The sequence below is a fragment of the Zalophus californianus genome, chromosome 10 (assembly GCF_009762305.2).
Source record: "Zalophus californianus isolate mZalCal1 chromosome 10, mZalCal1.pri.v2, whole genome shotgun sequence".
Lineage (NCBI taxonomy): Eukaryota > Metazoa > Chordata > Mammalia > Carnivora > Otariidae > Zalophus > Zalophus californianus.
The window spans coordinates 53617404-53689492 of record NC_045604.1 but is presented as its reverse complement, the minus strand read 5'-3'; the positions used below and the strand labels follow the sequence as shown (position 1 = coordinate 53689492).

General features: G+C 37.9%; 1 protein-coding gene across 1 annotated transcript; it reads right to left on the bottom strand.

Annotated features, from left to right (window-relative positions):
* Positions 1-30395: 30395 nt before the first annotated feature.
* Positions 30396-31625, bottom strand: LOC113933238 (SWI/SNF-related matrix-associated actin-dependent regulator of chromatin subfamily E member 1-like). The gene has a single exon (XM_035722455.1). It carries the CDS (start codon positions 31623-31625, stop codon positions 30396-30398), a length of 1230 nt encoding a protein of 409 aa, XP_035578348.1.
* Positions 31626-72089: the final 40464 nt, after the last annotated feature.

The window sequence follows — 72089 nt, the reverse complement described above, 5'->3', positions numbered from 1 at the left end:
CGAATTACAAGCCAGAGACAATCTCTGGCCAACCATCTATTGCCCAGTTTCTATTTGAGTTGCCTTTGAGTTCCTACCCATTGTTCCAGTCTCAGCTTCAACAAGGCTGCATCACCTACCCAGAGAACAAGTCCATCCATGGGTTACTTTGTAAGAAATGCTTTCCTTACAGTGCCTTCAAATCCAGCTTCTGGTCATTGGTTTTTCATATTTCTGAGTTGAATGCCTAGAAATTCCCAGCCACATGTACTTTCTGAAGCTCTCTCTATGCAGCAGCAGATATTTCCAAAAAGAAGATATACTGCAGGCTGTGGTGGTGAAACAGGGGGCAGAAAAGCTGGAAAGAAAAACATTAAGAAATGTCTTCAAGCAAAGAGAGTATCACATGATTTTTATGACCATAGCTATATTATATATTATCTACTTTTGTAACTGTGGGAGCATAAGGTGGCAAATAGTGGGGCCCAGGACACCCAAGTTCCAAACTCAGTTTTGCTTTTAACTACCATATGGCCTAGGACAACACAAGTAATCTCTGAGGACCTCAATTTTCTCATCTGAAAATGCAGGGGAAGTGGTAGGGGAGGAGAATGGTGCTAAATGATCTTCAAGACCTCATAGGAGTATAGAACAGAATAATGGGCTTTGTCATCAGTCAGAGGCAAAATCCAATTCTGTCACTTTGTGTGTGATACTGTGTGCCCATTGCAAACATTTTAAGCCTCCCTGAGCCTGTCATTTTTCTCTCCAGTGAAAACAATGATGACTACCTCACTGGACTATTGTATAATTAAATGATATCTCCAATATCAATTCTTGGCACTCAGGAAATGCAATATCCCCTTCCTTCTTTCATCAGTGAGCCATTCCTGGAAACTAATATGTCCAAATTTGCTCAGAAGTCAAACCTGCCCTCATGCATAGCCAGACAGAGATCAGCTGACCCAAAGATCTAGCTCTTGACACCCAAAATTAACAGCATTAACTTCAAAGGAAAGGAGGGAGGGAAGGGAGGGGAGGAAATAAGCCAGGGTAGGAGGGCAGTTAAGAGAATATCTCTTAAAGTTTTTTGGCACTTGCACTGTCCATAGGTCTAGGGGAGATGAGCTTTCCTGAGGTCCTAAGGATTTCTGAGAATTATTCTCAGCATCTACTAGAAAAGGACTCATAGTTCTTGCACCAAAAGGCATCTTCTTTACCTGTGGATTTTGATTAATTTTTTTTAACTTCTGAGAGATTAGAAAATTAAAAGTTTGTCATATCACTGAAAGACAGTACATAACATCTTCTCTAATATTTTCCAACTGTAAGATATGAAAATCCAACCCAATACACTAACTAAGAAACACCTAGGGACAATCAGAACCAGGGACATTTCTAAGTATAATAATGTGACCAAGGTCAAACTAGGAGAATCAGTCAAAGAAAAACTGAAAGGAGAATGTTTAGAGGTTTGGGGGAGATCATAATAGTACCGAACTACAGTAGCCCCCCTTATTCCACAGGAAGTATGTTCCAAGACCCCCAGTGAATGCCTGAAATCACAGATAGTGCCAAACCCTATATTTACTATGATTTTTCCTATACAAACACACCTACAATAAAGTTTAATCTATAAATTAGGCACAGTAATAAATTAACAACAATAATAAAATAAAACAAATATAACAATATACGGTAATTTTTTTAAAAAGATTTATTTATTCATTTTAGAGAGAGAGAGCAAGCAGGGGGAGGGACAGAGGGAGAGAGAGAATCCTGAAGCAGACACCCCACTGAGCGCAGAACCCCACGCAGAGCTCAATCCCAGAACCCTAAGACTGTGACCTGAGCTGAAATTGAGTCGGCCTCTTAACCGACTGAGCCACCCAGGTGCCCCTTTAATTTTTTTTTAAAAGAAAGAATCTCCCTTAGATTTGGTTTTTGTCCTTTCCCTTTTCCAGGGGGTCAAAGACCCGGACAAGTTCAGGGCCTAGGAAACTTAGTTCTACTCTTATCTTGACTAGAATCATTTGTCTACCCCCAGTCTTGCAATACATACATCATCTGACATTTATGCAAAGCTGATATTTTCTGCCACATTTTCCCCAAATTTCATCCTCACAAGGATCCTGCAGGGTACACAGAGCAGGTCCATTTAACAGAGATATCTGTGACCTACCAAAGATTATTCAACCAGCTTGTGATAAAGATGAAAAAAAGGTGCACATCTCTTATCGTGCACTCCAAATTCCTGTCCATTAGACCAGGATGCCTTCTTACCTATTTGTCCTCACTAGGAGTCCAAAGTGCCTACAAGAGAATGGGCTCAGTGGTTAGAAATGCACTCCTCAAAAGTCAGGGTCCCATAATCTGTACCTACACACACATTCTACCCCTTCCTCCCTTCCTCCCTCCCTTCCTTCATCCGTCCTTCATTCCTCTCTCCTTCCTTCTTTCCTTCCTCCCTCCCTCCTTTCCTTCTTCCCTTACTCCCTTCATTCCTTCTTCCTCCCTTTCTTCCTCCTTTCTATTTCTTTGGAATCAGGTGCACAGAACCAAGTTAGTCATAGCTCCCATTTGTAGTATACTATCATTATCAGTTAGAGTTAGGTCCCTTCATTTGTGATATCTTACTCTATTATTTTTTCATCTTCATCCCCCATCCACAATCCCATTTCCCTCCCCTATTCCATAGCCAAACACTTCCCTTCTAATCCATTTTTCACACACTTACTTAAAGATATGTGTATTTTTAAAGCGTATGGCATGTTTTGTGTTTGGGTTTTAATTTAAATAAAAAGGATTTTATATAAGTGTCATCCTGTTTCTTGAGTTATTTTTTATTCAACATTATGTTTTTGAGATCTATCAATGTTGCTAAATGTAAATCTAAATTATTGGTTTTGAATGCTGCTGAGAATCTGATCATCTCATCACATTTTATCATTGCCTTGAAAATCAGTGGTCATTTAGTTTGCTTCCAATTATTTGCTACCATACATACCACTTGGGTGAACACCCTCATAATCTCCTTGAGGACTTCTCTGAGATATATTCATGGAAGCAAAGGTGCTAGTCATAGGCTATGGGCATGCTTAATTTCACTATTTATGTCAGACTGTGCTCTGGAGTAAGCGATACCAGTTTATACTGTCCCCAATAGTTCATGAGGTTTCCCCACATTTTTACCGTCCCTCGATATTATCTGACTTCCTAATTTTTGCCAAATGATGAGTGTAAAGTAGTATTGTTATTTTAACTTGCATTTCCTTGATTATTGGTGAGAATTAGCTTCTTTTTAAATATTTAAATATTCTTTTTAAATAAATAAATCTTTAAATATTTAATAACCACCAGGATTTTCCTTTCTGTCAATTACCTAGCCTCATCTTGATCTGTTTTTTCTATTAAATTTTCTGTCTTGTTAATTTGTAGGAGTGCCTTTTATATTCTAGATATCAATCTAAGTTTAGATCTTACTATTTTCTTAATATTTTCTATTTCTACAAAAGTCAAGATAAAAAGCTTTGATGAGAAAATAAGATGGAATGCAGCCTTGTCTTGCCAAGAAACTCTTCCTCCTCAATACATTCCTGTGTCTGTTAATTTGGTATTTGAAACGTTATGACACTAAGAAGGTTATGACCAAAGAAGCTAGTGAGCTGCATGTGAAACCAATTGTCTTGTGTTCTATCCTCTGCCACATTTCTGCAGTATTATTGGAACTCCCTAGAAAAATTCCAGGCATACATAATAGCCAATAGATATATTGACCTGTTTTCCCTTTCCCATGAGGAAGACTGGGCCTGTGGTTCTTTTTAAGGGACCCAGAGCACTCACTTATCTTTTTCAGTCTGTAGACCAAATACTTTGCAACAAGGAAAGCAAACATGTTCTGATCACTTCCTATTCCTACCATTGGTAAAAGAGAAGTTTCCCACCCTAAATAGATAAGATGGCAGAACATATGACACCTGACACTGGACAGATAATTTGGCAGCAGTATATTAGTCACATACACTCATAGCCCAGGAGAATGCATATGCCACATGCCATGCAGGGCCATATGGGGACGGCACTCAGGAGCAGAGTGAACCAGCAGGGGCTGTGGGAGGCAGGCTTTGGAATAATGAGAGAATGGAGTGACCCTTGGTTCCTATGGGAGAATGAGATTTGCGTGTTTGAATAATAGTATGGACTGGCAGGAAGGTAAAGCCCATCAGGTTGAGGACTAGGTAGGCTGCAGCAGGTCTGGCTGATATGGCAACTAGCTGGTTGGGACCTTTCCCACTAGGTTGAGGGCATAACTGGCAGGAGCAGGAAAACTGGTAAAGCCTCTGGGGTCCTGTGAGGCTCAAAGATGTCAAAGCAGCACTTAACATTTTAGGTCTTACAATAAGCAATGCTTATAGTTTTACCATTGTAAGTCCTTTTTCTCTACTAATTATGCTTGCTTAATTTTAAATTTAAGAAAAGTAAAAAATGTATCCCTCACAGTCAAAAATGAGGTAAGGCTTTGGCTAGCACTACTGGCCACTATATTTTCCCTGAGGAAAAAAAGGAAAGTGTTCAAATAGTCTTTTTCTTTTTAGAATAATGTGGTTATGCTGACAGAAGCCTGCTTACTAGTCACAATTACTTCTGTTTGTAATCCACCCTTCAGACACCAAGAAACTCAGCCAGGCCTGGGACCCTGCACTATTCAGATATTTTTGAGACTCTCATGTTTGGACAGGGCAGAAGAAACACGGATTATAGCTGGGCATTGCTTGACAATGAATTTTACAAGAAATAGAGAGAGAATAGAATTCCTTTGGCTTGTATTAGTGTCCTTGTTTTATTTTGGTTAAAATATCTAGAGTAGGCTGGAGAAGGAATTATCCTATAGTAGGCAGAATAATGACCTAAGGATGTTACTTTACATGGCAAAAGGGATTTTGCGGATGTGATTTAGTCAAGGACTTTGAGAGATTATAATGAAATATCCAGGCGAACCCAGTTTAATCATATCAGTTCTTAGAAGCAGAGAAACTTTCCACAGAGGGAGCTGTAACTATGGAAGAATGGTTAGAGAGGTACAATGTTGCTGCCCTTGAAGATGGAGGAGGGTCATGAGCCAATGAAGGTGGGCATCCTCTAGAAGCTGGAAAAGGCAAAGAAGTGGATTCTTTCCTAGAACTCAAGGAATACAGTCCTGCTGACACCTTGATTTTAGCCTAGTGAGATCCATGTCAGACTTCTGACATACCGCATTATAAAATAATGAAATTGTGTTGTTTTAAGTCACTAAGTTTGTGCTAATTCATTACAACGGCAATAGAAAACTAATAAACATTTCTAATTTTGGCAAGTCTGAAAATAAAAGACATATAGCCATCCCCAAAACAGAACATGAAAAGTCAAAGATAAAAATCTTTCCATTTCCTTATGACTTCCCCTTTTATATCAACACCCTCCTGTCTGCCCTCTCCCACCACATTCTCACACCTCACTTATCAGCCCACAGTGGTGGCATCTCCATCTCTTCTCTCCTTTGACCCCATGTTCCAGGACACACACAGACCTGCCCATTCTTTCCATGTCCCTGTCTTCACCTTTCTACTGGTTTGTGGTGAGGCTATCTTACAGCCCCCTCTTATGTCTCTGCTTTTAGGTTTGTCCCCTTCTATTACACAACAGTTTTAATCATCTCTCTCTCAGAGTAGAAAGGGCAAAATTTGTCTTGATAAATCACTGCAAGTTTTCTAGAACTGGAAGTGGTCACTTGTAATTTCAAAATTATGTCTGTGAACTAATCTTACAAACCCTGTCAAAGCCACTCTTTCTTCCACTGATCATACAAGTGTTTACATATTAAGGAAGAAATATTACACATTTAAATCATAAAGCTCAAACTATAAAAATGATGTATTTGGCAGAATAAAATTAAGCTTGTCATTTCAGGAGTTGTATTACTACAGTAAAATAAAGACATTTCAAATGAAGTAGATTATTTGTTATGTCTTAGGGTTGAGTCTCATATCTGGTGTGACATGGTAGGAAGGAGGGAAGATATCAGCTAGACAGTTGCAACAGTTCATAAGTCTAGCTAATCCCCTTGAAGCAAGAGCTTTGAAATAGAGACAACTATGAAAACATAAGCTTAGAAATCATTAAAAATATTGAGGAGCGCATGGAATTTTCCATAAGGGTCAAGGTGACCCCACCTGCCCAGGTGACATTTGGATATGTGTACACGTTTGTTACTTTGTCCTATAATAGCATGCTCTGAATATTTTTGCAGGTGTGTCTAGATCACATGTGTGTATGTGTGTGTAAGTACTACATGCTTATAGAATGGGTTACTTCTTAGTTCTGTTCCTGTCTAACTAGATCTTTTCTTGCCTATGCTATTTTAGAAGGGCATCTGATTTAGTAACATAAAACTACCATGATCTTAATTTTGATGACGGGTTATACTAGAATAGTATTTCAAACTAAATTCCAAAGAGTCCTCAATTCCTACAGAGAAGGGGAAGAGAAAACAAGTGGACAGAACTTTGAGGGTCTCACCCCACTTCAATCAAAACAGCTTTGCTTTTAACTTTCTATTTAGTTTTGGCATGATGTTTCACTTAAAAAGCAAAAACAGAAACAGAGATCAGCTTTCCTTTAAAAGGTTTTGAGGTCACTGGACTAGGTGATGATAAAGTTTCTCATCCATAGTGTTGATGATAGTAGTTGTATTATTTATTATTTTAGATAATGTTTCATTTCTCATAGAGACAATCTTTGCTTTTGTAAAGATTGTTTTGGATTTACTTGCTCTCCTCATCATTCATAATGTTCACTTTATTACAAACAAAATAACAAATTCATTTTTTTATTTTAATTCCAGTACAGTTAACATACAGTGTTATATTAGTTTCAGGTGTACAATATAGTGATTCAACAATTCCATACATCACCCAGTGCTCATCACAGGTGTGCTCCTTAATCTCTATCACCTATTTCACCCATCACCCCACCCACCTCCCCTCTGGTAACCATCAGTTTGTTCTCTATAATTAAGAGTCTGTTTCTTGGTTTGTCTCTCTTTCTCTCTTTTTCTCCTTTGCTCATTTGTTTTGTTTCTTAAATTCTACATATGAGTGAAACCAAATGGTATGTGTCTTTCTCTGACTGACTTATTTCACCTAATATTATACTCTCTAGCTCCATCCATGTTGTTGCAAATAGCAAGATTTCATTCTTTTTATGGTTGAATAATATTCCATTATATATATCATATCTTCTTTATCCATTCATCAATCAATGGACATCTGGGCTGCTTTCATAGTTTGGCTATTGTAAATAATGCTGCAATAAATACAGAGATGCACGTATCCCCTTGACTTAGTGTTTCTGTATTTTGGGGGTAAATACTCAGTAGTGCAATTACTGGATCAAAGGGTAGTTCTATTTTTAACTTTCTGGGGAACCTCCATACTGTTCTCCAGAGTCACTGCTCCAGTTTGCATTCCCGCCAACAGTGCAAGAGGGTTCCTATTTCTCCACATCTTTGCCAACACCTGTTGTTTCTTGTGTTGTTGATTTTAGTCATTCTGATAGGTGTGAGGTGATATCTCATTGTGCTTTTGATTTGTATTTCCCTGATGATAAGTGATGTTGAGCATCTTTTCATGTGTTTCTTGGCCATCTATCTTCTTGAGAAATGTCTGTTCATGTCTTCTGCCAATTTTTTAATTAGATTATTTGTTTTTTGGGTGTTGAGTTGTACAAGTTCTTTGTATATTTTGGATACTAATCCTTTATCAAATATGTCATTTGCAAATATCTTCTCCCATTCAGTCAGTTGCCTTTTAGTTTTGTTGATTGTTTCCTTCACTGTGCAGAAGCTTTTTATTTTGATGCAGTCCCAACAGTTTACTTTTGCTTTTATTTCCCTTGCCTAAGGAGGCATATCCAGAAAAATATTGCTATGGCCAATGTCATTACTGTCTGTGCTCTCTTCTCAGATGTTTATGATTTCCTGTCTCACATTTAGGTCTTTAATCCATTTTATTTTTGTGTATGGTATAAGACAGTAGTCCAGTTCCATTCTTCTGCATGTCGCCATCCAGTTTTCCCAATACCATTTGCTGAAGTGACTGTCTTTCTCCCATTAGATATTCTTTCCTGCTTTGTCAAAGATTAATTGACCATATAATTGTGGGTTTATTTCTGGGTTTTCTATACCATTCCATTGATCTATGTGCAAAATGACAAATTCTTAACAAGAATTTCTTAAGAAAAGTTGAACATAAATTTGCTGAATATATTTAACAATAGCATTGACATAAAATATTTTAATCCATTTGTGAACACATATATTGAAATATTAGTTGCAAAAAATCCTTTTTGTTCATCTCAGAATCTAATTGCCACCTATGATAAAGTATGTGAAAATAATAATAATTAATAATACAACTTTGCGGCCTCTATTCCTTTCTTCCCCACCCTCATCCCCCAACACGCACACCACCACCTGTCAGTGTTAGTTTTTGGGTCTTCTGTCCTCCAAGCATCCTCTCTCTCTCTTCAAGCATTCCCAAGTCTAAGAAAAGAATGTGGTAAAATTGGGAGTAGCTCCACTTTCTGAAAGTGCCAGCTCTCCTTTTCTATACCCTTTTTCCTATTTCTATGGGGCTTCCTTCTAACCTCCTTTCCCCCAAGGAATCTGATGTCTTAAATGTTATCTCCTCTTATTTTCTACCAAACCAGGTCTCAGAAAAAGATGGATAAGCTCCTTCAAAGTTTACATTGACAATGAAACCACATGTCTCCTCCCTTCCAGATATGCATACCCTTTCAACAGGAGCTTCTGACCAATTAGTACCATTTATATGGGTAGCCTTTGAAGTTAGGGAGTTCCTTGTCACTGAGTATTTTTGCCACTTGTTCTGGATAACTCTTAACATGAAAATGAAAAGCAGGAGTTAAAGTGTAAGATGGTGGGGTACACTGGATATTGTCTGAGGTTCCTTCCAAACCTATGATTCAATGGCTCCATGATAAAACAGAATATAGGGTTTGTTATGGAATAGAAGGGAGGGAAAAGATGCAGCTGAGATGAGTTTTAGTGAGATTTTAAAAATATTAATAGGAAAAATTGCAAATTCTAGGGGAAACTGGGCCTACCAAGATTTTCACTTGAGAGCATTGAACAGAAGGGAACAAAACTGGAACCTCAGCCACCTGAAAATAGGGACCACTAAATTCATTTTTTCTTCATTTCAGAGTTTTACCTAGAGATAAGCCAAGGTTTCAAACACCTCTGATACCATTTGGAATTATTTACTTTTTTTTTTTTTAAAACCAATAAGAAAAGCAAAGGTAAAAGTGCTATATATGTTTTTGATGACTTAGCAAAGTACAAGACTATATAATACTTGTCCCTACTTAAGTTTTTCATTAAGTTAATTAATTAAATAGCTATTTATTTTGCCCCTACTATGTGCCAAGCTGTGATACATTTATGAACAACTGGATGTGGTCCCTGCCATCTCTGAGCTCATAGGCTAGCAGAAAAGATAGACGATTAAACAAAAACTTATAATAAAGTCAACAAGTGTTTTGTTAGAGAAGTTCAAGATACATATAGTGTCCATACCTTCCTTAATGTAGAAGAATAAAAAGTTTCCTGAAGAAAGGAATATTTAAGTTGATGTCAGATGTGTGAGTAGGAACTGCTCCCAGATAGAAAGAACAGCATGTAAAAGGCTCAAATGGGAGATAGCATGTGGCCCTCTCAAAAGCAAAAACAAATCCATCATGGTTGGAGTCTAAGTGGTCAGATACAGACAGAAGAGGTAGGCAGAGGCCAGTCATGGAGCATCTTGTTAGCCACATTACAAAATTTCGAGCTTATACTAACAGCAGTGGAAAGGTATTGGAGGGTGTTTAAGTAAGAACATGACATAATAATTGGAGTTTTATAAAAAATACCTTGACAATAACATGAATAAAAGATGAGAGAGTAGCAAATAAGAAGGAAAGAAGGCAAGAAGGGTAGATGCAGTGAGTTGGAAAAAGAGTGGATGATCTTTTAGGAAGAAGAGTTGACAAGATTTGATTAATCAGATTGGGGTGAGGGATAAGGAGGAAACTAGAATAAAAGATAGGTTTCTGGGTTGGACAACTGTGTATGTGATAGGGCCATTCTTTAAGATGGGAAACAGTGGAGGGGCTTATCACATGTTTGCAGGGGCTGGAAGATGGTAAATTCAGTTTTGGACATATCAAAGTTGAGATGCCATTTTAAAGCAGCAAGAGGACTTGTGAGTACTGAAAGTTGATCTAGATATCATGAAAAGGGTTTTGTTAGTCTCTGAGGACATCCCTTACATTATTAAAATGTAAGGTTGAAAGAAATATCCAAAGATAAAATTGTCCATTCAATTTGGAGACAAAATAGCATACCAAGAGAAACTATACTCTTGATACCTTTGAATGGACTTCATGTCCTGTTCCTTGTGATATCACTCTTGTAACAATGCCACATCCTTCCTGCATACCAAAGGGTGGGAGGACACAAGAAAAGGGCAAAACTCAGCTGGGTTTTAAAGTCAGTGGGAGGACTTGGGCAGAGTACTTGTGACTGCTGGGAAGTAGCCTGTCTACCCACTCATTTCACAATACAACCCCTCCCCTGAAGTCAAAGCTTGTGCACCTGGATACCAAAGCTTCCTGCCCTTAGCAATAATACCAACAGTGCCAATACTTAGTGCTAAATATTTAAGCCTTAGCAGAATGCAGATAATAATAGTACCTGCTTCACAGACTTTGAGAAGGGTAAAAGATAATGCATAATTAGCACCAAGCACAGTGCTTGACACATACTAAATACTCAATAAATGTTGGGTGGTGGTGGCAGTGGTGGTGGTGGTCATACTAATGACTCATAGGCATTATGTGATCCTGAAACTCCTAAGTCATTAAATCATCTAATTCTTGTGTATTTTTCAAAGAAAAATTAGTTCAGAGTATCCTTAATTGTATTCTAAGCATTCAAAATTTGGTATCCATATATGGCAAGACCTTGTTCATCAATAGAGCTGATAAACCATTCAATGTCTAACTATTCTATGTATATGGCATTTAGCCTATAGGCTAAATTGAGATTATTATCTCAATTTGCTTGATATTTTGTATTTCTTTGTCTTATAAAAACCTTTAAAGGATTTAACTAATTTTGTCCAATTTAGCACATTAATAAAACTTAAATGATTTTGAAGTTTAATTTTTATTTAGCTGATGATCTTGAAGAAAAAACATTCAACATTAGAGAGAATATCCTCATTTTAAAGTTTTAATGGATTACACTGAAAGTTAATATGGAGATAGAGGTTAAGAGGTAGAAATTTTTGTCTTATATATACAAAACTTGTAGCCATAAGATCATTCACTTCGGTATCTCCAGTTTCTCAACAAAAACCTCAACAAATATTTTTGAAGAATGGAAGAGAGAAAAGTAGGTTGAGATCTGAGGTTTTTAAGATCAAATGTCTTTTGAGAGACTAAACTCATTAGTGATATAACCAGACAGAATTATTTCATAGCATACTAAGAAGACTAAAATTATGCATAGATGATCCAGCAAGGATTTTCAGAGTGTGATCCCTACACCAGCACCATCCATATCACCAGATAACTTTTCAGAAATGCAAATTCTGAGGTCCCCCCCCGTAAGACTCATTGAATCAGAAACTCTGGGGTGAAGGGATGAGGGCTGTTAAGCATTCTATTTTAACAAGATCAGTTTTGGAAACCATTGAGGGGGAAGGCACAAAGTGGGTCCATATTTATAGAGCCACTGGGTGTTTAAAATGGCAAATACTAAGTAGATGTATAAGTCAAAATACAAGCAGATTTGCTCCCAGAATTCTGCATTCACCTGGCACACTTCCCACCATGTAAGCTAACTGCAGATTCCATAGAGACATCTGAGTTTCCATTCATGGCTAATTGACCAAAAAGAGATCTGAACAGGAAGTTTGTTCTAGAACAAAGGGGGAATAAATTGAGTTCACCTATGAATTTCTTGAGAGTAGAGACAGATATTGTTCATTATTGAATCCCCATTTTCCACAAAACTGCTTGTCATGTAGAAGGGACTCAATACCTAATTGTAGAATGAATGGCTATTACACATGTGGGAAAACCTGACCCAGGTGGTTCCTCAACATGGTCCAAATGGAAAGCTGATGATAAAGACCTGGGCTTGAATCACAGTTCCAGCCCTTGCAGCTGTGTGACGTGGCACTAATTACTTAGTCTCTCTAAGCTTTATTGCCCTTATGTTACAACAAAGATAATAATAGTGTCTATCCCATAGAGTTATTCTGATGATTAAAAGAGAAAACACATATAAAATACATAGCAGAGTGCCTGTGACCTAAGAGATTGTCAATTAATGTTAGCTCTTTTGGTTATTTTTTATTATTTTTATTGTTATTTCAGTAATACTACTTTGGAGGAGTCGATGATTAGGGATAAGGCCCCTGTCTTATTCAATTTACATTAGAAGGACTTCAGCCTACCCCATCTGGCAAACTCCTTTCCCTGAAAAGGGCCAAGATGTCCATCGATAGATGAATGGATAAAGAAGATGTGGTATATATACACAATGGAATATTATGCAGCCATCAAAAGGAATGAAGTCTTGCTATTTGCAATGACATGGATGAAACTGGAGGGTATTATGCTGAGCAAAATAAGTCAATCAGAGAAAGACATGTATCATATGATCTCACTGATATGAGGAATTCTTAATCTCAGGAAACAAACTGAGGGTTGCTGGAGTGGTGGGGGGTGGGAGGCATGGGGTGGCTGGGTGATAGACACTGGGGAGGGTATGTGCTATGGTGAGCGCTGTGAATTGTGTAATACTGTTGAATCACAGACCTGTACCTCTGAAACAAATCATATATTACATGTTAAAAAGAAGAAGATAGTAGGAAGGGAAAAAAGAAGGGGGAAATCGGAGGCGGAGATGAACCATGAGAGACTATGGACTCTGAGAAACAAACTGAGGGTTCTAGAGGGGAGGGGGGTGAGGGGATGGGTTAGCCTGGTGATGGGTATTAAAGAGGGCACGTATTGAATGGAGCACTGGGTGTTATATGCAAACGATGAATCATAGAACACTACATCAAAAACTAAAGATGGAATGTATGGTGATTAACATAATAAAATTTTTAAAAAAGATAACAATAAAATCTAGGAATGCTACAGACCATGAAAAAAAAAAGCATAGGAACTTTTCGTTTATTGAAGTCCTTTCTAGAAGGTGGAGAATTACAACCAGAGAATAAGATAAATGCCCTATTATTGTGTGAATCTTAAATTTTAAGCAGGCTTCATTTGGTTAACAAGGTCAAAGTTTTGATGTTTATAGAGGCATCTCTGCCAAAGTACAGATTCGGCCACTTTTGTGATAAATCCAGTCCTTAGCTCTGATGATAGGAAAGAAAAACACAAAAGGATAGAGGCAGGGATGGATGAAGGAAGATAGAGAAGAAATAAAAAGCTCCTGAAATCCTATATTAAAGGTTGATAAATCCAGTTATTAATAAGCATGTTGGAGGAATGCTGGCCTAAGATTCTAACAGCTTAATTATGGATCTCTTGATATATTTTCATACAATCTTCATACAAATCTAATCAGATTTGCTCCCAGAATTCTACATTCACCTGGCACACTTCCCACCACGTAAGTTAACTGCAGATTCCATAGAGACATCTGAATTTCCATTTATGGCTAATTGCCCAACAAAGAGATCTGAACAGGAAGTTTGTTCTAGAACAAAGTGGGAATAAATTGAGTTCACCTATGAATTTCTTGAGGGTAGAGACAGATATTGTTCATTATTGAATCCCCATTTTCCACAAAACTGCTTGTCATGTAGAAGGGACTCAATACCTAACTGATTTGAAGCTCAGATTGTTGAAATCATCAAAATACAAAATCATTCATTGAAATTAAATATAGGTAATTACTTAAGGAGCCCTTCCAGCATGGGACTTTCCATTTTTCTCCTCCTTTGGGATATATATAGATAATTATCTATATGATACTTAGCACTAAATGGTTAAATACATACTGTACCTGTGCCCTGAGTCTAGGTCGAAAGAACGATTATTTGTCTTGCACAGGAAGTATCTCAACTTCTATATTTCTGTGTATTGCAAGATGACCTGGACTTCAATCAGGAAGCATCTCTTCCCACCAGGGTAGGTTGTGTGCTTCATCACTGTGAGCAGACCAGCAATGAACACTGAGAGAAAGCAACAACTCAGGCCCAGAAGGAGCCCTGATCAGAGCAAGAGCAAGAGAGATATCCCCAGTTTATCAAGGAACTGCAGCAAGCACTTCATAGAACACTTTGGTCGTAGCAAACCTTCACTGAAATTTTTGATAGAAGTTCTACTTAAAATGTATTTTAGAAGTTGCAGATGAAATGATTACCAGCTCACTTCCAGCAGGATAAGTTTCAGAAATTCCTAGGAATCATTCAAGCCTTTCTTCCATGCCTTAACCATGGGCAACTTTAAGACTCCCATCCCCTGCACTTCCTTGCATTTGGAAATATGTCCAAGTTTTTTCTCTTATACCCACTCATTCTGTTTTGCCAGGTTTTTTGTTTTTGTTTTTGTTTGTTTGTTTGTTGTTGTTGCTGTTGCTGTTGTTTTACCAGCCCTTCAATTTAATGTCTTTCTGTTTCCCTCCTCATTTGGACCTGATATTTCTTATCTCCTCTCACAGCCAGATCTTCCTCAGTACTCAGCTATCAGAACTTTTTTTTTAATTGAAGTCCTGCACCTATATACCAGTCACATCCATTCCAAACACAAAAGCTTAGCTCAAAAATCTCCACTTGTCCAAGAAAGAGGTCAAGAGCAAGGATCCTGAAACATAAGCAAATAAATTCACTCAGAAAGAATGGAATAAGAAGGGCATATGCCAAAGAGGGTCAGCAGAAGCCAGAAGAACAGGGATCCATAGCAGACCAGTGACTGCCCTTCACCATGCTGGCAAAGGGTTCTCATAGGATAGTTAGGAGTATGAGTATTCAGAAAATTAAAGTTGAGCCTTGGAGAGGAGGAGTAATGAGGAGAACATGGGCCCTGCAATTTGGCCTTACTAGCACAAACATAAATTGAAGCAAAAACATCAGGACCTTGCAGTTGCTTCCCATCTGATTCTTGTCTGGTGAGAGCTGACCTATAGGTAAATGTTATGAAGGTTATGAAGCCAAAATAAATCAGCTTCGGTTTTGCCCTAGACCTAGGGCAACTAGGAAGACAACTAGACAAGCTCTTTTGGCATTAGGGAGTTTTCCTGCTTCAGCTGAATCAAGCACATAAACTGAAGTAAGATGAGTTTCCTTGAAAGCTTCCAAATTACTTAGTCTTTTTAGTCATGGCTAAACATTAGTTGTAGGAGAAGGTGGATGCAATAGCCAACAAATCAGTATGTAGTCATCAGTCCTATCTTCCCAGCTGTTTTGAAAGGCATTCCAGAATGACAGTTACAAAACTGAGGACTTGGAGGTTTTAGGTCTAGTACTGAGTTTAGGGTTATGTTTGGATGACTTTCTTCATGAGACCTTAATCTCTTCGATGTTCTATTAATGAATCAAGTTCTAGGGCACCTGGGTGGCTCAGTCAGTTGGGCGTCTGTGTTTGGCTCAGGTCATGATCCCAGAGTCCCAGGATCAAGCCCCACATTGGGCTCCCTGCTCAGTGAGGAGTCTGCTTCTCCCTCTCCCTCTGCCCCTCCCCCTGCTTCTTCTCTCTCTGGCTCTCTCTCTCTCTCAGATAAATAAAATCTTTAAAAATATATTTAAAAAAAGAATTAAGTTCTAGGTGGAGGAATTTTAAAAAATGAATGTAATGCAAAGGCAACTCTAAAAGTATGATGAGTGCAGGAAAATCATTAATATTCAAATTCTTTACATGAGGCCATGTGCCTGGATATGGATTTCTACCTTATTTCTCATAAACAAGATCCAGGGTCCCAGAAGAATACTAATTACCAGATCAAGAATGATGGGGCAAACCTAGAATGTCTTGGGTTTATTAAATGCAATTTAGAAGCATCTTTTGAACAGAGGTTGAAAGGAAGTGTTCAAGAAGAAAATAAGATCGATAAAATTAAAATATAAAGGAGATCAAAAGAGGAATTGCTAGCAACAAAATGGAATCATGGAAAATGGAAACATAAAATATAAAAGAAGAAAAAACATGGGGCTCAGAAAGAAAAACCCAGGTTTGATGAGCACATCTTTGTCCTAGTACACTAGTTCTCAAACTTGACTGCACATTAGAATTACTTGAGAAATTTTTTTAACTACTAATGCTAGGTCCCAACTCCAGAAATTCTGACTAATTGGTTTGAGGAGAGGTTGGGAAGGAGTTAAGACTAGCGTTTCTCCTTTTCAAGCAACTCATGCGGTCGTGTCTGACTGATGTTGCTAATTATGATGGGTTGAACCTCAATACTCACGCCCACACCAGGATGTTTGTAACAAGGATTTTAAAAAGGGACATAAAATAAGAGTGTCTTCGTGCTTTTCTTAGCCCATGTGCTATATATATATGCTTTCTTTTCAGTTTGTTGATTACTTTAATGCTCAAATTCTTGAACAGACTTTGGCAGTATGATTGATGAGGGAAAATTTAGTTATATAGAAAACAAACGTCCCTTTATAAATCCTACTTTATGGGAATGTTACTGCTAACCTCTAGGGGGAGCTCAAGGCTCCTTCTCCCCACCTCCCTTCTTCCGCCACCCCAGGGAGAATTGCTTGGGTTTAAGTTTAGGATTTTACTGGTTACTTGATATAAGACGGCACCATATTGCCAAGTTAATACTGTTATAATGTGGCTGTGGATTCTCTTCTTTGGAAAGTGAGGGGGAAAGAGAGTTGGTCTGCACTTGGGTTTTTCTGGGGGAGACAGAAATAATTTCTACTGTTGGCTAAACAGGCAAAAAGGAGTCCTTCATGGGGTCCATTGAAACCTCTTGGAGTTCTGCACTAGGCTGAGCACCTAACTTAATATTTCTTTGCCTTTTCTTGTTTCCTCATCTGTCAGCTTTTATCTGCTCCCCCATCCTCATCCTCACAATGAAGGGGGAGGGTTGGTGTAGGTAGGGTTCAGATAGTGTCTTAACAAAATATCATTTTAATAACATCACTATTCTTATTTGGGTATTATTTTTTTTCAAAAAAGAAGAAATTGGAAAGATCAGATAGTTGTTACAACTCAGGCTTGAAAAAGATAAGGGAAGTTAAGTCAAAAATATCAAGCTGAACTTCTCAGTTTAAATAATAGAAAAACAACAGTGCCTGACTTTGCCATGATTGTCTATCAGCATATCTATGAAGACTGAAAGAAGTACACAGACAGAAAAATACTATCATAATATTTGATAAAAGATTTACCAGATGCTGAGCAAAATTGCTATAAACCATTGTCTTAGTTTGCTTGGATTGCTATGACAAAATACCATAGACTGAGTGGCTTAAACAACAGAAATTTATTCTCACAGTTCCAGAGGCTGGGGAATTCATGATCGAGATGTTGGCCAATATTGTTCATAGTAAGAGCCTTCTTCCTGGCTTGCAAACAGCAGCCTTCTCCCTGTGTCCTCACATGGCAGAGAGAGAGAACACTACATGTCTCTTCCTCTTCCTATAAGGGCACTAATCCCATCATAAGGGCCCCACACTCATGATTTCATCTAAATTTAATTGTCTCCTGAAGGCGCCATCTTGAAATACCACCACATTGGGAGTTAGAGCTTCAACATATGAATTTCAGGGGAACACAGTTCTGTCCATAGCAACCGTAGAAGAGAAACGGTCAAATTGAGAAACTTTCATAAACTGTTTTAAATCCTGACCTTGGAAACAAGAGTAAACTTGGATAGAATGAAGATAGGATGAAGCTTCTATCTCTTACTGCATTACCCTGTCATTCTACCTTGGAAGCATGACTTACAACAACAACAAAAAGCAAGTACTTTTCTCTTCTATCAGGGAAGACCCTTTGAAATGGGTAGCCAAGCCATTCCTCCCACTCCATTTTCACCCACATACTTAACCTGTAAAGAGCACTCAAGTGTTTAAACACATCCCTTACTCTTGAGTTCATAGCCCTTCAAAGAAGAATTCTGATACATTTCAAATACAGATTTCAAATATAATATCAGGTAACATTGAAGCTTTTTGGTGGATGACGCAAAAAGATTAAAATCATCTGCTTGGAGGCTGTTCGTTAGATCACTTCTCCACTTTTGAACTCATTGCGCATGTGACTGATGTGATTAGATGAGCCCAGATCTTCCTTTCCCCTGGAGAAGGCACTGTCTAACCCTTCAGACACCTCAGAAAGAACCTCTTCTCTATCTCCCAAAGGTATTAATCCAGTCTAATTGTAGCTCTGCACTAATGACCCCATTTTAACTTCAGCATAAGTAAATTCACAAAACTCCAAATACTGCATGGTAGAGATTCTGATGTTAATCTAGTCCCTCATAATTGACTTCCATTTTCAGCAAAATTGTGGTTTTAGGCATACAGCATCTACACTGAGAAGAATATCTTTAGATAATACTTTATTAATATTCTCAACCAGAATTAATTTGGGGACAGGGGAAGGGGCATTGCAATGACGTCTAACATCAACTACCTAGAGTTGGACCAAACTTCACAGGTGAAGGGCATGGTCACTCACAAGACTGCCCTCATTTCAGACAGCAGCTGTAAGTGCAGAGGTCCCCCGGTCACCCTCACTTCTTCTAACCAACTATCTATAAATTTGAGGGTTCCCATTATCCACTCAGGTCCTATAAATCACTAGAACAATTCAAAGAACTCAGTAAACCACTATATTTTTTATTAAAGTATTATTTTAGCAAAAGGATACAAATAATAAGGTGGGGTCTGGGAGGGTTCCAAACTCAAATCTTCCATTGTGCTCTTCTTGCGGAGTCAAGAAGCATTACCCTCCTCACACATCAATAGAATACTCAATAACAGAACAGTGCCAACTAGGGAAGCACACTCAAGCTCTGGTGTCCAAAATTTTATGGGGATTTCATTACACAGGCATCATTGTCAAAATCTAGCCCCACCCTCCCTCTCTAGAGATCTATCACTGTGGCTCAAAGCCCCAACCCTCTAATCACGTGGTTGGTCTTTCAGGCATAGCCGCCTCCCATCCTGAGTCATCTCATTAACAAAAACTATCAGGGGCCCACCCTGAGTCAGCCTGTTAAACTATCAGGGCTAACCATAAATAGCAAAAACACTTTCCTATCACTCAGGAAATTCCAAGCATTTTGAGGCTATGTCCCAGGAACCAGAGACAAAGGTCAGCCCAATTCTTTATTATACAGGCCACCACCTGGCCTTTGGCTATGGTTCTTTTACATGCTTAACATTTGGAGTAGCCAGTGTGTGGTAGGTATAGGAGGCTTTTGACTCAACGTCACAGTACTTTTGACCAGTATCAGTATTATCTTACCAATAATGCAGTGTTATACCATAAGTGTGATACATATAACCTGAAAAATAAGGATAAAAAGATATTGGCATATTATTGGAGTCCCACTAAGTAGTTATATAACAGAACCAAAGTGAATTCTCTCCTTGGTGAGTCACAGATGGAGTTGTCACACAAAGTAAACTTTATTTGCAGTCAATAAGGAGATCACAGGGAATAATTTCCAAAGCCAGGACTTCCCGAGCAAGGATGGGTGGGTTCCTTTCATTTATGGTTAGGATGAATATTTAGGGAAGCTTTGTCATTGTATATAGAGGCTGGTATAAGGCAGTGCTTGTGCCTTAAGAAAACATGCCTATACACATTGTATGTTATGTAAATGAGGCTTGTGCTCATTTTAGTATTATAATGAGGTAAAGGTAGTTGTTCCATCTGCACAGGCATGAGTCAGGGGTTTAGCTCAAATTGGTCTGGATGGTCTGGGCCACTGAGAGGTCTGGTCAAGACGGTTGTTATCACGGGGGGGGGGGGTCAGTTTCCATTTGCCTGAGTTAAGAGATAAACTGAAAAGAAGAGCTTAAGGAAAACTGTGGGACAGAGCTCAATGAGTACAAGCAGGTGGGCACTCAAGGTCAGGTCTTGAAGTCTAGCTGGTGACAATTAGCAATTATTCTATTTATCATCCTAAAATATAACCAAAATGTCTCTCTGGGCAAGACTTAGATTTGCTGGCTTCCATGTGATCATCTCATTTTCAAAAAATAGAAGTAGTTTCAGAAATATAGGGCATCACCCTTTTAGGCATCTGGTATAATTGAGCTAAAGGACAATATAATCCCTTGCTCTGAGCCTCTTTCCAAGTGTTAATGTAATACATTAGAATTCCCTTATTGTGTAATCCATTCTTTCATTTTCCCTTAGCTGTTATCTCTCCTCTCCATTTATACCCCAAATGTTTGACATTTGTAAAGGATGTTAGTTTCAGCTACTGAGCTGGTCTAGCTTGCCAGATACACTCATTTAGCAAGTGCCTCCCTCTCAGTCTACTCCCATCCATATAAGGTAGGATTATATAAGTAGGGAATGAATGGGCTGTTTCTACCACTAGGAAGTACAGCTGCATTGACTGTCAATGTCAGTTTTGCCAGATGTGGTTAAGGCAGAGTCCACCCCATGAAGCCCTTGGGAATTCTGACCCAAAGGTTTAAAGATACAGTTATAGTTTCCTGCTTACAGACTATCCCTGTTTCCAATACTTGCAGTGGTATCCCTCATCTGAGGACCACTGCATTAGTAAGGAAAAGAAAAGTTGGGATGATATGGGGAAGAAAGAAAAAATATAATCATTGTCATACCGTAATCCTCCCCCACCTCCTTTTCCCCAGATACACTGGGAAAGCAGAGGAATTTATGTAGTAGGAACCCTCCCTTGGCCTCCTTCATATGGAATGTGAGCACACACTCATGAAGGTATGTAAGCCAGCCTTTCATGTTTGTATCTCCTCCCATTGGTTTTAAACAACCAATGTTCCAGATACCCATCCCAATTCTCTTTTAAACTGCTAATCTGAAGAAGACATCTCTCTGCCCATGGTTGGACAATATGGACTGTGAAATGTGTTCCTTAGTCTGAAGAACTGTGACTCAGTGATCCAAATTGTTGCAACATTTTCTGTTCTGGTCCTATTATAATATTTTTAGCATTTACTTGTACTATCAAGTAGGCAAAGCCTAGTCCAGAATGTTTATTTCTGTCTGGACCCATTTGTAGCCTTCTGGGCTACTAGCATCAGTCCAACTTGCCAACTATGTACAGGGCCTTCCCCCAGGGAATCTGCCTCATAGCCACCTGCAATTTCTGCCTCTCTCTTTGGGAGACAGAACAGTTCCAATGGAGAAAGCAGTGCCCAGAAGAATTCCATAATAAAACAGAAATCGTTTATATAGCAACATGCTGCTGGGGGATTGCAAGGAGGTACCTATGAGCAGGGAGCGTCTTTCCCCTAAGGTTATCTTTGAAAACAGTTTAAAAGCTGCCAGACCCTATCACCACTTGGATAGTACCCTATAAACAGCTATCAATTGACCAAGAAATAACTGTTTGGTTTATGTGTGGCAGTTCCAGAGCAAATGACAAACATTTTGTTTGAAAGGCCACCACTCTGATCAAAGAAGGTAAAAACAAATCAGTGTACTGGGCTGAATGGCACACTGTTTGTCCCTTTGTTTGGGATTTTACTGCCTCTTGAGCAGTGACCGATGGCATGGCTATATGGTCAGGCAGAAGGGCAATGGTAAAGTTAGCTATTAAGGGGTACTCATATGGGGAAAGTTCCTGTGAAAAATACTGTGGTAATTTGGAGGGTACATTAAAGTAGGATATGTCAGGGCACTTGGGTGGCTCAGTCAGTTAAGCAGCCAACTCCTGATTTCAGCTCAGGTCATGATCTCAGGGTCCTGGGATTGAGCCCTGTGTTATCAGGCTCCAAGATCAGCTTGGAGTCTGCTGAAGGATTCTCTCCTTCTCCCTCTGCCCCTCCCCTTGCTCACTCACTCTCTCTCTCTAATAAATAAATAAATCTTTTTAAAAATAAATGGCTTTTTTCAAAATGCTGGAACAAATAATCCTAAAATTTGTATGGAATCAGAAAGACCCCGAATCACCAAGGAAATGTTGAAAAAGTAAAACAAAGCTGGGGGCATCACGTTGCCTGATTTCAAGCTATATTACAAAGCCGTGATCACCAAGACAGCATGGTACTGGCACAAAAACAGACACATAGACCAATGGAACAGAATAGAGAGCCCAGATATGGACCCTCAACTCTATGGTCAAATAATCTTCAACAAAGTAGGAAAAAATATCCAATGGAAAAAAAAAAACAGTCTCTTCAATAAATGGTGCTGGGAAAATTGGACAGCTATATACAAAAGAATGAAACTCAACCATTCTTTTACACCATACACAAAGATAAACTCAAAATGGAGGGGCGCCTGGGTGGCTCAACTGTTATGCCTTCAGCTCAGGTCATGATCCCAGGGTGCTGGGATCGAGCCCTGCATCAGGCTTCCTGCTCAGTGGGAAGCCTGTTTCTCCCTCTCCCACTCCCCCTGCTTGTGTTCCCTCTCTCACTGTGTATCTGTCTGTCAAATGAATAAATAAAATCTTAAAAAAAAAAACTCAAAATGGATGAAAGACCTCAATGTGAGACAGGAATCCGTCAAAATCCTAGAGGAGAACATAGGCAGTAACCTCTTTGACATCAGCCACAGCAACTTCTTTCAAGACACGTCCCCAAAAACAAGGGAAACAAAAGCGAAAATGAACTTTTGGAACTTAATCAAGATAAAAAGCTTCTGCACAGCAAAGAAAACAGTCAACAAAACAAACAGGTAACCCATGAAATGGGAGAAGATTTTTGCAAATGACACTACAGACAAGGGGCTGATATCCAACATCTATAAAGAACTTCTCAAACTCACCACCCAAAAAACAAATAATCAAGTCAATAAAAGGGCAGAAGACAAGAACAGACACTCCTCAAAAGAAGACCTACAAATGGCTACAGACACATGAAAAAATGTTCATCCTCAGCCATCAAGGAAATTCAAATCAAAACCACATTGCGACGCCACCTTACACCAGTTAGAATGGTAAAAATTGACAAGGCAAGAAACAACAAATATTTTCAAGGATGTGGAGAAAGGGGAACTCTCTTACACTGTTGGTGGGAATGCAAGTTGGTATAGCCACTTTGGAAAACAGTGTGGAAGTTCCTCAGAAAATTAAAAATAGAGCTACCCTATGACCCAGCAATTACACTACTGGATATTTACCCCAAAGAAACAGATGTAGTGAAAAGAAGGGCCATATGCACCCCAGTGTTCATAGCAGCAATGTCCACAATAGCCAAACTGTGGAAAGAGCCGAGACGCCCTTCAACAGACGAATGGATAAAGAAGATGTGGTCCATATATACAATGGAATATTACTTATATTCCAATACCCAACTTTCGCATCAACATGGATGGGACTAGAGGAGATTATGCTAAGTGAAATAAGTCAATCAGAGAAAGTCAATTATCATATGGTTTCACTTATTTGTGGAACATAAGGAATAGCATGGAGGACATTAGGAGAAGGGAAAAATGAAGGGGGGGATATCGGAGAGGAGGAACAAACTGAGGGTTTTAGAGGGGAAGGGGGTAGGGGGATGGGTTAGCCCAGTGATGGGTATTAAGGAGGGCATATATTGCATGGAGCACTGGGTGTTATAAGCAAACAATGAATCATGGAACACTACATCAAAAACTAATGAGGTACTGTATGGTGACTAACATAATATAATAAAATAAAATTTAAAAAGCAAACGAAAGAAATAACAAAACAATAAAAAATATAGTCCCCTGAAAATGAATAAATAAATAAAATTTTAAAAATAATTAATAAATACAATAAAATAAAATAGAATATATCAATACCCATCAGAAGAACTACCTTCCAGGATTGGAAGGTGATCAGACTCAATGGGTAGGTTTTCTGGTGCACTCACTTAAAGCGACCATCTAGGTCCATGACATAAGTGGACCTGGGGCAACTGCAGCAGTGCAGGGATGGGCTGAATCTAGTCATATTTCTCCTGAACGCTTTGAAGCACAAAACATTGATAACATCTGTTGTGAGGTGATAGTGAGTAGTGTTACTCCCATTTCTGCCCATTGATTCCTAGACCATGAAACCTGGCTATGGGAGGAACAGCACCATATTGGACACTGATTCATAACATATATAGTCTTCTGGAGAACCTTGCCCCAATCTGGCAAGGCACTGTCATCTGGTGCAAATTTGTAGAAAAATGTTATGGCCTCCCACCTGGTGGGAGTCTTGGTTGAGTATCTCAAAATAGAATGGGCACCTGCTTGTCTGGCTTCTAAAGTATATGGAGTACATGAATCAGCCCTCAACCAATAAGTTTCTATTATCACAGGCTAACACTGTAAGTGGTTCTTTGCAAAGCCGTTCTACTATTCCTTTGAGCTAGTTGCTTCAGGATGGTGGGAAACATGATAAAACTAGTGAATTCCATGAGCATGAGCCCATTAGCACACTTCATTTGATGTGAAATAAGTTCCTTGATCAGAAGTAATGCTATGTGGAATACCATGACTAAATATTTTCCTTTATGAGTTCTGAATTTAGTGTTATGCTTAGAAATATCTTCACCATTCCAAGATTATGTAAATATTTTGTATTATTTTCTTCTAGTATTTCCATGGTTTCATATTTTTGGATTGAAGAATTATATCTTTAGTTCTTCTAGGATCTTCTAATTATTTATGAATGGAATGAAGTAGAGATTAAAATCCATTTTCCCTCCAAAGATTAACCCGTTGTCTCAATCTCCATTGGTTTGAATTGCCACTTTTATTGCATCCTATGTTCTTATATACGTTTGGGTCTGTTTTTAAGTTTTATGTTTAGTTCTGTATTTCAGTACCTATATTTTACTTTCATGTTAATTTTTAATATGTGGTAGTTCAGGTCAATGTTTCTTATTTTCAAACCTTTAGTGACTATTTTTGACTATTTATTCCTCCAAATGTAGATTCATATTGTCAAGCTCAAAAAATTCTGCTGTGATTTGCTTTGTGATATCACCAATTTTATAAAGTAATTTAGAGGAAATTTAACATCTTTACTATTGAGATCCTCTAATTAGAAATATGGTGTGTTTTGTCACATAGTCATTTCTCCTTAATATTATTTGTTTTTATAGTTTTCTAGGTATTTAATACTTTTCAATTGGGAATGAGGGTTTTTTTCCACTAAATTTTCTTGCTTGTTTTTTTCATTACCATCCATTATTTTAATTTACTTTATGGTAATAGTCTCCTGATTGGCCTTTCTGTCTCTAATACCTCCTCCTCTACTCCATCTTATTGCAAAAGTCATCCTTCTAAATGACAAATTTAATCATAAAACTCCCCTCCTCTAAACCTTAATTCCTCACCGCCCTTGGGATAATATATAAACCGCTTAAACTGGTATACAGGACCCGCTTCTCCTCCCAATTCTTCTAGCTTTATCCCCAATGGGTGTTCCTCTTCTCTCACATTCTCCATTGATATACTAAACTAACTTTAGTTCTCCAAATGCCCAGATAGCTATTCATGCTTTTGAACATGTTTGTTTCAACGAAACATCTTTGCCTGCTTTGCCTCCAGCAACTCTTAATTATCCTACAGGAAACAGTTCAAGTGTTACCTCCTACTTAAAACTTCCTAAGAACCCCAAAATACTAATCAGCTTTTACCTTGTGCTATTACAAAACTTTGTCATAATCTTTATATCTCTTGCTAAAATATATTGTATATTTGTTTCTCCTGCTACACTGTGGGTTTTTCGGGTCAGTGACCTTACTTACTATGTTTTTTTATTCTTAGTGGCCAGTAGTGCCCGGCATACAGTAGGTCTTAATGATTGTTTGTTGGATTAATAAAATAGAATAATAATAAAGTCATCCTAAGACATAAACTCTAGTTTCCAAAAGCTAAAACTATACTGGAATATACACACACACAAAAATAATTAATAAAAAAAAGAGTATGCAGGAATAGGTAGACCTTGAAAAGATAATGTCCAATTCAACCTAGGATAGTGGGAAATTCTTCTTAAATGGAAGTGACACAGGTTGAGAATTTGAAAGATAGGTATGAATTAGTTCAATGAATGATGTAGTAAAGAGTATTGAAGAGAGCAGCAATAGCTTTTGCAAAAATACAATTTAAGAAAACAAGGCCAGTTACTGTGCATAGGGTATACATATTTCACCTGGAAAATACAGCCCAAATTTGTAGAAGAACGTTATGGCCTCCCACCTGGTGGGAGTCTTGGTTGAGTATCTCAAAACAGAATGGGCACCTGCTTGTCTGGCTTCTAAAGTATATGGAGTACATGAATCAGCCCTCAACCAATAAGTTTCTATTATCACTCTTCTTTTAAGATTCTGTTCAAATATCTTTCCTAGAGGAAAGCTTTCTCAGCCCCATCTAAATGGAACAGGATGCCTTTCTTTGTGTTCCTGTGAATTCTCCCAGCACAGCAATGCCTTGGCATTTATGTGATCTGTTTATGTGCCTACTCCCTTTTCTAGACTTGAATCTCTGTGAGTGTCACATTTATTTTTGCATTCCTAGTATCTAATACAGTGCAAAACATTTGGGGAGCACTCAAAAAATAATGTAACAAGAACTGCCATTTATTGTCTACTATGTGAGTATTTCTTAAATTTGGGGGATCCAGGAACTATTTAGTGGGAGTTCAAACTATATGGAATCAGAGAAACTGATATTACTTATTACCACCATGACATTAAGAAGTGTTTTTAATTCAGCTGCTATTTTAAATATCTAGTCTTAGATACAGATATCTAGTGTTCCTGATATAGGACAGTTTTATACTCACATGCTATCCATTTCTTTACACAGCACTGAAAAGGTACACAGTCAATGATTGTTATCTATTGCATACATAATTTTCAACATTCCCTTTAACATAAATTAAGATCATGAGGCATAAAATTGATCAACTATTCTCTGCAAAAAAATACAAGGTGTGGACTAGAACTTGGACTTAATTTCCTTTATTAGCAGTGCAATACCTATTCTTGTTACAAACGGAGTAGGTATCCTGGAATTACATATTCTGATGCACCTTTACCCGTCTACATTATGGTTTATGAGATCATCCATAACTAATGAAAACATCTCTGTAATAAGGGATTTCAGTGATGAATAAAAGAAAAAGTCATTGAGAACTTTTCCCTCAAATAGGTACAGCACATATGGCAAAGGCTGATTCCTGCTCCACATACCAGTAGGTCCAACCAATTATGGAAACAAAATATCTGTTAATTTGTACATGTAATAGTAATTGCTCATCCACGTTGTGAGACACTGACTTAATTAGTAGGATTTTCTATCTGTCAGAGTTACTAATGGAGCAGAATGGAATTTTCAGAAATACATATAAGAATTTAATATATCTGGGGCACCCAGGTGGCTCAGTCGATTAAGCGTCTGCTTTGGGCTCAGGTCATGATCCAGGAGTGCCTGGATGGAGCCCCAGGTCAGGCTCCCTGCTCAGCAGGGAGTCTGCTTCTCCCTCTCCTGTTGCCCCTCCCCCTGCTCATGCTCACTATCTCTGTCTCTCTTGAATAAATAAGTAAATTTAATATATCATAAAAGTGGCATTTCTAGTTATTCTGGATAATTATTTGATAAATGTTATTGGGATAATAGTTAACCAATTGGAAAAAATAGAGATCTTTATTAATCCTCTATCAATAGATGAAGATCTAAGTTATTCACATTAAGAATGTTATAGATAAACCATAATTTATTCAAGCCATCTCCTTTGGTGAAGAATGAGTTTCCAACTTGGGGTCATTACAAATAATGCAATAAATATCTTTGGACTTTTATCCTTATAGGTTGATGTACTTATTTCTATAAAATGGAGTTCTAAAAGTAGGCATGCAGAATTAAAATGTATATGAATGTTTAATTGCAGAAGATATTACCAGACTACTTTCCCAAATTACAGTAACTACAGTAGGCAGAATTCTAGGATGACCTCTTCCTACTCACCATGTACACACCCTGCAATAATCCCCAGTATTATGAATATTGTAGATTCCCTGATTATGTCAGCCTTGTGGTTGACAGCTAGCAAGGAAATGGGAGGGGCCTCAGTCCTACAACTGCAAGGAAACAAATTCTGCCAACAACTAGTGAGCTTGATGGAGCCCCAGATAAGAACTGTGGCCCTAGCAAACGTTTTTATTTCAACCCTGTATGATTCTTTTATTTTATTTTATTTTATTATGTTATGTTAGTCACCATACAGTACATCATTAGTTTTTGATGTAGTGTTCCATGATTCATCATTTGCCTATAACACCCAGTGCTCCATTCTATACATGCCCTCCTTAATACCCATCACCGGGCTAACCCATCCCCCCACCCCCCTCCCCTCTAAAACCTTCAGTTTGTTTCTCAGAGTCCATAGTCTCTCATGGTTCATCTTCCCCTCCGATTTCCCCCCCTTCATTTTTCCCTTCCTACTATCAACCCTGTATGATTCTAAGCACAGAATCCAGACACACCATCCCTGGATTTCTGACCTGTTGACACTGTGAGCTAACACACTTGTGTTGTTTTGAGCCACCAAATGTGTGGTAATGTTATACAGCAATAGAAAATTAATACAGTAAGAATTTACCTTTCCAACAGCAATGCACAGGTACCTATTTTCCTCATTTTACCAGCATCAAAAGTTAACTACACATATTATTTAATTGAGTCAATTTGATAAGTAAAACAAAAAGGTATCTCATTTTTGATACATTTTCAATAAAAAGTGTCTTTATTTTGCATTTCTGAGTAAGATTTATCACCTTGCCATATGTTTTTACTTGTTTAGATTTCCCCTTGTGTGAGTTGCCTATTCACATATTTTGACCATTTTGTTCTTGAGTCATTTGTCCAATTCTTGTCAAGGGCTTGAGCACATGCTGAACTGACTTGCTGCACTTTCAAAATCTGTGGGGATAAAAACAATAACCCAAGTGGTTTAGCCAGTTTGTACTCATGGCACTGCAGGCAGCATGAGCTTCATGTTCACATCGGCTCCCATTGTCCCCAAGTCCCATGTGGGGAGGGAAAGGGCTTGTGTGGGTGCTACATATACAGGTCCCTGTCCCAGCTGAGGAACCCCAAGTTTAGTAAACTTCTAGTCTTTTAAGGGGCTGCAAGCAGTTCTGTTCAAACTTTGCTCCACAGAGAGAAATCATCTTTGTTATCCTGGGCTGGAAGCAAATCTGCCCTCTGACCCCAAGAAACACACCATTTCTAGTTTTGAAATGAGGCTGTATGCTATACAATCCTAGAAAAGATATCTGGAACAGAAGTTGACAGAAGATGTGTAAAAACACCATGGAGAATTGCCTCCAAACACATCCACCTCTTGTTTGCACACTTCTCTGAGTATAACATTCTATTGGTCACTCTAATCTGACTGATGAGATAAGACCACATCCATCCAATCAATTTGTAAACAGTTGCAGATCTCTTATCACCAGTGTTTTCTGGGAGAGAAGAAAGAATTACACACAAAAATTATAATCCCAAGGGGACATATTGTGTCCCTAAAAAAAAGTATTTTCAATTGTTGGGGAAAAAAAGTGTTTTTGATTGTTGGGGACCCTCCGCTCCCAGTAACACAGCACATCAGTTATAACAGCTAACACTTACATGACACATTTTTAAGACCTTTATGTACATATACCCATTCAAATCTTATAACAGCATGGTTGATAATATCATTATATTAAATAAGAAAAACAATAAAAGCATCTCAATTGGTTGTTGTAAAAAAATTTGATAAAATCAAACATTTTTTGCAATTTTTTTTTTTAACTGGGATACAACTGACACACAACTTTCACATTACGGGGTACCTGTCACATTAGTTTCAGATGTACAACATAGTGATTCAACTCTATTTATGCTATGTTCACCACAAGTGTTGCTATGATCTGTTTCCATACAACACTATTATAATACCACTGACTATATTCCCTATGCTGTACCTTTCATCTCTGTGACTTCTTCATTCCATAACTGGAAGCCCGTATCTCCCACTCCCCTTTACCCATTTTGCCCATCTTCTTATCCTCTACCCTCCAGCAACCATCCATTTGTTCCCTGTATTTGTGGATCTGTTTTTTGTTTTGTTTTGTTTTGTTTTGTTTTTTAAACTCAAAAAACATTTTTTTTCATTTAAAAAAGTATTTAGAACACATAAAACAAGGCAACATTTATTCTTTCTTCTCGTCTTCCGGTGTGGGGTCTGTGGGTGGCTCCTCCACTGTGGCACTGTTTCTCTCGGAGCCGGTGTTACTGTCACTGGTCCCCTCCTCAGCCATACTGTCCACCCCCTCCTGCCCGCTCTCCTTGTCCTCAGGAGTAGACGTGCCTTCTTCACCATTCTGTTGGCTTTCCATCGCTTCTTCAAGGTGTGTCTCCTCTGTCTCCATCGGGAGGCTCTCGTCCTTCTTCTCCTCGCTCTTACTAGCAGCTTGCTCTTTCTCAGGAACTATGCTGCTCTGACTGCGTTCAGCTTGCTCTGCGGCTTCTTTCTCTCTTTCCTCCTGCCTTTTTCGAGGATGTTCCTCTGCCTGTGCAATTTCAGCGGCAATTTTTTCCATATCCACTTCTACTTTCAAACCGCACAAACTTTTAAGTTCATTGTTAAATGAATCTGTGCTTTCCAGGAATTTCTTCTTTTCCTGGTGTCGCTCCTCTATTTGAAGAAGTTCAGCTTCTAGTTTTCGCTGATGTACCATTAAGGCCTGGACCTGTCGTTTGAGGACCTGCATTCTAGCTGTTGTGACAACTGAACGGACGTCTGGCACCACACTCTCACTAAGGATTTCACTGATGAGGCGGTGGTTTCTCTGGAAACGGGCAGTGGCTGTATGCTTCATTGAAAAGCCATCATCATAATCGTCTGGATCTTCAGCAGGCTGAATGCTCATGTACGGTTCTCCTTTCTCCATGCGAGACTGTCTCTGTCGACTTTCTTCCTCTAAAGTAGCTTCTGCACGACTTTTTGCATTTATGTAAGCAAGGTATGCGGGGGAATTATGATAGGCCTTCATAGATTCATTGTACTCTATCTTTTCTGCTTCGTATTCATTTAAATATTCTTGTTTTTCTTCATCAGTGAGATCTCGCCACATGCCACCAATAATCTTGCCAATCTCCCACAACTTTAGGTCAGGGTTGGAAGCTTTTACTTGGTCCCAGACCTTTCTGCTGTACCTCATGTAGGGCATCAGCGGCTTATCTGGTGGCTTTGGGGGTTTTGGAATCGTAATACCAGAGGATGCCCTGACCCGGCTGTTGGTGCCCGGGTTCCCTCCCAGCCTGTAGTTGTTGTAGGCGAGATGACTGTATGGATTGTATCCCACAAACCCTGGTGTGCTGGGCATTTGTGTTGTAGGAGCTGGGGTGGGAGGTGGGGCATAAGATGGTCTTTTTGACATTTTGGAAGATTAAGTTCTCAGTTCCTTAAGAATGAATCTGAGACACCGCGGGCCTGTGGATCTGTTTTTTTATTGTTTGTTTATTCATCTTTTTTATAGATTCCACACATAAGTGAACTCATTGGTATTTGTCTTTCTCTGTCTGACTTATTTCACTTAACATAATACCCTCTAGGTCCATCCATATTGTCCCAAATGGCAAAAATCTCATTCTTTTTTATGGCTAAGTAATATTTCATTGTAAATAATATGTATATAGCACATCTTCTTTATTTATTCATCTATTGATGGACACTTAGGTTCCTTCCATAAGAGTTCTCAATAGATCACTTTTTCTTTTTTTAATTTAAATTCAATTAATTAACATATAATGTATTATTTGTTTCAGCAGTACATGTCTCATTACAACACATACCCTCCCCAATGTCCATCACCCAGTTATCCCAGCCCCCAGCCCCCTCCCCTCCAGCAACCCTCAGTTTGTTTCCTAAGATTAAGAGTCTTATGGTTTGTCTCCCTCTCTAGTTTTGTCTTACTTCATTTTTTCCTCCCTTCCCCTATGAACCTCTGCCTTGTTTCTTAAATTCCACATATCAGTGAGATCATGTGATAATTGTCTTTCTCTGAATGACTTATTTTGCTCAGCATGATACTCTCTAGTTCCAACCATGTTGTTACAAATGGCAAGATTTCATTTTGATGGCTGCATAATATTCCATTGTATATATACACCACATCTTCTTTATCCATTCATCTGTCAATGGACATTTAGGCTCTTTCCATAGTTTGGCTATTGTGGACATCGCTGTTATAAACACTGAGGTGCAGGTGATCCTTTGAATCACTACCTTTGTATATTTGGGGTAAATACCCAGTAGCGCATTTGCTGGATCATAAGGTAGCTCTATTTTCAACATTTTGAGGAACCTCCATACTGTTTTCCAGAGTGGTTGCACCAGCTTGCATTCCCACCAAGAGTGTAGGAGGGTTCCCCTTTCTCTGCATCCTCACCAACATTTGTCATCAAACACTATTTCTTGATTTTAAAAGAACCCTTTAAACATTTATAGTAGATGTTTCCTTAACATGATAAAGAATATCAATTTCAAACCAACAATCAACATCAACATTATACTGAGGAATGAAAAACTAAAGATAATTGTGTTAGTCCCATGCCAAAGAGAAATGACAGAGGTCAGTAACAACTGTTTAATGTATATATAAAAAAAAAATCTCAATACAGATTTACAGAAAGATTAATCCAAATCTACCCTGTCTCTCTAACTCTGCTACCCAGTGAGTGAGATTTTCCCCTAGGAAGACGCCCTCTAAGCTACAGGCTCCAAATTTTCTCCCACCTGTCTTCTTCCTCCTCCTTTCCTTGCCTCTACTACTAACAGCCTCAAACTGTACACAGTTGTTCCCAACTTCCCATGATTGGAAAAGATTTTCAAACACCAATTCAGTCCCCTGTAATTTGCTCAAGGGAAAAGCACATGCAGGTGGAAGTGAATGAAGCAGCAGAGAGCAGGTAAAGAGATGAGGAGTCACCGAATCAGACCCTGCAGGCCACAGAAAAGAAGCTATCTAGCCCAGCTGCATCCCTGGTGAGCTCCCATGGCAATCATTACTCAATGGACTCAACTTGGCAGAGATTTCCTATTTTCCATTCCAAATTTGCAAAAATATTGACTAAGTATTGACAAGAAAATTGATACTTATTTGCATTTTAGAAAGAGAGATAAAAACAGATGAATCACAAGCAGGATCATGGAGGAACTTGCTCATTTGTGAGCCAAGAACTAGGGTCAACCCAACAACCAGGCTCCTGAGTCCCTCAGCTTCCACAGCATGGCTGCTTTATTTTCTGCAGCTGAGTATCAGGTAAAACATCTATATGTGATGCTGTGATAAAACTTTCATTTCTGAAGACAAAATTTCTCTCCCTTTCACACAAGGACACACAATTATAGTCCCTCAAAATAAGAAGAGCCCTAGTTCTTCAGAATAAGTCAGTTATAATCATAATGCTTCAAATGTTCCAGGTGTTTGTAAGGCCATCAGTTAGAGTGAAACCTTTTCTTTGAACCCATTCAACCAGAGTGAAACTCTGCCTGTGGCAAAAAAAGAAAGCAGCACATGGTTTTATGGTACTCGCCCCACCACCTTCCACAGGGCTGAGACAGAAACCTGTCTGGAGTGAAGAACGTGGGGGAATTTGTAGCATTTATCATCTGTCATAAATGTAACTGCTCCGGATCTGTGCTGTCCCATCAGCTTCGGATGTTTTGACCATTGAGAGTAACCAGAAAGAGGTCCAAATACAGAGCTGAGGGAAAGTGGGGTCTTAAACTCAGGAATTGGAAATCGGAGTTCTGCCAAGGCCTGTGTAGCCCTTTTAGGCTACTGACTCCAGTTTTTAGGGAATGTTCTATTTCTAAGCTTCCTGGGAATTTCAACAGTAGGGACAAAAAAATGAGGGGTGAAAGGTGGTGAGGAGAAAGAGACATTATCAACTCACATGTAAGCTTCTTAGCACAAAGCTGGGACATTTTAAGTACTTAGTAAATGCACTTAGCCCAATTCCGATAATGATGGCTACTAAGTATGAATCAGATATTACGCTGAAAGATTTGGGAATTCTTTTAATTACATCTTCACAACAGTCCTATGAAGTAAGTATTGTCATTGCCCCCAGTTAATGGACAGGAAACAAATTCAGAAAGATTTAAATATTCTAACTAATGATACTTAGCTCGTCAATGACAAACTGGAACTAGAGCCCCTGTCAGTCTGATTCCAAGCTCATGTTCCTAATCACTGTGTTATACAATCAAGTTCAAAGGAGAGGTTCTTGGCAGAAATAACATTACGAGCATAAGAGGGAGGATTACACTCAGGGAAGAATGACTCCACCAAGAATTCCAGGCAGTATACCCACATTAGTGTAGGTCTGAATTCTTCCTATATCTTGTACAGACCTAAATTCTGTACCCTGTGAGATTTGCCCATGTAAGAAAAACATCAACCCAATCCTCTCAGATAATTTAAGTGGGAGACCCCAAGTCTCATGTTCACTTTCCCTAGCCTTTCCAAACAACCTGAAATTAATAATTTGTTTCTATGTTCTCCCATTACATGCATCCAGAGATTTTGATGATCTTCTTAACTACTATACATCAGCAGTTAGCACAATGCTTCCTATCAAATAGATGTTCAATTAACTATTTAAACTAATGATTGAATAAGTGAATTTATATATCTCTTATACTCTTCTTCCTAATCCTTCAAAATAATGCATTTCTGGTTCTCTCTAGCCTCCCTGAGATTAGTCAGAAATATTTTTTATTTTTCTTTTATTCCTATTTATTTCAGATTCCAACTTGGATGGAATACTTTAAAAACACTTGCCTTTATTAAGTAACTCTACCACCATCTATATATTATTTCCACATGTGTATGAAAAATTTACATCTAAAATGCAGAGCTCAAGGAACCTGTCACTGGAATATGAAGTTCTCAAAAAACTACACTTAACATCTTAACAAATCAAATATGATCCCAGAGCACAGCTAGTCTATAAATAATTGTATAAATATGGAGAAACTATCCTTCCACACAAATGATATTTCAATGCTAGTTGGGGAAATGGGAGGCATAATAATGGGAGGAATTTCCAGGATACATGACTCAGCTACCAAAAGCACCCTTGAAATAGATTGATATAATGATATAATTTGGCCAATTAATCAGGGAGGAAGGCAAAATCAGAACTTCCAATAAAAGCACTAGAAACCCTGTAAGATGTAAAATCAGCCATAGTGGCTGCTACAAAATAGATAAGGTCGCCCATTGTCAACAACAACAAAAAATCTTGAGGAACGTCACATGTGTAATGCAAACATATAAAATTAAAACTCTGTATTTGAAAAGGAATTCTTATTAACACACAAGAAACATAGTAGCTCTTTTACTCGTCCAATGAGCATAAATTGTCATTGCTAGAAATTCTCTTTTCTCCTGGCCACTGACTGTTTTCACTTGGTGATTCTCAAGAGTTAGCCAGCTAGTTTCTCTTAGCAAATTGTAGGTCAAAATCACAACTTCTAGTTTTTTAAAAATGAATGGCAATCAAGGGCATTGCCCACACTTCAAAATCAAATATATATCTACCTTTCTCATCTTTTAATCTCTCAGTGATATTCAGTGCTGGTGATCACTCTTCGTTTATAAAACTCTCTCTCATAGTTTTTCTTCTAGCTTCTTGGATACTCTATTTCTTGTTATGGAAGAATAAAGATGTAGAAGGATACATTATATTCTACATGGAAACATCTTATGCTTAAATCCTGGATGCTTTAGTATAGAATCCTGAATTTTTGACTCTATGACCTTAGGCAAGTTATTCCATCCATCTAAGCTTCAATATCTTCATCCTGAAAGTGAGAGCAAGAATGTGGGAATCTGGCAGAGTGGTCGATTCAAAACCAATTTCATTTATATGTCATCATCAGAAATTGAATAAGCACTAACACATGACTGCATTTCACAGGGAGTTATTATATACCCCCTTTAAACTGCAAAATTTCATTATTATTATTATTATGCATAACATACATTTACATAACAATGCTAAAATTACTCCATTTTTTAAATATAACAGTGAGATAATTTGGTGGCTCAAGGTGATCAATATATACACATCAGTGGTTCTCTGTGTTGGTTTTTGGCTGCAGGTAGACGGATGGGTGATCACAACATCTAAAGAGGACAGTTATTGAACCCATTATACAGGAGATATTTGCTAAATGGTTTACATATCTTACCTCATTTAATACTCACAACAATCCTATGAAGGAGGTACTAACATAGTCCTATTTCAGAGAAAAGTGAACTAAGGCACTGAAAGAATGAGAATCTGTCCAGTCACGCATCACTAAGTGGCAGAGCCAGGTATGTCTGATGCTAAACTTTATGTTCACTCTCCATCCCAAACTTCTTATCAAAAATCTGCTTGTCCTTTATGGTTTTAAAGTCAATTTTTGCATGGCACCTGGGTGGCTCAGTTGGTTAAGCATCTGCCTTCAGCTCAGGTCATGATCCCAGGGTCCTGGGATCAAGCCCCGCATCGGGCTCCCTGCTCAGTGGGAGGCCTGCTTCTCCCTCTCCCTCTCCTCCTGCTTGTGTTCCCTCTCTGGCTGTCTCTCTGTCAGATAAATAAAATCTTTAAAAAAAATAAAATAAAGTAAATTTTTGGATCTTAGCCTAGACATTTAAACTCGCTGGTTCTGAATAATATGTATATAAATATTTAAAATAAAATTGTTAAATTCTATAAAGTCTAATGTTCCTTTTAGCTTGAACATGTGATGGTTCTTTGATTTTAAGCATATAATAAATTCTTATTACGGTAAAAGTGATAAGTGACCGATAAAAATTTTGATATGTCACCTGCAGTGACCAACTGAGCCAGTACTTGCCATTTATAAAGTAATAACTACTTTCATTTAAAAGAGACGAAACTCATTTTGAAAGAGAATTGCAGGCATCAACTACAAGCAAATGTAGAAACATCTTTCAGCAGCAAATCTGTCCCAGATCTATCAAGACATACTATACTAAGGACTACCTTCTCTATCTGTGGCAAAAGTGAATGATTCATTCAACAAATAGTTGTGACAGACACTGGGTTCAGCTGAACATGGTTCTTAAAGACCTCCACTTTAGTCTGTATGGTAAACTACATACTCTGCAGGACCCTCCTCTCCTCCTTTTTTCCTGGATGAAACAAACCTCTAAATACACTTCTGAGATGTCTCTGAAGGCTCCAACTAACAACAGCCCCACAAAACCAAATCCTTCCTCCCCCCAAAAAGAGTGAGCTGAAACCAGAGTGGTACTCAATGAGTAATAAGTAAGACAAAAAAGACAAGATTTTTTTGCAGGTTGTTTGATCAGGACTGCAGCTAAATAAGAAACTAAGGCTCAAGTTAGACGATTTAAATCAAAGACTCCCACAGAAAGTTAGAAACCTAGAATGTGGTGAAAGTGGTCCCTGTTTAGTAGTGCCTCCTGGATGCTAGTAGAAACAACTGGAAATACTCTACTGAGTGAAAACACTCCCATTTTATGTCCTCAGGATCCCCACAGATTAATTTCAATCAACCAGGAACTTGAAAACTGCTTAGTTTCCCGGTCACCAAAAGCACCATGACTGAGGGGGAAAAAAAACAAAACAAACAGTAAATTTAGAGGACAAATTACAAAAATTCTGGAATTAGCAGATATATAATATAGAATACTTATGTATGAAATGCTTCTAGAAATGGGCAGAGAGATATGAAAATAGAACTTCTGGAAATAAAAAGTATAATTGTTGAAGAGGAGTTTTGAAAACCAGAGAAAAAAGGCAGATCACCTACAAAGGAATGAAAATTAGATTATGTATAACAATGGAAACCAAACTAGTGGGGTTTTTTTATTTTTTATTGTTATGTTAATCACCATATATTACATCATTAGTTTTTGATGTAGTGTTCCATGATTCATTGTTTGTGCATAACACCCAGTGCTCCATGCAGAATGTGCCCTCTTTAATACCCATCACCAGGCTAACCCATCCCCCTACCCTCCTCCCCTCTAGAACCCTGTTTGTTTTTCAGGGTCCATCATCTCTCATGGTTCATCTCCCCCTCTGACTTACTCCCCTTCATTCTTCCCCTCCTGCTATCTTCTTCTTTTTCTTTTTTCTTAACATATGTTGCATTATTTGTTTCAGAAGTAGAGATCTGTGATTCAACAGTCTTGCACAATTCACAGCGCTCACCATAGCACATACCCTACCCATATCAAACTAGTGTTTTTAAAGTGTTGAGAGGAAATAACCGTCAACCAAAAGTTGTATACTATTAAAACCACCTTTCAAAAATGAAGGTAAATAAAGACATTTCCAGATAAATAAAACTGGTAGTCACCACCCATAGACCTTTTCTAAAGAGACTTCTAAGATTTTATTTCAGGCAATAAGAAAAATGTTCCCTCAAAGAAGTCTAAGATGCTGGGGGAAAAAATTATAGCAAAGAAAATGGTAAATATGCAGGTGAATTTAAAGATTTTTATAAGAAAACCACAATAATAAAGGCTAATCGATGGGTTTAAAAATAAGGACCTAAGTAAATGTATGACAGTAATAGTATATAAGCTAACAGGAAAGTGAATGAAAGTAAAATATTCTAGATCTTTTTCTTGTTCAAAAAGTTAGACTTTGATAAATATCATGGCAAAACTTCAAAAGTAATTACTGAAAGTAATAGAAATAAGGACGAAAAACTGGAGGAAAATAAGCAAAAATATAATTAATAAAAAGACAAGACAAAAGCATGATAAAGTAGAACAAATACAAAGCAACAGTAAGATGAGATGGGAAAAAAATCAATATATATGAGAATCATTATTTTTTTTAAATGTGATGAACTAAAGCCAACAACTAAAAGATACAGATTGTTGGCTTAGACTTTTAGAAATCCAATTATATCCTGTTACAAGAGAGCCAGCTAAAGGCTATTTACAAGAGAATTGGCTAAGACTGTCAGCAAACTATGGCCTACAAGCCAAATTATGCTCACTGCCTGTTTTTTAAAAGTTTTATTGGAACACAGATACGCCCATTTGTTTATATATTGTCTATAGCTGCTTTCACTCTGCAACAGCAGAACTGTGTAATTGCAACAGATACTATGCACTACAAACCTGAAAATATTTATTCTGGCACTTTATAGAAGAAAGTTTGCTGACACTTAACCTAAAATAAACACATGGAAAGGTTAAAAGATTTAGTTAATCTAGAAGATATTTTTTTAACTAACTGTTTGCAACTAACAAAGCAGCCTCAGAAAGTAACAAAACTTTGACAAGACAAATTAAAGAGGATAAAAATAAACAGAACAGTATACCATGCTCATGGATTACCAAACTCAAAATTGGTGAGATGACATTTCACCCCAAGTTGTTCTATAGATTCAATTCAATTTCAATCTAAATTCCTGGCAGAGGTGTGTTTTGTTTTGTTTGGAATTTGTCAAGCTAATTCTAAAATTTATATAGAAATGTAAAGGCCCTAGAATAGCCAAGGCGGTCTTGTGGAAGAAGAATGAAGGTGGAGGACTTACACTATCTGACACCAAGACGTTATGAAACTGAAGAAATTAAGACACTATTACATTGGCGCAAAAATAGAGCAACAATACAGAATAGAGAGCCAGAAACATACCCACAAATATACAGTCACCTGATTTGTGTCAAAGATGCCAATTCAGTAGGCAAAGGATAGTCAATTCAAAAAATAGTGGTAGGTCAATTGGATATCCATTTTTAAAAATTAACCTTTACTCCAACCTTATTGTACATGCAAAAATCTATTCCAGATGGATCATAGACCTAAATATTAAAGCTAAAGCAATAAAGATTCTAATAGGAAAAAAAATAGAATATCTTCTTGAACTCAGAGAAGACAGAGGTCTTTTAAACAGGACACAAAAAGCACTAACCCTAAAAGAAAAGACTGATATATTGGACTTCCTTAAAATCAAAAGTCACTATTAAGATAGTAAAAGTCAAGCCACATAGATATTTTTAATACATCTATCTGACAAAGAACTATTATCTATAATTTATCTTTAAAATTCTATAAATCAATAAGGAAAGGACAGACAAACTAGTGGGGGGGAAATGAGCCAAAAATCCAAATACTCACTTTAAAAAAATCCAAATGGCCAATAAGCATATAAAACTGTGCTCAACATCGTTAGTCATCAGAGAAATGCAAATTAAAAACCACAATCAGATAGCACTACACCCTCAGCAGAATTAACAAAATTAAAATATAGACAATACCAAGTGTTTGCAAGTCTGTAGAGCAACTGGAATTCTCATGAGGTACGAATAGGAGAGGAAACTGGTACAGTTAGTTTACAAAACTATTTGGCATTATCTACTAAAGTGATACACATACTTATCCATGAGTTAGCAATTCTACTCCTGGGCATTTACCAATAAATGTGAATGCTTAGTCTCTCCACAAAAGGCATGTACAACAATGCTTGTAGAAAGGTTATGTATTATATAGCTCCATACTGGAAACAACCTAAATGACTGGGGGACATGGAATGGGAAGTTATTTACACAATGGAGCTCTTCAGAACAATTTTAAAAAACAATTCTACTGATACACAAAACAATATAGATAAATTTCAAAACCATAGTGCTAACAAAAAGACACAAAAAATACATATTGTATATTTATATTTATATGAAATTAGTCATATTAACAGATTAAGAAAAAATTAAAATTGAAATTAAAATTTTTCGGGGTGCCCGGGTGGCTCAGTTGGTTAAGCGACTCCCTTCAGCTCAGGTCATGATCCTGGAGTCCCAGGATCGAGTCCCGCATCGGGGGTCCCTGCTCAGCGGGGAGTCTGCTTCTCCCTCTGACCCTCCCCCGCCCTCATGTGCTCTCTCTCTCTCTCTCTCTCTCATTCTCTCTTTCAAATAAATAAATAAATAAAATCTTTAAAAAAAGAAATTAAAATTTTTCAATAGATGAAAAAAAACACTTAACAAAATTCAACACCTTTTATGATAAAACCACTCAGCAAACTAAGAGTGAACTAACTTCTTCAACCCGAGAATGAGCATCTGTAAGAAACCCAGAGCTATTAGCACAATTAATATTGCAAGATTAAATGTTTCCACCTAAGACTGAAAAAAAGGCAATAAAGAACACTTACAACTGAATGCTAAGAAGATAATCAATCCAATTTCTTAAATAGGCAAAATATTTCAATAGTCATACCACAAAAAATTACACAAATGTCTGATGAGGATATGAAAAGATGTTCAACATCATTAGTCATCAGGGAACTGCAACACGAAACCACAGTTAGATAACTGCACACATTAGAATGTCTAAAACTTACAAGTATTGATGAGGATGTTGAGCAACTGAAATTCTCATATATTCTTGCTGAAAACTGAAAATGATACAACCATTTTTTTAAACACTTGGGCCATTTCTTATAAACTTACATGCACCATCTGTCCCAACAATTCCACACCTAAGTAATTACCCAAGAAAAATGAAAATATATCTCCACACCAAAACCTGTACATGTACGTTCATACCAGCTTTATTCATAATAGCCAAAGGCTGAAAACAACCCAAACATTCATCGAGAAATAAATGTATAAGCAAAGTGTGATCTATCCATCCCATGGAATACTAATCTGTAATAAGAAGGAAGTAATTATTGTTACATACAACAACACAGATAATTCTCAAAAACATTCTGCTGAAATAAAGAAAATGAGGCAAAGAGTAGATGTTAATTGTTTTAATTTATATGAAATTCTACAAAAGGCAAAACTAATCTATAGTATCAGTAGGTTAATGGCAGAGGGAATGACTGCAAAGGGTTATGAAGGTCCATTTGGGGATGAAGGGAAAAGTCCATATTTTAATTATAGTATATATTATATGCCATATAATATATAGTATAATGGTATAATAGGTGTATACATTCACTGAAACTCATTGAACTGTATTCTTAAAAAGGGTGCACTTTAATGTGTATAAATTAAATGTTAATAAAGCTGATTTAAAATACTATAGATTAGGGATGCCTGGGTGGCTCAGTCAGTTAGGCATCTGCCTTTGGCTCGGGTCATGATCTCAGGGTCCTGGGTTAGAGCCTGGCGTCGGGCTCCCTGCTCAGCGGGGAGTCTGCTTCTCCCTCTCCCTCTCCCTCTCCCTCTGCCTCTGCCCCCGACTCGTGCTCGTTCTCTCTCTCAAATACATAGTCTTAAAAAAATAAATAAATAAAATAAAATACTATAGATTAAATTAACTAGTATAGATTAAAATACTGTAGATTAATAAAGCAACACTTTGAGGAAAATGTACTGCTTTCAAAGCATACATTAGAAAGAAGAAATGTTAAAATTAATTATATAAGCTTCCAAGCTAAGAAGTTAGAAGAAGAAGAGAAAAAAAAAAAAAGCAAAGCAAGTAGAAGGAAATGATAAAGATTAGAGCAGAACTGACTGAAATGGAAAAGAAAGAAAATAGAGAATCAAAAAAGCTAAAAGTTAGTTCTTTGGAAAGAATAACAGAAACAGGCAAGTTTCTAACTGTGCTGTTCAATACTGCAACCATTAGTCATGTGTAGCTATTTAAATTTCAATATAGATTAATTAAAATTAAATACAATTAATGTGGTTCCTCAGTCACACTAGCTATACTTCAAGTGTTCAATAACCATATCTGGCTAGTGGCTACCTCATTGGACAGAGCAGAATAGAGCATTTCCCCATTACTGAAAGTTTTCTTGGACAGCTTCACTCAAACAAGTCTGATCACAAAAAAGCAAAGGCATGTACAAGGTCCCTGCCCTAAGGAAATGTTTGGCTTCATGAGAGAAAAAGAGAAATTGCACAAGCAATTACAATATGATAGAATTATAATGCACTCCTTTGATATGGGAAGTACAAGGTGCTATGCAATCACATAGAAGGAACTCCTAGCCCAAATCTGCATCACCCTAGAGAGTTTTTCAGAGGAAAGTATTTTTAAGATAAGGATGAGGTAACCTGAAAGAGCTCTAGGAAGAGAATGTACTTGGCTAGAAGCCCTGACCGCCTGGAGATGAAAGGTGATGGTATGAAGCACATCACACATCTATCCATCACAACCTAGATGTCTAACCCTGTAAATTTCAATTTCACCCTACAAATATTCATTACAGTCCTACTACATAAAAGGCATCTATTCTATTCACTGGGGTCAAAGAGTGTGAAAAAGAGCCATGCTTTCATGTAGCTCCCAATATGTTGGGGTGATAGAGCTTAAATTATGCAGGGGTTACATAGTAATCGATATCAGTTTTAAAAGCCACCTAAGGCATACACTAGTCTTTTTTAGATGTTGTGGCTTTTTCAGAAGAGAAGACTGGAAGGGAGAAGTAGGGAGACATAAGAACAAAAGAATAGAAGTTTGGCAAGGATCTTGACAGCATGGATATACTTCTAGGCACACATCTGCTTACCATGTTAATGGATGTGGGTAGGCAGTAAGAAAAAGACATTAGCAGCTTGCTATTTCTTCCTGATCGGTTTTATCCATTGTCAGCCTTCCCCCCCCCGCCTCATGGAGAGGACTGTGCTTGCCAAGATCTAGGTACAACAAGGAGGATGGTATGTATGGACAAAGTGACAGACAGACAAAGTCACGTGTAAGAAGCCAATATCCTGTTACCCTCAGCATTGCCTCTTAATGAGCCACAGAGCTCTGGGTAGATGCATCCAGAAAATCAGATATTCCTACTCTCTTCCTTCTCAAAAAACTGGAAGAGGATCCACACTTTCCAAACTTTAGTTAATTTATGAACAAATATATATCAACATTTCTGTGTTCCATACTCTGGAGAATCGATGAACAAGAGATTTTTTTTTCCTGCATGGGGTCTAATAGAAGAGAAGGTAGAAAACAACAAATCAAAAACAAAAAATATAAGGAAAAGTACATGGTGCCATTAAGATGCTTAAGAAGGGTACCCAGTCTACCCTTGGTTGCGGGGGGTTGGGGGGGGCGGATCAAGGCAGGCTTCCATGAGAAAAATGCTTCCATTATATCCATATACCATCTAATGACATGTGGTACCTTGTTTCCTTTAAACCCCAGAGCAAGAGTTCAGGGGTTAAGGGAAGACTTATCTGCGTACACAGGGAAAAAATCACTGGTATGGAGGCCAGATCTATCATAGATCAAGTGAAGTCAACTTTCCCAGTCATTGGTATGGTCTCCTTCTAGGGCACCTTATGGATAAAAACAAACATGTTGTTAGCAAGGTCAGGGTTGAGTGTCAGATTAATCTAACGCATAAATCTTGAAATAACAGGAAGCACAAAGCAGACCTGAACCCAGTCAGCCCTGGCGCTTTGTTGAAATTATCCTAGCCAACCACCAGTTCCCAGAGATGGAGGCCAAGCCAGAAAAATTGTAGGTCCCAGAATCAAGGTGTTGAAGTTAAAGGCAGAATTCATCTACATCGGGCCCAAGCAAGGACTCTGCCAAAGGGAATTATAAAATATGCAAAGCAACCAAAGCTGGCTTCTTAACCAGATAGGAGGGAGATGTATGGATGAATGGATAATTAGAAGAAAGAGTAGAGGAAAAAGAGCAAAATGTGCAACAGAAAGCCTCTGGGGTTAGAGGGAAAGCTAGGATCATGTGGGCAACCAGTTGGGAAATGCCTCTGGTTAGAAATAAGCTGACTACACCTCCCTGGAGTTGACCACAGGACATTTTTCTCTAGTTCTCAGCCAAAACCAAGTTTGTGCCATCAGTGCTGAAAAGCCTAAAATTCAAAGGAAACATTTCCACTGTTGCGGTAGGGCCTGGGGAAGTCCATGCTAGCTCTACTCTGACCTGAAGGATGATCACTTACTTTCAGGACAGGGACTAAGAGAGGGTTGTCACAAGGAAAGATTAAAAATGAGACCAAAGCAACCACGACCACAACAAAAAGAGAGAGATAAAGAGAGACTTAGAAATGAACACCCACTTGCTTTCGGATGAATGAGTTGAGTCAAAGTGGTGTTGAGGTGATAGATCCTACATTGTGTGTATCCAAGAACCCCCTAGAACTAAACAAACACAGTGGTTTTCCTTTCCTTCCAAAAGTACGATTACTGCAGCCTCCCCTGGTTGGGAGGAGGTGAGAAACAAGTTCTAAAATACATATTTACTTAATGTATATAATTCAATCGCCTGATTTCTCTGTCTCTTTTGTGTTTTGTTCTGTTTTGTTTTGAATTTACTTCAGTTGAGCCAGCCTGAGTTGCAGTGGTGAAGTAGCAAGAGATGGGTTTGGGGACCTCAGGAAAATGCTACCTTCCTTCCCCATCCCTTCCCTTCACAATCCCTTCTCCCCATTCCTCTCTGTCTGTACATCTGCACTACCCTCAAAGTCCAGGGCTCTTCATGCCAGCTGAGGGCTCCCAGGGTTTCTTGAGGCCCTTTTCACCAGCCATTTACAGCAGGCTTTGACAAGCATCCATTTTGTTATTGTGCACTAAAACCCTGTGGAGAGTCGAGCAAAGTATCATTTTTGCCATTTTACAGATGAGAAAACTGAGAACAAAGGAGTATAATGACTTGTCCTGTAATAAATGGCAGAGTTCTAACAGGAACCCAGGCCTTTCAACTCAAGTCTCAGAATTTCTTCTGGCAGATCACACCAGATAAATGAAATTAATTACACATCAAATCACATTCATGCTGACACTTAGTAGCTATATCACGAGTACCTAAAAGTGATGCCTCTAAACTACCAGCTATGTATGATACATCCCCCATTGGTTAAAACATTCCAGTTACATATATGAAATCAAATACACCAATCACTTGGAGAAATGGCTGGACTATAATGTCTCTTACTTAAGAATATTTTTTGAGTACTATAGTGGAAGCTGTGGTATGTCACCCAGATCCCTGCATTCAGAATTAAAGCACACTCACTATTCCCTTAGCCTTTGGGAGTTTGGACGGCAGCTGGCAGCTAGGTTATTTCCTAGGAACTGCCCTCAGCCAGTGAAAGCTGCCTTGCTTAAGGTTATGCCTCCTTCAGAGAGCCAACCTGCATCCAATGACTAGCAGACGAGCAATAAAGGTCCAGTTCTCTTGCCCCAAGGTGGCAAGATTCTGAAGGGGTCATTCCAGCTTTAGAAGTTACCCAAGTTTTCTATGGGATCTCAGGAGGTCTTTGTTGTGACTGTTTTCCATTTCAACTCTTCCATCGTGCCCATCCTACTGCCTTCATTCCCTCACAGGTGTGAGAATATCCCTGTACACAAATCCCTGTCTCACATAGACGTTTTCCAATGGAATCCTTTCAAAGACAAGCACAGTGAGACAGGCACTGTAAACTGCTCTTAAAGAAGTTGGCCTAGTGGGGGAGGCAAAGAAGCAAAGGAGTAATTATAGTATAGGGAGGTATGTCTACAATGGAGCAACATATCCTGGGGAAGAGCTGGGATAACAGGGTGTAAATTCTAGTCACAGAAAATAGTGTATCCCTTGATAGTCTTCTGTTATAAAATGTAGATGTCCCTGTTCTTCTCTCATCACACTGATTTCAGTGGCCAAGAAGGCTATGTTAATCCATTTGGGAAAGTAATATAATGCAGGTATGAGGAGAAAAGGCCAAAGAACTAGCTCAACAAGATCAAGGCTTGACGTTTACATGATTTCAGGGAGCTGAAGAATTTTTCTCCCTATTTCCTTGGAATATTTTTCTACTGGTTTAAGAGAGCCTAACTTCTAAATTTCACCATGTTTTAATCAAAAGATTTGCAGCAGGTAATTCATAAGTGCTTTTTGTAGTGACTGATTTGTAAACTTGGGATTAAGGCTGTCTCTGGGGATGATACCTAACAATGATTTTGCAGAAATAATCAAAATGTATAATCATGAATGCAAAGTTCATCTGTTTCTCCGTCTGCAATGACTAGATAAATCGGAATCTCAGCATGCCCCCATAATGGATGTATGTGGGGGATGAGGGATGGGGACTACAGTGTCAGGGCTCAGGGGCTCCTCAACTGCAAGGACTAAGTGATGTTTAAACCCATCCTCAAATGGCTTTAAATGGCTAAAATTACTTTTAGGTTGGCTTCTCCCAATCTCTGGAAGGCAAGTTTTATGAACTCAGTCGCTAGGGTCTTTTGGTTGTTAGGTGGCTGCTCATTATAATCCCCCACCTCCTCCAAAATAGATAATGATAGATAGGTAGATGATGATGATAGAGGATCGATGACAGGTAGGTAGGTAGATAGATGATGGATAGGTAGATAGATAGATAGATAGATAGATGATAGATAATAAATAGGTAGACAGATGATAGATGATGATAGATGATAGATAGATAGATGATATAGATATAGATAGATGATAGATGATAGATAGATAGATGATAGATAGATAGATAGATAGATAGATAGATAGATAGATAGATAAATAGATAGATAGATAGATGATAGATAGATAGAAAGAAAATAAAAGCTGAAGTTAATTTCCCCAGCCCCTGGGGAAGACCAAGCAGTCCCAGAGTCCTTTCTCTTTAGCCCACCCATATTGGGGGTTTCTCCAGCCAGGAACTTCCTATGTGGGAAAGAAGGACATAAGAATATGAGAGGCTGAAGTCCTCAGTCATTCAGAGAAGACCTGAAAGATGGTATCAGCCAGTGGTGTTTAGACTGCACCTTATCAGCCCTCAGACAATCTCAAAGGTCCCTGGGGCACTTTGTCATCATGGAGGGATTTTCTTAGGGTAGGGATTTCCCCAAGAGTCTCTGACAAGTTTCCCTTTCTGAAGTTGCCCAAAGCCTGCTGTCTCACTGTCCAAATGACCTGGATTTTGTTGATCATTGGATGTGTGATGCTACATGCATTAATTGAAATATGAATAACTGGATTTTTTTTCTACCTTTTCTTTTCAGATGGAGATATATTTGTTGCAACCTTCCAAAGAAGCAAAATTAGCATAAATCCCAGTGTCCTGGGATGAGTAAACTCTCAATCCAACCTACTATCATTCCTGCAACCAGTCTCTAAAATAATTTTACTATTAATCGATCCTATTTGGGGAGTGGCAACATGGTGTACGGGAGGAGTATATCCGACTACGAATCCCAGGTCTACCATTTATGGTTAATGTGACCTTGAGCAAGTTACTTAGGGCCCTGAGCCTCAGGGGTCTACCAGTAAAGTGGGCATTTTAATATGTGTGTTACTGCAGTTCTTATGAAGAGAAAATGAATTGTTTGTGAAACACATGACTTGTGAGCTTACCAAATGATGGCCATTCTTGTTATAGTTTTACCAACTACAAATACTCACTACAAAAACCCACACTCACTAAACGAAAAAAATAGTTCATTTAATTTCTTGATGCCTAACTGTCTTTATACATAAAGCAGTAGTATTGGACTAGCTGAATTCTATGGTTTCTTTCAACTCAGACTTTCTATGATTCAGTTATAACTAACATATGAAGGAAGCAGATACAAAAACTATTATTTTTATATAGAACTTTATCAAGTATGTTTGATAGAAAATTAGGTGAATCAGAATACCACATTTCCTAGCATTTTGACTAAAATGTGACAATTGTTTTTTTTAAGTGTTTCAGATTAAAAGGAGTAACAAGAATATTAAAGATTTTAAAACATAAAATTCCATTCCCTTTACCACAAATGTCATTATAGCCCTTATCTGAAAAATGGGGTAGTAGTGTAATTAATTCTTTGAATTGTTGTGAGGATTCAAGTTTTAAATAAATGCAAATCATTAAGCATAAGTGCCTGGCATGTTTTAAGAGCAAAACAAGAGGAGCTATTAGTATGAGCTGTTATAGCAAAAGCATTTCCAAACACTCCCAGATCTCTGCATGAATAGCTCCTCCATTCACTGATTAATTCATTCACCCAATAGCTATGGAACACATGTTGCTTACAAGGCACTGGTCTCGTCACTGGGAATGGGGACACAATGGTGAAGACAAAGCCCCTGCTCTCCTTGAAGTCAGCTCACTGCCATCTGTTTTGAGAACCCTTCTCTGACCACGCGGTCTGGGTCACACCTCATCCAACACACCACCCCCTCACCTTTGTAGGCCACAGAAGCAAAATAACGTTGAAAAATGGCCTTCAACCTTCCTAGAAGCCTGGGTTCTAGGCAAGTCACAGGCTCTCCAACCATGTTCCTTGTCTGTAAAATAGAAAGGTTGAGGTGCTCTCTGACAAACCCACTTGTAGGGCTGTCATGTGGCAAAAATATACAAATATACAAATGTAGCTAGCATTCAGACCTTATTCTTTACCACATTCTCCATATACATTTGCCCAGCTGAGTCTCACAAAGGCGACCCTTTGAAGTACAAAAAGGGCAGCGATTATTTTCATTCTGTTTTACTGACATGTACAGAGTTCTGACTCTGGTAAGAAAAGAGCAAGGAAAGAGAGAAGGGGACAGGAGGAAAGAGAGAGGTCAGACAGCGTATTTGCTCAAGGCTACTGTTCATCCTCACTCACTTTCCTTATCTCCCTGGGACCCTCGCAGTGGCTCTCATCCCATTTTATAGATGAGGAAACCCAAGTCCAGAGAGTTTAAGGGAATGGTCTCCCCATGGGGATCCTGCTGGTAAATGAACACGGCAGGCTGTGTGGCCAGTTCCTCTGACTTCAAACCACACACTCTTCATTTTCACAATGCTGCTTCCAAGAAATATCAAGGGCAAGAACTTTGGAAAAAGAGAAACATGCTATTAAAAATTTTTTTTAAACTTACTCAACAATTTTTAAATAAGGGAGAATTATCAACTCTCTTTTTTCCCAGATTTAACTGAACTCTGGGGGGAAATATATGTGGAATAACATGAGGTTAGCTATGAAGAACAACTCAGTAACAAATACAGTGTTTTAACCACTAACGAGGTGAGAAAAGATACCTTTGGAATATGGTTTGAAGATGTGTTTAAACCCTGACATCAAACCTTTCATCATTCCAGGAGGATTTGTTGTTGTTGTTGTTGTTTTAATGTTTATTTATTTATTTATTTATTTATGAGAGTCAGAGAGAGAGGCAGAGGCAGAAGGAGAAGCAGGCTCCCTGCCTAGCAGGGAGCCCGATACAGGACTCAATCCCAGGACCCTGGGATCATGATCTGAGCCGGAGGCAGACGCTTAACCATCTGAGCCACACAAGTGCCCCTCCAGGAGGATTTGAATGAGAGTCTGTGTGAAGACAAAGGGATAGATGTTAATTTAAAGTTCCTAGTTGTGATCCTTGATCTTTATAAAATGGGACTATCTTTTTAAATTATAAAAGGATATATTTTTACACATTTTGGAAAATTCAAAAGTGAATAACGTAGAAAATATGCCACAAACTCCCCTCATAAGCTCCTTCTCCAGAGAAAATCATCATTAATAATCTGACCTAGAGACGAACCATGAGAGACGATGGACTCTGAAAAACAAACTGAGGGTTCTAGAGGGGAGGGGGGTGGGGGAATGGGTTAGCCTGGTGATGGGTATTAAAGAGGGCACGTTCTGCGTGGAGCACTGGGTGTTATGCACAAACAATGAATCATGGAACACTACATAAGAACTAATGATGTAATGTATGGTGATTAACATAACAATAAAAAATAAAAAAAACCAATCTGACCTAGTTGCCTTCTACACTGTATTTGTTTATGCATATGTAAACTTTTGCCTGCTTGTGACCATTCACTACATACAGTTCCCTAACCCCTTTTTTTTCATTCTATATGACAGACAATATCTCAAGTCAACAAGATAGATCTACCTTTTTCTTTTCAATTGCTACATAGTAGATATACCATAATTATTACTTCCTTTTTCTTTGTTTCGGAATTTAATACAGTGATGTTTTCAGAAGAAAGACATACTGCTCCACCAATTTCTTTTCACTGTCCTGTCCAGTTTGAACCACCCACACAGTTTTAATTGTTCCTACTATATAGGTATGAAAACAGTCATTTCTGTGTTTCCCAGAAGCTTTGGTCACTTGGTCCACTAATTCTGTGTATGCAAGAAATATTGACAAGAAATAATTATTCATTTCTAGAACAAACAGATCTTCAGGTAAAGGTTACAGTCTTCTGCCTCATACAAAACCTGTGAAAAATAAAATCTTTACTGCATGAGACTCTAAGTCAATATCCCATGGCCAGAGAAGTGACCACAATCTCACAGCATGGCAGTACTTAAAATTCTTATAAACCAAGTAAAGGACTTTGGACCTCAACCTCAAGGCAATGGGAGTTGGTGGGACACACAAATGTGTTCCTTCACTGGCAGATAGCATGAAATCAGATAAATGATATAGGAAGATCACACTGGCTGAAGAGAATGGTTTAAAATGGGGAAAATCCAGGGGCGCCTGGGTGGCTCAGTTGGTTAAGCATCTGCCTTCAGCTCCAGTCATGATCTCAGGGACCTGGGATCGAGCCCCGCATCAGTCTCCCTGCTCCGCGGGAAGCCTGCTTCTCCCTCTCCCACTGCTTGTGTTCCCTCTCTCACTGTCTGTCTGTCTCTCTCTCTCTCTCTGTCAAAATAAATAAATAAAATATTTTTTAAAAATAAATAAATAAATAAATAATAAAAATAAAATGGGGAAAATCCAGGGGTAAGGAGACCCAGTTGCTCATGAATGAAAAGTTCTTTTAAAGATTTAAGTATTATACTTCATTAATACTTTCCTTTTTTTAAGCTATTACTTTATTTACTTTATTAAGGTATTAAGTATTGTTGGGGCAAATTGACTCTAGGCCTTGATGTCATCACTGCTGACAGAAGTATAAGTACAGGCTCTGACCTTACCTTCTAAAATGTCCCTTGCCCTTGGTAAAGTGCCAAAGAACTGACTCTATCTCTGTAGAGGGCTACTCGAGTGGCTTTAGGCCAGGAAAGCTACTCCCACCAGAGCAAGAGAGAGGGCAAGGAGGAAGCCACGTGCCTTACGACCTAGTCTCAGAAGGCACTCAATGTCACATCTCCCCATGCATTTCATTAGAAGTAAGTCATGCAGTCCATGCCACACTTCAGGGGACCTCCTCCTGAAGTACTTCTATACTCCACCAAGTGCCATCTTTTGAAGAGGGGAGTGTCAGAGAATTTGTGGGCATATTTTAAAACCACCACAGGAGTCTAGTTTCAAGTCCAGATGGATGCCCATGAGAGCCAGAGCCTGAGGGGACTGTGAGACACAATTCTCTAGGAACTGACGAAAACAAAAGGGAGTTCTTCAGACTTTCCCAGACCATAGAAGTGGGTGGTTTAGTTTATCTAGACATCTGTGAGTCGGGGAGGCCACAAGATATTTTAGTTACACTACAAACCTTCCCATATTACCGTGTTAATGAGGGCATGAGATCTAATTCTTTCCTGTTAGTCCTCATAAGTAAAAAGTACATCTCAATATTCTATTATTTCCATGTATTCCAAATTTTAGTTCCAAACAAGAAAATTTAGCACCTACATTAGCATTCCAGGAGTGTGTTCTGCTCTTTTGGGGCAGGATTAGACATATTTAAGATGGAGAATGTGAACCTTAAAACAAGTCTTCAAGTACCCAGATACTCTTTTCTGTTCAGGCTTCTGTGAAAGACGTGTGTAGCTCATGTGTGCTTGTGTGCTAGAAATTAGTTTGAGAAATTACACTGTTTAACCAGTTTATTGAACCAGTTGGACACCATAGGGTACAAGCAGGAATAAACTTTACGTTTTATCACCCTTTGAAATCCTCTATAATTAATTTACTAAACTTCCCGCCAATGAAATCTCAAGCAGATCTCATAGTTTTTCCAATCTCTCTTAAATGGTAAAATATTATTATATTTTACCTAAAATGTGCACATCTTTCCATCTTAACATCTCACCTCTGAGTCTTAATGTCATCTTATAATCATAATTGAAGGGTTTTTTTTTCCTTTCTTAGAAGTATATAAAATAATGGAGCATCTTATCATCAATATCATCTTAAAGTCAATGATATTTAGTATCTCTTTTTCCAGTATTAAAAAAAAATCTATTCAATGGGCGCCAGGGTGGCTCAGCCAGTTAAGCCTCCGACTCAAGATTTCAGCTCCGGTCATGAGATCGAGCCCTGTGTTGGGCTCTGCGCTTAACACGGAGTCTGCTTGAAGATTCTCTCTCCCTCTCCCTCTGCCCCTTCCCCCCAAAAAATCTATTCAAGTATAATAATCACAATTCTATTCTCATCAAATTTAAAACTTCTTCATTCTTGGAGCTCCGGCCTACTTCAGACTTGGAAGCCTATAATGAGTAAAGATAGTGGTGGTTAGATTCATATCTACCCTTCATTCTACCTTCTCCTTCACTCACTAGTTGAGGCTTTGGGACCTTTCAGGGATTGGAATAAGGTGAGTGAAAAGAAGCCAGCGTAAATAAAAGTATTATTTCATAGTACAGTTATCAGTTATACTCTGGCAGAGCTATCCTCTTGGTGAAGGATGTTCTAAATGTCAATTCTTTTTTTCTTGGAGTGGTTTTGTGGCTTTTTTCAGAGACAACTTCCATCACTGGAAATCACAAGAGCTATCCTCTTGGTGAAGGATGTTCTAAATGTCAATTCTTTTTTTCTTGGAGTGGTTTTGTGGCTTTTTTCAGAGACAACTTCCATCACTGGAAATCAATTCCATCACTACAGTTCCTTTGACGTACACTATGCCACCTCCAGATGGCCACTTACAACTTCCTCTTTAGCCTCTGGTTTCTTATAGCCCACCCTTCTATTGGGTCAGTCCCCTTGTGTGGAGTCCCATTCAAAACAACCCAATAGGATTCCCTCCTGGGGCCTCCCAGGTTCATGGAAAGTTCAAGCATCCCTGTCACACCAAAGGCGAGAAGTTGTGGTAGATTCCAGCAGAACCACCTTGCCTTGCTCCGCTGCAATTCACTGGAGCTCAGACCGTTGACTCTCACCTTTAGACTCTGCGGTTGTGGGTCAAATGCTAGTCCCTGCATCCCTCCAATGTCAGGGAACACATGAACACTCTCCAGATGGTTTTCCTGAAGCATCCTCACTGGGTCTGAGAACACTATCTTGTTACTTGCCACTTGGAGTGGTCAGCCTTAGGCACCCTACGTCTGTTTTAGGTTTCATCGTTGACTTTAAGACAAACACACTCACACATCAAATACTAAAAAAATAAATTTTATTTATTAAATCAATTCGTTCACTAATTTTTCCACAAAAAAAAAAAGTGTCGAGGAATTGCTCACCTTAAAAAAAATGTAACAGTAGGGGCCCCTGTGTGGCTCAGTGAAGGTTGTGCAACTGACTTTGTTTCAGCTCAGGTCATGATCTCAGGGTCATGAGATGGAGCCCTCATCGGGCTCCATGCTCAGCGGGGAGTCTGCTTCTCTCCCTCTCCCTCTGCCCCCTCCCTCAACTCATGTACTCTCAAGCACATATGCTCTTTCTCTGAAATAAACTTAAAAATCTTTTAAAAAACTATAACAGTAACAGGAGATACAGTGACTATCTACTTTATGCCAGGTCAAATTATATACCGTTGATGTATTGAGGACAAAACATCACTAATGTAGTTAAGCCTGCTGAGACTGCATAACCTAAATCTAGTCATGGAGATATAGCAAAGACTCCAAACACAGAAGTCAGATCAAATTATCAGCTTTCATACTGACAATTTGGGGAATTTAGAGGCCAAATGCTAATACCTCCTAATACTTCACTCCTGAATTAATCAGACTTACCAGTCCCTCCCGGCAGTTACATGCATAAACCATAGGTCTCTTAATTCAAGAGACAATGTCTTCCCCATTAGGCTTATTGCAGAAGAAAAGGAGCCTAGAATACTTGTGGGGCTCAGGGGTTGGCGGATCTAAAGGAGGAAAGAACCCCAAAGGGGCTGAAACACACATGCTCACAAGGCCCCCAGCAAGTATGAAGGTCAGCTTTGTAGACAGAGGTACCATTTTGAGGGGGGAATCTAGACCCTGAGGCATAACATCTTTGCTGGAATTCACTCTTTCCTTTAGGTAAACCTACCTTCTTCCAGGGCACAAGGCCCAAATGTTAGCTGAATTTCAGCCCCCAGTCACCAGCACAGAGAGGCAGCCTGTGCAGGTGGTTGCCCGAGGTGCCTAATTCTCTCCCTCAATCTCATTGAAGTTTTGAGTAGGACAGACTGTAGGGTGGAAATTCCCTTCCTTTTCTACTGCAGACTTGAAAATTCTATTTTGGTCGCCTGTGCAGGGATTCTGTGAAGAAGAGAAAGTGGTTTCCTCTACACGAGAGATCTTAATACATTTAACGATATCAGTTCGCCACCCATTATACAGGGCTTTTTTTTCTTCTAGTTTATCATTTGCCCTCAATTCTTATGTGGTTTCCTAAGTAAAGATATTTTGAATACTTAGCATTTTAACAGAAAATTCAAAGACCCTAAAGAATTCATTAGGAACACAAGATAAAACCTTTTAACATTTTTAGTTATTAGCAACTCACTCATTTATTGGACAATGCAGTTTTGTTTTCAACTATGGGCCTACTGTGCCCATTTCACTTCAGAATTACTTTGGAACATCAGCTCTCATATATATATATGTATATATATATGTATATGTATATATATGTTTGGGGTTTTTTAAAGATTTTATTTATTTATTTATTTGAGAGAGAAAGTGAGTGAGAGAGTGTACACAAGCAGGGGGAGGGGCAGAGGGAGAGGGAGAAGCAGGTTCCTCACTGAGCAGGGAGCCCAACACGGGGCTGGATCCCAGGACCCCAAGATCATGACCTGAGCTGAAAGCAGACCTTAACAGACTGAGCCACCCAGGCTCCCCCATCAGATCTCATATACATCCAATTTCACTTCTCCTAAGCAGGAACATGTTACATATGACAGTATATTTTTTTCATCTCCCATACGTCAGTGCTACATCATAGCTCTTATGTTTTCTAAGGTACGAGACTGATTTTCAAGAACTATGTCCCACTGCTTTTGATCTCTGGGTTTTTCTTTCTTTTAAAAGAATACTCTCTTTAGATAATCTCTCCTAGAATTCAGCACATTTTTACAGACTATCAATACTTCTCTTAAAAACTTGTCAATTTTCATTAATCATAGAAAGTATATCTTTTCTCTTCACATATTACACACACTTTTTAGTGTAGAATGGCTTCTACACTCTTCTCCTTATTCTAAACTGTCTGGTCATTGGGGCACCTGGGTGGCTCAGTTGGTTAAGCGACTGCCTTCGGCTCAGGTCATGATCCTGGAGTCCCGGGATCGAGTCCCATATCGGGCTCCCTGCTCCGCAGGGAGTCTGCTTCTCCCTCTAACCCTCTTCCCTCTCGTGCTCTCTATCTCTCATTCTCTCTCTCTCTCAAATAAATAAATAAAAATCTTAAAAAAATAAATAAATAAACTGGTCATTTAGGTTTAAGTGTATCTACTGTTATGTAAATAACAATATTTGGATTTTGCATTTAGGGGCCAGCCTAGGAATCTTGGTCTTATAACAGGGACATTTGGAGCATTCATATTAATTACTCTAAGCAATATGCCTGCTATGATTACTATCATATTATATGCTTTCTATTTCTATACTTCTTGCTATTTCCCTTCTCTATAATCCTATCTTTTGCCACATTGGCTTGTATTAGCTTTTTCTTCTTTTCTGGTGATTACTAGTCATACATCCTTCTTACACTATTGACATCTTTACATTATAGTAATTACAATAAATACATTTGAACCCATGCTTCTAGATAAAAATCAATAATGATTTCCACTTGTGAAATCTGACTTCTCCCCTGCCTATCTTACAAGCTTTAACTGAGCTTTCTGATCCAAATGATTATTCTATTTTTCTTAATGTATCTTATCTTCTAGGAAGTATTGTTTACATTTTCACTGTGTTACAATCTTAGTAACAACTCTAAAATTTATTGGCCTCTCTTTTTACTGATTTTTGTTTTACACCATTCTTCCCATTCTTGAGCTCTTAATTTTGACTCATTTCTCAGCCTACTGAAACAAAAGAACACTTGCTAACTCTCTATCAGGCTCTGTATGTCATTACCTCTGCCCACACTTTCTCAGCCTTAATGCCCGCTATTTGATGATGTCCAGCTTCCTACTCTGTGTTCCTGCCCCACATCCATTGTACATACTTCTACAATGGAACTTATTTCATCCTGTGTGTGCACTACTGGAATTTAAGCCCCTTGAGAATGTGAAAATTAGTAGTGGGAAACCTCACTAAAATGGAGTCAGGTGGTTTCAGCAGGGGGCACTCTCATGCCCTATGCTCACACTCAATTGCAGACCCAACAAGAAGAGCTGGACTTGACCATGCACAGACTTGACCTTGCACGTGGATACTACTCTATTATTCCAGCCAAAAGAAGAGATGCTTTCCTCATCCCCTACTCCACCCGTCACCCACCACCAACCCTCCCAACTCTCCACCCCACAACAGCTCAGTTAGAAGCCACCACACTTCAACTCTCAGTTACTCCAGTGGACTTCTAGTTCATAACACCCTTCTCAACGTACCTCTTTTCTCCTTAAGAAACCATACCTCTCCTTTGTTCTCCAGACTTGCCCACAGTTTTACTGCAGCTTGTTTGTTCCAGATTGCAGTTCTCTTTCATTCCTGAATAAACCCATTTTTTTTAAAATACTTTATTCATTTGAGAGAGTGTGTGTGCACACACGAGAACACAAACAGGGGGAAGGGGTGGAGGGAATGATTTTTAAATCAACACTAAATTTAGTAATTAAGAAAATTATTAATTAACTAATAATCATTAATTTGGTAATCAATGGTTTATTTTTTATTTTTTTATTTAAAAATTTTAAGTATAGTTGACACACAATGTTACATTAGTTTCAAGTGTCCAACATAGTGATTCAACAACTCTACACGTTATGCTATGCTCACCTCAAGTGTAGCTACCATCTGCCACCATATAGTGCTATTACAATACCATTGGCTACATTCTCTATGCTGTGCCTTTTATTCCCATGACTTATTCTTTCCATAACTGGAAGCCTGTACCTCCCACTCCCCTTCACTCATTTTGCCCATTCCTTTCCTCCCCCGCTTCCCTCTGGCAACCATCAGTTTGTTCTCTGTATTTTAGGCATGAGTCTGCTTTTTGTTTGTTTATTCATTTGTTTTGTTTTTTAGATTTCACGTATGAGGAAAAGCATATGGTATTTGTTTTTCTCAGTCTTATTTCACTTAGCATAATACCCTCTGTGTCCATCCACCTTGCCCCAAATGGCAAAGATCTCATCCTTTTTCATGGCTGCATAATATTCCAGCAGTGTGGATGACAGGAAAAAAGGAATGAGCAGAATCCAAATCCAAATCAGTCAAAGAAAACAAGACTGTAGCTTAGATCAGACCAGGCTGGAGGCTGCTTTCCTAGTCACACTGAAGATCATTCCTCTCAGACATCAAGAGAAGGAGATTAGGAGTTTACATCAAAAGCTCATGAATGATGTTTATTGTTGTTATATTTATTCATTAAAGTACTACTAAATATATATAGTATATATATATATATATATAGTTTCTTAAATTTCATATTGTGAACCCAATTTTTTTCAAACAAATCCTTTTTTATTTTTATAAAATGCCAAGTTAATGGACCTCTCCATATACGGTTATTGTCATGGTTGATTCAGGCTGGTGCAACAAAATACCACAGACCAGACCAGGTAGTTCAGAAACAACAGAAATTTATTGCTCACAGTTCTGGTGACTGGAAGTCCAATATCATGGTGCCAGCATGGTCAGGTGAGGGTCCTCTTTTGGATCACAGATTTCTCTTGTGTTCTCACATGGTGGGGCAACCTAGCTCTCTGGGGCCACTTTTATAGGGGAACCAATCTCATTCATGAGGGTTCTGCCCTTGCCACCTAATCACCTCCCAAAGACCCTGTCCCCTTAATGCCATTACTTTGGGTATTAGGATTTCAACTTATGAGTTTTGGAGGGACCAAATATTCAGATCATAGCAGTTATGGACAGATATGTACATGGACTGGAAACATCCTGTGTCTTAGAGCATTTGCATAGTGCATGCTTGAATGCTTGCATTATTTTTTTTAAGTGGAGCGTTGCTTCTACTTGAATTTATTTTTGTATTAACGCACATACAGAAAAGGGCACAAATTTTAATTGCATGGCTCAACATATGAGTACTCACCAACAGATCATAATATAGAATAATTGTACCACCTCATATGTTTCCCTCCCAGTCAATACACCCCCAAAGGGAATCACTATTCTGACTTGTCACCATTGATTGATTTTGCCTTTATTGAACTTCATATAATGGAATCTTACAGTATGTCTTTTTTTGTTCCTGGTTTCTTTTGCTCATCATTACATCTATAATGTTCATCTATCTTGTCATATGGTATCTATAATTTGTTCCATTTTTATTAGTATTATAACAAAAATTGTATTAATATACCACAATTAATTTATCATTCTACTGTTGAAGGACATCTGGATAGATTCCCAATTTGAGACCATTTTTAATAAAGGTCGTATACTATGAACATTGTTATATTTTTTGGGGTGAGCATACACATTTTATTTTTAAGTAGGCTCCATGCCCAGCATGGAGCCCAACACAGGGCTTGAAGTCATGACCCTAAGATCAAGACCGGAGCTGAAATCAAGTTGGACACTTAATCGACTGAGGCACCCAGGTACACCTGCATTTATTATTGATGAATATATCTCTAGGAGTGGATTTGCTAGGTCGTGGGATATGCATATATTCATTTTTTAAAAGCGGATGTATCAGTCGACAATTCTGTCAGCAATGTATAAGAATTCTAATTGCTCCATATCTTTGCTAACACTTGGCATTGTCAATTCTTTTAATTTTAGTCATTCTGGTAGGTGGATTTGTGGTTCATTGTTTTGTTTGGTTTTTTTAAGATTTATTTATGTATTTGAGAGAGAGGGGGAGAGTGCAGGGGGAGGGGCAGAAGGGGGGAGAATCTCAAGCAGACTCCCCACTGAGAGTGGAGCCCCACACCGTGCTTCACCCCACAACCCTGAGATCATGACCCAAGTCGAAACCAAGAGTCAGAAACTTAACTGACTGAGCCACCCAGGCATCCCTGGATTTGTGGTTTCAATTTGCATTTACCTGATAACTAATGATGTTGAGAACATTTTCATATTCTTATTGGCCATTTATATATCCTTTTTGTGAAGTACCTATTTAAGTCAGTTTTAACCAATTTTTTTATGGAATTATCTGTCTTATTGATTGAGCAGTTCTCTCATATTCTGGATACATTCTAGTATACATAGTTTGCATTTTAATTCTTTAAAAAGTGTTATTTTATAAATAGTTCTTAATTTTAATAAAGTCAAATTTATCCAGTATTTTTTTTTCTTTTATGGTTAATGCTTTCTGTGTTCTGTTTAAGAAATCTTTCCCTATTCCTAAGGTCATGAAGATTTTTCTCCCATGTTTTTCCCTAAAAACCTTGTTTTATATTTCACCTTTAGGTCTATGATCTATCTAGAATGATAAAGATGGCCCAAATTCTTTGCTGAACTTCTCACTGAGAGGCCAAGTCTAGAAGCCACCCCTGTGAATCTGGACTAGCCTTAGTGATTTGCATGACCAATAGAATGTGGCATACATGTCATTTTGAAACTTCTAGCCATGAAAAGCCTTATAGCTTTCATCTTGGCTTCTTGGAGCACTCAGGAAACTTCGAGCTGCCATGTTATAGGCCCAACTATTTGAGACTACCATGCTGGAGAAGACAAATATATGTTTTAATTAATAGTCCCAGCTGAGCCTAGATTTCCAACCATTCCCTCTAAGGGATCAGATAGGTAAGTAAAATCACTATGGACCCTCCAGATCATCCCATCCACCAGATGAATTCCACCAATATCAACACCACATAGAGCAGAAGATTTACCCAAATGAGTCCTACCCAAATTCCTGGCACACAAAATTGAGATATAATAAATGACTATTGGTTTAAGCCGCCACAGTTTGGGGTGTTTATTATGCAGTAATAGATAAACAGAACATGATGTTGAGGGTCAAGTTGGTTTTTTTTTCAATTGCATATTTAGTGGATCTAGCACCATTTATATAAAAGATCATCGTTTCTTCATGTCACTGTAGTAGTACTCTTCCTAAATCAGATGACTATATGATGATCTGTTTGCAGATCCTATATTCTCTTCCATATGTCTATTTTTTTAGTTACTATGGCATTATTAATAAGTCTCGATACCTAGCAGTTAAAGTTCCTCAAATCTGGTCCTTGTCACGATTGTCAGCTTTTCTTGGCATTTTTGCATTTCCATATGTGTTTTAGATTCAGCTTGTTAAAATTCATTTAAAATCTTATTAAAATTTTGTTTTCAAATGCATTGAATCTATAAATCAATCTGGGAAGAATTGCCATTTTAACAATATTGAGTCCTCTAGTTCATGACCGTGGTATATTTTTTCCATTTATTGGCTTACTTTAATTTCAATAAGGAATGGTATTTCTAGGTATTTGCTACTGTTGTTGCTTTTGTTGTTTGATGCTACTTACAAATAGTATTTTTAAAGTTTTATTTGCTAAATTTTTGTTACTAGCATATAAAATTTTAATTTACTTTTGTATGCTGATATTATAACCACAAAGTTTGCTAAATTTATATATTTTTAATATATAAATGGCAAATGTATCTGTAGATTCTTTTGAGACAATGCAATCATATTTTCTGAGAAGAGGGGAGTTCTGTTTCTTCCTTTCTAATCCTTATACCTTTATTTCTCTTTTGTTGTCTTATTGCATTGCTAGGATCTCCAAACTCTCACAGATGTTCAAGCAGAATCCAATATAAAGAGAGGTTGTGGAATAGTTAATGTTACCTCTAAAATCACACTGAAAAGGGTTCCCATCCAGTCCCCACCACATTCTAGCTCTGCGACTTTGGATGAATTACTAATTTTCTTGTTCCTCAGCTTTCTCAGTTTTTAAATAAAAATGACAATCGTATCTGCCTTATAAAAGTTGTCATGAAGCATAAATGGTACACATGAAACATGTGAAGCAATTCTGTCTCATAATAAACACACATTAGCTATTTTCATGAGTCCTTTTAAGTGCTTATGAAAATAATGTACGGAAAAAATAAAAATTCCTAAAATTGAATAAAGAGGTAGAAACTCTGGTATGGATCACAAGAAAGAAAATTGAGAAAATTTCCAAAGAAATCTGAAGGTGTTCCTGCAAATTTAAGATAGTAGTTATCTCTGAGAAGGGAGAAAGGGAAATGGATTGGCAAGCTGTACAGGAAAAGTCTTCAGCTTGTGGTAATATTTTATTTCTTAAGCATAAAGATGTAAATAAGACAATATATTAACAATTATTAAATCTGTGTGGTAAGTATATGGGTATTTGTTGTACTGTTCTCTTTAGATAAATAGATACATAGAGGTAGACAGATATTATTTCATAATGCATATGCAGATAGTCTACATTCTTTTCAAACACACATGGCACATTATGAGAAATTTATTACAGTCTGAGAACTAAAAGAAATCTCAATAAATTCAAAAAATGGGTCACTGTGAGCTACATCTACTGACTACAGTATACTGTAATTAGTAGTCAAGAATAAAATTGTCAAAAAATAAACTGTATGACATGGAAGTTTAAAAATCTAATTCTAAATAACTCTTGGACAAGTGGAAATTACAAGGTATCTAAACATAAGAGTTCTACATATCAAAAACTGGGAGTGTGGACAATGTAATATTCAGAGGGAAATGTATGGCTTTAAATTTATTTGCTAGGAAATGAGGAAGATTAAAAATGAATTAATTCAAATTTCAACTCAAAATGAGAGACAAAGGGTAATAAAACAAACCTGAAGAATATAAAGAGGTAACATTATTAAAGGTAAAAAAATTTGAAATCAAAGATAATCCTTTTGTTTTTTAGAGAACACACATGCAAGTGAGGGGAAGGGGAAGAGAATTTTTTTTTTAAGGTTTATTTATTTATCTTAGAAAGAGAGAGTGTGTGTGTGTGAGTGGGGGGAGGGTTATGGGGGCAGAGAAAGAGAAGGAGAGAGAGAAAATCTCCAGCAGACTCCCTGATGAGCACAGAGCCCTACAAAGGGCTTGATCTCATGAGCTAGAGATAGTGACCTGAGCCAAAATTCAGAGTTGGAAGCTTAACTGGCTGAGCCACCCAGAAGCCCCAAAGATAATTCTTTAAAGACCAGCCAAAAAAACCAAACTTTTTCATACATCAACTTGATACATTTCTCCAACTCTTATTAAATGTCATTCAATAAAGTTTTGTAGTTTTCTCCATAAATATTTGATAAATAAAGATTAATCATGACAATACCAATTCTTACCAAATTACTGATCAATTTAACGCAATTCTAATATTCAAAAGCATTTTTCATGAAACCTGTCTGACTCTGAAATTAATATACAAAGAAAAATGCACAAGAATATTTGAGATGGTCTTGAGAAATAACATAAAGATGGGTACTTCCCCTTTCAGCAAAATACATTGTAAAATTATAGGACCAAAAACAATGTGATATTGCCCAGGAATAGATAAACAAAGCAATGAAGCATGATAATAATGATAATAATAATAGCAATAATAAGTATTTACTGTTATGATATGCTTACAATATGTCAGACACTGTTCTAAGCATTTTACATTTATCAAAATTCTACAAAGGTCCTATGTGGATGGCACTGTTACATAGGAGGAAATAGGCACAAAGCATTTAAGGAAGTTACCCGAGGTCACAGAGCTAGTCAGTGTCAGAACTGGAATTCACACTCAGGCAGTCTATTTCTGAAGACTTGTTCCTTTTTAAGCATCACAAGACAGAATGAAGAGCCTAGGAAGGTGTGTGTGTGTGTGTGTGTGTGTGTGTGTGTGTGTGTGTGTGTGTGTGTGTGTGTAACAGTTGGCATTTCAAATAGTGAGGAAAGGATAGGCTTTTCAATAAATAGTATAATAGTATTAGTAAAGTTGCCTAATCATTCGGAGGAATAATATAAATTTATATCCTACTTCAAAACAAAACATTCGCAAATAAATTCTAGATGGCTTAAAGGACTAAAGTCAAAATGGTAAAAATTTTAGAAGAAAAAAATAGAATATTTTTAGGACCTTGGAGTTGTGAAGGCCTTCTTAAAGAGAAATAAAAAGCAAAATTCAAAAAAGAATAGATAAACTTGACTACATTCATATTTAAACCTTCTCTATGGTAAAAGTTACCATTAACAAAAAAATAACAGACAAAAGATGCAGAGTATATAAGAAGAGTAATATAATAAGAAAAAAACGAACATACTGAATGAAAAATGAGCCCAGGGTATGAATAGGCAATTCATAGAAGAAGAAATAGAAACAATAAACAGATAGAGATGTTCAATCTCACTGAGGGCCAAAACCTGTAAATAGACTAATTAAAATGACATGATTACCATGTCACCTACCAGATTAGCCACAATTGATATATTATCAGTGGTATGAGGAAATGTGTAGTCTTCTATATACTGCTTCTTATTCTGGAGAGTAATTTGGCATTATGATCCTGTTTTAAATGCACATTCTGTGATCCCCTTCAAAGGATCTACCTATAGAAATCACTCTTAGATGTGCCAAAGAGGCATGCACGTGAAGGCTCATCAGAGCTTTTTAAAATAACAAAACTTGGAAACAAACTAACCTCTACACACAGGAAAATGACAAAATAAATCACAATGTATCTGTTAAGCAATTTAAAAGAATGAGGTAGTTTCTAAGTACTGACATGGAAATGTCTCCAAGAAAAATCATGGAGAAAAAAGAGCAAGTGACTGGATAATACAGTATATTATATTTTGTTAAACACAACTTTACACAAAACAATATTATGTATGTTCCATAAGTACATGCATATGATGTAAATCCATAGGAAAAGCCATGGATGTTTTCTGTATGATAACATCACATCCAAATATGATCCAGGTTGAACTTGCATGGCCATCTCTTAATTCTGCTGCAGATGCTAAGATCAAAGATGATGGTAATCAAAGGGACTTTTTAGCCCTACGGGTAATAACGCTTTATTTTTTCTAGGAGATGTCATTAATAATTACATATGTAATTAAAATACAACATTTAAAAGTAAGCAACTAGATTGGAAGAAAGAACTCCATCCATAATAGCGACAAACTATAATAAATATCTAAGCATATCTTGGACAATGAATCCATATAAAGAAATTATAAAATCATATACAAAAAAAAAACCCTGAAATAAATGGGGAAAAATGTCTTATTTGGGGATGGGAAGATCAAATTCTATAAAAAGTTCAATTTTTTGGACGATAATTAGACATTTTGACAAAATCCCAATTAAGATATCAATAGGATTTTGAGTGAGAGAAGGCAACTAAAAATAACTATTCTAAAGTTCATCCAAAAAATAGTCAAATATAGTATTTTTGAAAAGCCATTTTTTTAAAGATTTTTTATTCATTTATTTGAGAGAAAGAGAAAGCAAGCACATCCAGGGGGAGGGCTAGAGGGAGAGGAAGAAGCAGACTTCCTGCTGAGCAGAGAGCTAATGTGGGACTCAATCCCGGGACCCAGGATCATGACCTGAGCCTAAAGTAGACGCTTAATGACTGAGCCACCCAGGTGCCCCTGAAAAGACATTTTTGAAAAATAAGAAATATAAAGAAAAACTAACCCAACCATCAACACAAATTATAAATATTATAATAATTAAGAATATTGGTGAGTAACACTACAATAGAACAAATGGCTCAGAAACACACACACACAATTACTTTAAACAAAGAATCACAAATTACTGGCAAAGAGAAAGACTACTCCAATACATAGCAGTTGGAGAAGTGGTTGGCTATTTGTAAATACATGAATTTCAATTTTCATATCAGACAAGTAAAATATATTATAATGGTTTAAAAAATAATCCTAAAATGTATCAACCACTAAGACTAGAGGTATAGGGATGCCTGGGTGGCTTAGTCGGTTAAGCATCTGCCTTCGACTCAGGTCTTGATCTCAGGGTCCTGGGATCAAGTCCGCATCGGGCTCTCTGCTCCCCAAGGAACATACTTCTCCCTCTCCCTCTGCCTGCCACTCCCCCTGCTTGTGCTCTCACTTATTTTCTCTCCCTATCTCAAATAAATAAAATCTTAAAAAAAAAAAAAAAAGAAAGAAAGACAAGACTAGAGGTATAACTATGAGGTTGATTACTCATTTTTAAAGCAATGGAAAGCTCTTCCTCTTCTTCTTCCTTTCCTTTCCTCCTTGAACAATTCAGTCCTAAGGCTATTAGGTCACTGGAGGGCAGAGCAAAATACTCATTCTCAAGTTCAGAGAAGTAAGAGAAAAGAACAGAAAATTCACAGAGAATTTCAAATGATTAACAAAATATATTTTTACATTTTGGCTTCATCAATATCTAAAAGTATGTATATTAAATATTGAGGTATATTTTTACATATCAAAAAATGTTAATGAGAATACCCAACTCTGTCAAGGGTAAGGAAGCAAGAATTTGTATTCATAGCTGCTAAAACCTTTCAGAAACCAATTTGGTTATATGTATGAAGAGACTTAAAATATTATGTGCCTTAAGGATTAAATATTAATATTTATTAAATATGCTTTATGCCCTCTGGCCTAGTAATTACATGTATGGAAAGCTCTTTTGAGGAAACACTGTGAGATACAAAAAAAAAAAAAAAGAAGAAGAAGAATGCCCTATATGTAAAGATGTTCACTGCAGCATTTTTTTTTTTTGAGAGACAGAGTCCATGAGCTGGGGTGGGGGTGGTGGAGTGGGAGCAGAGGGAGAGGGAGAGAATCTTAAGCAGACTCTGTGCTGAGACCTAAGCCCAAATCAAGAGTTGGACACAACTCTTGTCTGACTGAGCCACCCAGGTGCCCCATCACTGTAGCATTTTTTAGAGCATTAAAATATTGGAGAACAACGTAAGTGTCCAATAACATGTAAACAATTATATAAAGAATAGGCTATTAACCAAAGGAACTATTATGCATCCTAAAATTATGCTTGAAAAAACTACAAATACTTATGCTGTAACATTTTTAAAAAGCAGAAGGAAAATAGAGTATGATATGATCATAACAAAGTACAAAATGCAAAAAAAAATCAGAAAATGATACAAGGTTAAATAAAACTGTCTATTAGAGTAGAACTTTGGGGGATTTTTTTCCCCTTCATACGACAAGCGAAAAATAAATTTCACAGTTGTAGCAAATTTAATGTAATTTGAGCAACTTGTTCAGTTCAACAAGCAAGTATTGAGACCAATGCCAGGCTGTACCCTAGGACCTATTATCTGGAATTCTGTGTTACTACTAAGAAATTTCAAAAGGAAAACATGTGTTTGACCATGAAACATTTGAGTCAAGGAAAGCAGGAAGGAAGGAAGGAAGGAAGGAGAAAAAGAGAGAGGAAGAGAAGAAAGAAAGAAAGAAAGAAAGAAAGAAAGAAAGAAAGAAAGAAAGAAAGAAAGAAAGAAAGAGAGAGGGAGAAAAGAAAGAGAGGAAGAAGGAAAGAAAAGAAGAAGAAAGAAAGAAAGAAAGAAAGAAAGAAAGAAAGAAAGAAAGAAAGAAAGAAGAAAGAAAAGAGGGATGCCTGGGTGGCTCTGTCAGTTAAGCGTCTGTCTTCGGCTCAGGTCATGATCTCAGGGTCCTGGGATCAAGCCCCATGTTGGGCTCCTTGCTCAGGCGGGAGTCTCTCCCTCTGCCGTTCCCCCTGCTCATGCTCTCTCTCTCTCCCAAATAAATAAAGTCTGAAAGAAAGAAAGAAAAAGAAAAAGAAAGAAAGAAAGAAAGAAAGAAAGAAAGAAAGAAAGAAAGAAAGAAAGAAAGAAAGAAAGAAAGAAAGAAAGAAAAAAGAAAGAAAGAAAGAAAGAAAGAAAGAAAGAAAGAAAGAAAGAAGAAAGAAAGAAGAAAGAAAAAAGAAAGAAAGAAAGAAAGAAGAAAAAGCAAGCAAATAGGAACATTTAATTGAACCATCCCAGACTTAACAATTTAGTTCTGCACTTCCTCAAAAATGCCATCATCACATGCAATCCAGATAGATTTCCCAAAGTAAGTGTAACCAGTGATGCACAAATTCTATTTACCATCTTTTTAATGACATTTTTTTCATATCTACAGATTGGCCTCTGTCCATAAAGTTTGTTTAGATATAGAAGAGTAACACTAGCACTTTCAAAATAAAACGAGCAAAATAAAAATACAAAAAATAAACCAAATTTGGAGAAAACTATGGAAACTCCGAAACACCAACCCACCTTATTGATCAGGAATGTTCATAACTGGGGCACCTAGGTGGCTCAGTCGGTTAAGTGCCTGCCTTTGGCTCAGGTCATGATCCCAGAGTCCTGGGATCGAGCCACACATCAGGCTCCTGGCTCAGCAGGGAGTCTGTTTCTCTCTCTCCCTCTGCCCCTCCCTCACTTGTATACTCTCACTCTCTCTCTCAGATAAATAAATAAAATCTTTAAAAAAAAGGGAATGTTCATAACTGTTCAAAACCAACTCAGCATACTCAAAAATAATTATTAATTATAATATTATTTAATAATACTGATGTTAATTGTTCTTTCACATGATTTTCATTTCATATCACTTAATGTTACCATGTAATATTAATTAATAACATTATCAATAGAATATTATGTAATTTTATGCAGTTATTAAAAATTATCAACATTAAATGCTAATTTAATATTAATTAAAATTTTACACCATTTTTTTCATTTAGTCTGCATAAAGGTTGATATTGTTAATCCAAATACAGGAGTTGATATTATCACCTCATTTTACAAAAGGAGGAAGCTGAGGCTCAAAGAGGCTACATAATTTACATAAGATCAAACGTCTAGAAAAGGCCAAGGCATTTTAACACATATGGAAAAGGAGGATTTTGACAACCCTCTAGGCCATGCTCTGTGCCTTAGCATGCTGCCTCCCTAAAAAACTGAATCTCGGGGCGCCTGGGTGGCTCAGTCTGTTAAGTGTCTGCCTTTGGCTCAGGTCATGATTCCAGGGTCCTGGGATGAACCCCATGTCGGGCTCCCTGCTCAGTGGGGAGCCTGCTTCTCCCTCTCCCCTCTGCTCATGCTCTCTCTCTCTCTCTCTCAAATAAATAAATAAAATCTTTTAAAAAAAAGAATTAAAAAAAAAACTGAATCTCCTGAAACAGTGGTGGTAAAAAGTAAGCTCTCATTTAATAGTAATAATTATCACTGATTACAAAGTCCTTCCCATACGATGAATATAAAGTCTGATACCTAAGCATAGTTGAATTGTATTTCAAAGGCGAAGAATTTAATTAAAATCTTAAGTTCAAGTACACCCTTACCCCACTTAGCAAATTTTAGATCTTTACTTTCACATACCCAATTTAAAAAGGCACACTACATTTTCTCTTTTCAAAACACAGACAGCAAAATAATTAATATGGTCTCAGAAATTGTGTGCCTTTCAGATGCTTATTTTTAGTACTTCTAGTTTTCTGATCTAGTCTCAATAACAATTAGTGCAAACTTTTGTTTTGAAGGGCAGTATTGTATTTTGGTTTTCTTGGAAACCACCACTGTGAAGGCTGCGTACACAGGGTTATCACAATGACGCATCTTCAAGAGGAAGTGAACAAGTTTTATTAGGACCTTACCTCTCCTCTTCAAAGGTTTGGAAGTTTTGGAGATACTAGCAGTCAAAAATAAGACTAGCCACTAAGAAAGGAAATCTAAATGTCTTCCCTTTCAAAAGGGCAAACTGAAAGGTCATCAAATGAAATTCAGAAACAGAGTCTGAAAATAGCAAAGTGGCTAATGATATCCCTTTGTCAAGACTTGTAATTCAATAAGGATTTTCATTCTTCAGCTCAAAACTGACATCTCTTTCAGGGTGGGGTCAGTTCACTCTCTCCTTGAATCCTTCATTCCTAGTTGTCTTTTCACCAAGCCGTTGGAGATATATAAGAGAAAGATCTCTAAGCTTAAAGTTGGAAGATGTGAGTTCTTTCTTTTCCTGCCACTTGACCACCTGTGTAAAAGAGATAAAGGAACAAGTTCCTTCCTGATTCACAGATATGATCACATAGGTGACTCTCCTTTGTAAAAAAACAAAGCCCAGGATCAGTGGTTCTCAAATGCTTCTGTTCCCCAGGGTACATTTGCCAATATCTGGAGACATTTCTGATTGTCACAACTGGGGGTGCAGGCACTACCCGGCATCTAACAGATCGAGGCTAAGGACACTGCTAAATATCTTACAATATACAGGACAGCACCTCACATCAAAGAATTATCTATCTGCCTAAATACCAATAGTGCGGAACTTAAGAAACCTTGCTCTAGGGGTTGGATGCAGGCAAATCTCCTAGGTGTGCCAGAATGACTGTGACCTGAAAGGGAAATTCTCAGATCCATCTCTTCTCACCCAGCAAGAATGAAAAAGCTAAGCAGTTCTTGCCTTTACGCCCTAGCCCAGAGCCCCAGGGTGAGGACCAGCACAGGGCTGAGGGAAGGGTGGAGATACCCTTGTCAGTCCCAAGTTTACTATCTGCTTTCCTGGAATCCAAGTTATCAGAAAACATGTTCTCCAACCGTGTTGAATGTGTAGCACTAAACAGTATTTCCTGAGTGTCCACCTATGTGCCATTAAGAAAGATACAGAAAATATAATAGATTTATATATCTCTTGTTTAATAAATAAAATCCTTGTCATCATCATCTAGAAATTTAGAATCTAGTGGATAAATTGACACAAATAGCTAGTGAAGACTCCCAGACAATTTTGCTCCTTCAAAATTACATGTGACACCATGGAGTGCGTAGGATATGGATATTGATCAGAGGAATGGAAAGGTCTTCAGGGCATAAAAGGTAATGAAGAAGGATGGCAAAAATATATGTGATGGGGCGCCTGTGTGGCTCTGTTGGTTGGGGGACTGCCTTCGACTCGGGTCATGATCCTAGAGTCCCGGGATCAAGTCCCACATCGGGCTCCCTGCTCAGCGGGGAGTCTGCTTCTCCCTCTGACCCTCCCCCATCTCGTGCTCTCTCTCTCAAATAGATATATATGATGGTTAATCTTATGTGTAACTTGACTGGGCCAGGGGTTGCCCAGTTAGTCACACATTATTCTGGGTGTGTCTATGAGGGTGTTTTGGATGAAATTAACATTTGAATGGATAGACTAAGTAAAGCAGATTGCTCTCCCCAATGTGCGTGGACTTCATTCAATCAGTTGAAGGCCTGAATAGAACAAGAAGACTGATCCTCCCTTGAGTAAGAGAGAATTCCTCCTGCTTGACTGCCTTCAAGCTGAGACATCCAATCTTTCCTTGCCCTCAGACTTGAACTGAAACAGGGACTCTTCCTGGGCCTTGGGACTGCAGGCTTTTGGACTGGAACCGCACAGTTGCTTCTCCTGGTTCTCTGCCTTGCTGACTGCAGATCTTGGCACTTCTCAGCCACCAGAATCATATGAGCCAATCCTTATAATAAATATGTATATCCTACTGGTTCCGTTTCTCTGCAGTACCCTGCCTAATGGAACAGAGTGCAGGAAGCAGCACTAAGGGTGGCCCACTTGAGATGCTGAGCGTGATCCTTCAAAAAAAGCTTAAACAACTTAATGGGGAGGAAGTTTGTTTTCATAAGCCTGTAGCCCTCAGCAACACACAGGAGAGATTGGGCCATAGATCAAGAAAACTGTATTCTTGCGGT

Bases quoted from the DNA above. Each gene is read 5' to 3' on its own strand.
- LOC113933238 (XM_035722455.1), bottom strand. From the start codon at position 31,625: ATGTCAAAAAGACCATCTTATGCCCCACCTCCCACCCCAGCTCCTACA.